General features: G+C 39.4%; 6 protein-coding genes and 1 long non-coding RNA gene across 11 annotated transcripts in view; 3 read left to right on the top strand and 4 right to left on the bottom strand.

Annotated features, from left to right (window-relative positions):
• LOC113649788 (pentraxin fusion protein-like) overlaps positions 1 to 8,119 on the bottom strand; it is a 16,481-nt gene extending 8,362 nt beyond the window's left edge. Inside the window, exons 1-3 of the mRNA XM_027157759.2 lie at positions 7,978 to 8,119; positions 7,424 to 7,490; positions 5,532 to 5,593 (exon numbers count right to left, since the gene is read on the bottom strand). Coding sequence (XP_027013560.2) covers positions 5,532 to 5,589 — 58 coding nt within the window. The 5' untranslated portion in view covers positions 5,590 to 5,593; positions 7,424 to 7,490; positions 7,978 to 8,119. The remainder of the gene's footprint in view (positions 1 to 5,531; positions 5,594 to 7,423; positions 7,491 to 7,977) is intronic.
• On the top strand, positions 1,709 to 2,715 carry LOC125140845. Its single transcript, XR_007140104.1, has 2 exons — positions 1,709 to 1,987; positions 2,096 to 2,715. It is a non-coding gene; the product is annotated as an uncharacterized LOC125140845 (long non-coding RNA).
• Positions 8,120 to 19,534: 11,415 nt separating the features above from the next.
• LOC125140828 (zinc finger and SCAN domain-containing protein 32-like) lies at positions 19,535 to 20,430 on the top strand. Its single transcript, XM_047810914.1, has one exon. The coding sequence runs from the start codon at positions 19,535 to 19,537 to the stop codon at positions 20,420 to 20,422; it is 888 nt and encodes a 295-aa protein (XP_047666870.1). The 3' UTR covers positions 20,423 to 20,430.
• A 6,199-nt stretch (positions 20,431 to 26,629) lies between these two features.
• LOC113649795 (pentraxin fusion protein-like) lies at positions 26,630 to 34,739 on the bottom strand. Of its 2 annotated transcripts, none has more exons than XM_027157771.2 (3): positions 34,603 to 34,739; positions 32,512 to 32,573; positions 26,630 to 27,435 (listed from the first exon to the last, which is right to left on the bottom strand). In XM_027157771.2, exons 2-3 carry the CDS (start codon positions 32,567 to 32,569, stop codon positions 26,807 to 26,809), a joined length of 687 nt encoding a protein of 228 aa, XP_027013572.2. In that variant the 5' UTR covers positions 32,570 to 32,573; positions 34,603 to 34,739; the 3' UTR covers positions 26,630 to 26,806. The 2 variants fall into 2 exon arrangements, with proteins under 2 accessions (XP_027013572.2, XP_047666995.1); XM_047811039.1 differs by lacking the exon at positions 34,603 to 34,739 and adding an exon at positions 32,760 to 32,778.
• A 1,778-nt stretch (positions 34,740 to 36,517) lies between these two features.
• Positions 36,518 to 41,129, bottom strand: LOC113649797 (pentraxin fusion protein-like). Of its 4 annotated transcripts, none has more exons than XM_047811044.1 (6): positions 40,722 to 41,129; positions 40,309 to 40,373; positions 39,515 to 39,609; positions 37,998 to 38,003; positions 37,628 to 37,696; positions 36,518 to 37,361 (listed from the first exon to the last, which is right to left on the bottom strand). In XM_047811044.1, exons 5-6 carry the CDS (start codon positions 37,683 to 37,685, stop codon positions 36,751 to 36,753), a joined length of 669 nt encoding a protein of 222 aa, XP_047667000.1. In that variant the 5' UTR covers positions 37,686 to 37,696; positions 37,998 to 38,003; positions 39,515 to 39,609; positions 40,309 to 40,373; positions 40,722 to 41,129; the 3' UTR covers positions 36,518 to 36,750. The 4 variants fall into 4 exon arrangements, with proteins under 4 accessions (XP_047667000.1, XP_047666999.1, XP_047666998.1 ...); XM_047811043.1 differs by having other exon boundaries at positions 39,515 to 39,606; XM_047811042.1 differs by having other exon boundaries at positions 37,998 to 38,044; positions 40,722 to 41,127.
• A 2,717-nt stretch (positions 41,130 to 43,846) lies between these two features.
• LOC113649794 (pentraxin fusion protein-like) lies at positions 43,847 to 53,001 on the top strand. Its single transcript, XM_027157770.2, has 3 exons — positions 43,847 to 43,940; positions 46,055 to 46,116; positions 52,194 to 53,001. Exons 2-3 carry the CDS (start codon positions 46,059 to 46,061, stop codon positions 52,820 to 52,822), a joined length of 687 nt encoding a protein of 228 aa, XP_027013571.2. The 5' UTR covers positions 43,847 to 43,940; positions 46,055 to 46,058; the 3' UTR covers positions 52,823 to 53,001.
• A 12,878-nt stretch (positions 53,002 to 65,879) lies between these two features.
• On the bottom strand, positions 65,880 to 69,123 carry LOC113649808. Its single transcript, XM_047811640.1, has 3 exons — positions 68,792 to 69,123; positions 66,904 to 66,964; positions 65,880 to 66,816 (listed from the first exon to the last, which is right to left on the bottom strand). Exons 2-3 carry the CDS (start codon positions 66,904 to 66,906, stop codon positions 66,058 to 66,060), a joined length of 762 nt encoding a protein of 253 aa, XP_047667596.1. The 5' UTR covers positions 66,907 to 66,964; positions 68,792 to 69,123; the 3' UTR covers positions 65,880 to 66,057.
• Positions 69,124 to 71,915: the final 2,792 nt, after the last annotated feature.

Raw genomic sequence — 71,915 nt, 5'->3', positions numbered from 1 at the left:
AGCCCGAATCCATTCTGACCAGGGTGCGAACTTTGAAAGCTCGCTGATTGCAGAATTGTTGACTTTGTCAGGTGTTTCCAAATCTCACACCACACCGTACCACCCTATGGGTAATGGCCAAACTGAAAGGTTCAATCGTACTCTTGGTGACATGATAAGGTCCCTGCCTCCGAGGACTAAAGCTAATTGGCCTCAGATGTTGAACACACTGACCTTTTCTTACAATTGTACCAGGCATGAGACTACTGGCTACCCACCATTCTTTTTGATGTTTGGTCGTACCCCGAGATTGCCAGTAGATGTTTTGTTTGAGAGCGTAATCTTGGATGTGGGGACTGTTGATGTAAGTAAATATGTCCAGTCTCTGGGGAAGGATTTAAGGGAGGCAATGTCACTTGCGCAACAACATGCACGTCAGCAGCAAAACAAACAGGCTGAACATTATAATCGTAAATGCAAGGGTCATTCATTAGAGTTGGGTGATAGAGTCCTGCTGGCAAACAAAGGTGAAAAAGGAAAAAGAAAATTAGCAGATCGTTGGGAGAGCACGGTGTACATTGTTGTGAGCAAGAACTGTTCTTTGAACACGTACAAGATTCGCCACCCTGTTAATGGTCGTGTCAGAACTGTACATCGGAACCTGCTAATGCCTGTAAATTTTTTACCATTGCCTGCTTGGGGGGATTCAGTGAATTCAGAATGTAACTTGAGTTCAATTTGTAATTCATCAAGTACTGACCTCCAGAAAAGTGACACTGCAGACAGAACTTCTCAGTGGATTGCTGACTTGGGTGCAGTTGTAGGGAGGGAGAAAGTTGAACTGAGTGATGTAATTCACAGTAGTGAACATGGGACTTATGGTCTTGAAGTGGAGCGACAAACTGAACATGTTGAAGGGGCAGAGTGTCAAGACTTCTCTGACAGTATATCCAGTACTTCATTGTCTGTGTACATGGCTTCGAATGATGAGACATCGTTTATGTCAGACGTACAGAATGTAGACTCTGTATCCCAAACTGTCACGCCTGCTGTTGATAATGTCTGTGATGTTTCTGCTGTTGTGAGTGAGATGCCTATGAGTTCATCTCAAGATGCCACACATTCTGGTCACAATGCAATTGTATCTGGTGAACAGCAGGGACCAAGAACAAGATTTGGTAGATTGATTAAACCTGTGTGTAGACTGATACAAACAATGTCATCTCAAAGAGTTCGTCCTGCTCTGGAAGTTTAATTTTGTTAATTTTGTCTACACTGATATGAAGAGATGCTGGGTTGGTTGTCCAATAATCTAGTGTAAAACAGTGGGGGTGAATGTGGCGAGGGTAATGTTGTTACACTAGATTATTTAAATTATTATTAATTAATTGTACTAACACAAGGCTTTTATTTTGAAGTTCGTGTTAGAAGAGATGGCACGGTGATGAATAGTCAAGTGACCACTAGAAAAATATTATTTTTACTTCTTTTTCACCTTTTTAAAAATGTTTATTAAGAATTGTATAATGGTCATGTGCAAGCGTGAGGGTGGAGCTGACGTAATTTCCGGTGTGCGCTCTCTTTCGCGGGATTTCAATGCGATGAGAGGCACTTCTCGATCAGACGTAATCCTGTTACTGCCTGATGCTGTCTGTTGTGTGTAACACAGAGGAGAGATCCCGAGAGGCCAAAAGTAAACCATTTGACAACTGCATCATGGTGTGACATCTCTTTAATTCTAAAAATACACAACGCAGAAGAAAACCCACTACACAAGGACTAAGACAAAACACCTGGGGAAGAGATTGAATGCAATTAAATGTCCGTGGTAACAAATGGGTAGGCGGGGTCAACAATTAACATCAGGGAATGACAGCAGACAGACACAAGGGAAAATACGGACAGACTCGTTACACTACCAGGTTTTTACAGGTATTTAAGCCAAACACACATTACTGTTTGTGCAAAATATTATTCCTCTGTGTTGATACCAAGCCGTTTGTTTATGGTATTGTTCTGACCGTGTTTTGACTTTTGCTTTCTTTTCAACTATGATTTTTGTCTAACTGTTTATTGGATTATCACATTACTTGTACTGTGTTCTTGTGTTTTCCAGGTTTTGACCCTCTTCTGTTTTTGGAAGAACTTTACCCACCTACTGCTATTGTTACGTCCTTTTCTATTTGTTTTCTGTTTTTGGGGAGGTGTTTGAGTTTCTGTGCAGGATAAACCCTGATTGGTTCCTGAGGTTTACCTGGTGCCACGCCCTGCTGGTCAGCTGACTCCCTCTGGCCTATAAAAGCCTCCACCACCACTTCCTGTTTAGCTTCTTTGGCTCATTTGCTGTCATCACTTGCTTTTTGCTAACTAGTTGTGTGAAATTGCTCTGTGTATTTATATTCTTAGCATTTCCTGTTAATACTGACTCTTGCCTGTTTTTTTTACTTTGATTCTGGATCGCCCTTGTTTGGACCTGTTTGCTAATTTGTATATAGTGGTATATAATATTTGTGGGGAAGTAGGGAGACCGATGCCATTTTGTTTGTACCTTTTCTTGATTGTGTTTATTCTTAGGGAGATAGGGAAGTGATTTGTGTTTTCTTTTTCTTTTGTTTAGTAAGGAAGTTAAGGGTTGCAATAAATAGCCGTTTCATTTGTTATTTTGGCCTTGTTGGCTCCTGAAGACACCCCCATTTGTACACTTGTTTTCCTAGTAAAATATTGTTCTTTCAGCTACCCCTGGTGTCATGTTCTCGTTCATGTTTCGCCCTCGCCCCACATAGTAACACTATGTACTGGAATGGTAACCTATCCACAGTGAACATGGGGAACCCATGCGGCTGGGGTGGACACAAATAAAAGAGGTGGATCATCAGCTTCAGCTATGCTATTACTTCAGCCAACCTGGACACACCTGTTCCATCTGCCCATAGAAACCCTCTTGCATGGTTTGGTCTTTCTCCACACCCAATTTCACAATTTTGTTGCAGTTATGTTATGCTCATGAAGTGTCCTGTGTTAGAGCTCTAATTGATTCTGGTGCTGCAGTTTACCTGATTGGCTGAAACCTCGTTGAACAGCTGCGACTGCCCACCAAGCCATGCCTCACTCTACTCTGTGTCACTGCCGTGAACAACCAACCTATCGTAGAAGGCTACCTCACGCACCAAAACACCCTATTCACTCTCAAAATCGGATTATTTCATCAGGAGGCAATTTCCTTTTACGTTATTTCTACACCCACAAACAACATCATCTTGGTCCTCCCCTGGTTACATATACATGACCGTCAGCTCTCCAGGCAAAACAGCATCTTATCCATTGGTCATCACACTCTCTGGCACACCACTGTCTGACTACCTCAATAAAAAGCCCTGAATCCCAGCTCACCAAAAATATTCCTGTCAAATGAATCAAGACTTCAAGGAAATCTCAGACAAAGGAAAAGTTTCAAGGCTATCCCCACATCGCACAGGAGTCGATGAGCTCTTGCCCAATGCAATGCCCCCCAAGTGCTGTGTACATACGTACATTAACCATCCCTGAGAGCAGAGCCACAGAGAGCTAGGGAAGGCTTTCCTTCTAATGCAAACCGAAATACTGATAATTTAGTTAAATGCTATTTACATTCTAATTTCCTAGCTGATTGTTTTAAAGTTTGTGCTGTCATTGTACCAGGATGTGAATTTTTTTTTTCTCTCTAATTACTTTCCTTTTTAGTGGAGCTACAATATTTAGGGTAAAGTGAAGCACTGACTCTAAATAGTCAGTCATCTGATGAAGTTCTGTGGGTCATATGGTGATCTAAGCATGGATGATAATTCTGGGAGTCTGTTGGTGAATCTCTCTGCAGTAGTGATGTAAATATATGTTTAACTCGGCAATTTAAATTAAATGAGATTGTGGTCAGAGATAGCTACTGATTAAGACACAATGACTATATTTTCTCTATTTAATACGTGGGTAAGAATGAGATCAACAGTTACTTGATTTTAGTGCAGCTTTTGATACCATTGACCATTCTATTCTACTTGATAGGCTAGAACATGTTGTTGGTGTTAAAGGAACAGCCCTCTCCTGTATTGGGTCTTATTTGACAGATCAATATCAGTTCGTAGATCTAAATGGTGACCACTCAACAAACTACGGTAAAGTTTGGTGTTCTGCAAGGTTTTGTTTTAGGACCATTGCTTTTCTCATTATATATGCTTCCCCTTGGTGCAATTATTCATAACCATGATATTGGCTTCCACTGTTCAGCTAAGTCAGATGTGAGTCACCAGCTTAATAAGATTTCAGATTGTGTGAAGGACATTAGACGTCGAAATCTGATGTCATTACATGACGCAGAAACACTTGTTCATGCCTTTGTAACCTCTAGTTTGGATTATTGTAATGCTTCACTGTCTGGATGTTCCAGTAGGAGCATAAACAAGCTCCAGTTAGTCCAGAACACAGCAGCTAGAGTCCTAACTACAACCAGAAGATATGACCATATCACCTCTATCTTATCCTCATTGCATTGGCTTCCAGTCAAGTTTCACATTGATTATAAAATATTATTATTAATCTATAAAGCACTTAACGGTCTCACACCACAGAACCTGAGAGATCTTTTGTTTTTTATGATCCATCACACCTACTTCAATCAAAAGGTGCAGGATATTTGTTGGTACCTCAACTACAAAAGTCTCCAGCAGGGTTCAGAGCTTTTTCTCACAGAGACCCACATTTATGGAACAGAATTCCAATTAGTGTTCGGGTCTCAGACACAGTCTCAGTGTTTAAGTCCAGGATAAAAACACATTTGTTTAGTTTAGCATTTATGAATAGCTTTTCTTAGGTAATGGAGAAGATCTGAAGGGTTCATGGTCATAAAGTGTTTGGTGAACTGGGATGTCCTGATGTTGTCTCCTTACCACCCTCACAAGTCACTCAGGTTTACAGACTGTGGAGTGGTGGGACGCTTTACATCCCAGGAATTGAATAATGTAAATGTAAAAAATGTCATTTCTACAACAGTTTATAATACTGCAACTTCAAATGATTGCTGATAAAGACCAGACCATACATGTATTGCGTAGAGATTATATGCTTTGTGTGTTTGAATAAACTCTACACCTTCTGCCTCTGAAGATTCCTTACACCATTATGTTTAACTGGTCTCATCAGAATAAAACACATTTTGTCACATGGTTGGCAGGTTTGGATTTTTTTCTGGAGAAAAGGCTTAAAATTCACTCAAAAAAAAGCCCAAGTTTAAATTGTAGAAAGAAAATAAGTATTTCTTTAAACAATATCAATGGATATGGTTCCATGATACAGCTGACATTATTGAAATTAATTTATCCCTCTCATAATCAATGCCTTTCAATAAGTAAGATCCTATACATTTATAAACTCTTTGAGATCCAACAAGATGTGAAGAACCTGGTACAAAACCAGCTGCTCTTTATTTGGTTTTAATCAGATTTATGTCCTACAGCAACCAACAACATTCATATGAAAACAAATCGGAAACATTTTAAGAAAGAATGTTAATAAAAACTTACGTTTTAGAGCTGAAGTCAGAGCCGGAAGAAGCAACAGCACCACAAACACAGTCTTCATCTTACTGTCTGGCAGAAATTCTTCAGAAAAATCTTCATTCACACACACACACACACACACACACACACACACACACACACACACACACACACACACACGTTGCTGCAGATATTTACATTTTCTTAATGAATACACATACACTGTCCCACATTAAACCTGTGCTTCAGACTCAGGTTTCAGACTCAGGTTTGTCGCAGTCATTTTAACCTCTCAAAGTTTCTCTGTCTATCAGATTCATCTGAACATCTCTACAGGGTTTACTGTGATGATGGGAGAAGATGTATTGCAATCAAACTTTAATGAACAAAACTCATGAACAAAATTTTTTTAGTTTTTAGGCATTTCTTTAATACAGGATACAAACAATGTGGTGTGAGAAGTCTGAGAAATAATGTTTCATCTTAATCATCTAACATTTGTGTCTGTGATGAAGATGAACAGACTTTGGAGCTTGAGAAGGCAGATAACCAGTTGTATATCTGAGTATTAATCTGCTGACAGTAGTTTTTTCAGCTTTTGGTAGATGTTGTTTGCCCACGAATGTTAACTCAGAACAGTAAACATTTCACAATTTGTCACTAGTGTAAACAGTTCATTCAACTCTTCACTCAATAACATTTCTTGGTAAAAGTTGCCACATAACCTTCATATATCCTTCACTGGAAAGGATTTTGGGAATTGTTTGTTATATTGTGGCTATATATTATTCTAAATAACAAAGTATTAAGTATTAAACGTTCAATATTTTGAAAAACCTGCAATATTACCATCTTTTTATACATTTTGTTTTGTATATTGTATGTTTTTGTATTTCTTTTTATATATTTGCATTTTATTACTCTTGGCTGCAGTAACAGTGAAATTTCCCCATTGTGGGATGAATAAAGGTATATCTTATCTTATCTTATCTTATCTTATCTTATCTTATCTTATCTTATCTTATTTTATAATCAGCTGACCATCCAGTGATAACATTAGACCATTGTGCTGAATTAGATCACTAAAATAAACATTTTAAAATATTATGTTTCTGGATCCTTCAGTTTCTGGGACATTTTAAAATATATTTCTGAAAAACTCCATTCTCAGTTCAGCTATTGGTCTGTCTGTCTGTCCACATTTGTTAAGATTACTGCATTGTTAATTGTTACAGTTAATTAATTACACTTACTTAAAAGTTAAAAACAAAAGTTTTTTATTTCAAAAATAAAACATTGACAAAGTAAATTTCTCGCTCTTTATTTAAAAAGGTTTAAAACTCATACGAGAGTATGTTGTTATACATTATTAATACTTACTATTACTTTTCTTATAAATAACTATGAATATGAAATTTTTAGTATTTAATATTATTTACTGACCAGTAACTGAATCTATAAGTACAGTACTGTATGGAAATCAGTAATTAGAGCATTCATTATAAAAATATAGTGTATTGCTATAGAACAATGACGAAGTTTAATACAATAAAACAGCACAGTGTTAATGTTAAATAATGTTAATGGATATTTGTTAATTACACCATGGACTGTAGACACTGATTACAGCAGTATTCCTGTGACCATGTAAGTGACTGGAAACACAGCTATCAGTATTTTACTGTAAAGTTTACCAACGTAGACAATAATCTGATTTGGTTTTATTGTCATTACTGCAGTGTTAAGATTATTGCTTCAGTAATGACAATAATCTGATTTGGTTTTATTGTCATTACTGAAGCAATAATCTTAACACTGCAGTCTCCTGTAACAGAATTGAATCTTACGAAACGACACCAGCATTAACCAGGTTGTTATGCTACAATAACAGAATCCCAAATTGAACAAATACTTACTTTCTTTTGCAACACCTGCTGCATAAGAGAAACACAGCATGTGATGTGAAGGTCCAGAGATAACTATCTGGGGTGGGTAGATATCAGATCATCAGCTGCTGTGACCTTGTTTCATATTTCACCAGGGTTTAAAGTCTAAAAGGCTGATTATGAAACACAGATTTGTGAAGTGTTTCTAAAAGTCAGGACAAACATGCTAATAAATTTGGTTCCACTTGCAGAAAGAACCAGAAATAATCATCTTCAGTTAAAAGACGTTAAACTGACATTAAGTGTCTGGTTCAGAACTAAACATTGTCCTAAATCAGCAGAAATCAGGGTGTGAATTTATAATGAATAAATTAATAATAATAAAAAGTAATGAAACATTTTTCAAAACTCAGACTAATCAAAATTTCAGATTATTCTATGTTTATTTTTATATCATTATAATGATTAGAATATCACAACCTCAACCAGGAAATAACTCGTTTTCTCCGTTCCTACTGCCACGAGAACCAAACTGACTGGAGCAAGTATCTAATGTGGGCGGAGTACGCACAGAACTCACTCACCAAACCAGCAACCGGTCTCACACCCTTTCAATGTGTCCTCGGATACCAACCACCCCTGTTTCCATGGTCCGACGAACCTTCTGATCTGCCTGCATTGGATGACTGGTTCCGTAGGTGCGAGGAGACCTGGAGTGTGGCACACCACCAACTACAGAGAGCCATCCGCCGCCAGAAGCTGCAAGCTGACAAGCGCCGTAGACCGCACCCAGACTATCAGCCGGGACAATGGGTATGGCTCTCCACCCGTGACATGCCACTCCGTCTCCCCTGCAAAAAACTCAGCCTCAGGTTTGTGGGTCCATTCAAGGTTCTCGGACAAGTTAACCCTATGGCATACCGTCTGGCATTACCGCCCAACTACCGCATCTCTCCCACATTCCACGTCTCGCTTCTTAAACCCGCCGACGGCCCGAGAGAGGAGCAAGAGGAGACTGCCGACCCACCAGTGCCACCACCCTTGCTGATCGGGGACGAGGAGGCGTACCAGGTTCGCAGCCTTCTAGACTCCAGACGTCGTGGCGGCCTACTCGATTACCTAGTCGATTGGGAGGGATACGGCCCGGAGGAACAGTCTTGGGTGAGAGCACGAGACATACTGGACCCCTCACTCACTGCTGAGTTCCACCAGGCGCATCCAGATAAACCAGCCCCTCGACCTCGCGGGCATCCCCGACGCCACACCCATCCTCGCTTCGGGAGCCGCTCGCGGGGGGGGGGGGGCTCTGTTATGAATGAAACACCTGTCTCGCCTCCCGACCACCACCAGAGGGAACCTTCGCCCGAGTTCTAGCGACTTCGGAACTACATCTCCCACAATCCACCGCTCCTGTCATAATTACTCTACCAGCTGATTTCAATCACCTGCTTCCTATATAAGCTGAACTTGAACCCCATTTCTGTGCGAAGTCTTGATTTGCCTCTGCTATTGGTCTGAGCGTTTTCCTGTCTGTGTTTTCCTGGTTTTTTGACTCTGTTTTGATTTCATTCCGTTCGATGATTGTTTGCCGCCTGCCCCGACCTCCTGCCTTGTACCTTGAGTTGAAATTAAAGAGCGTGCAAATGGATCCTCCATCCCATGATCTGTCATTACATATATATATATATATATATATATATATATATATATATATATATATATATATATATATAATATAATTTTAAACTTTAATTGTATGTATATATTTATTTATTTTTATTTTTCTTATAGATTAATTTTTTTCTTTCTTCTGTTTATTATACTTTTGTAAATCTGTTTTGAGACCATGTGAATTGTTAAAAGTGCTATAAAAATAAATTCAATTTGAAATTTAACCTTCAATTTCAGTCAGATTATTGACATTTTGATTATTTTACTCATCCAACATTGTTGTTATTTTTAATTTGTTTTGATTTGTTCTTTCACATTGTAAATCATTTCTGCTGTATTTTAAGTGTGTGAAGGTTGATATCATTTCATCCTCCCCAGTATTCTTACCTACATATTGAATAACATTCATCCCTTATTGTTCCTAAATCAAATATTACAGTCAGTCATAGGGAAAAAAAAGCTGTTATTTATATAGGTTTGGCACAAAATTTTATTTGTATAGCACTTATAACAATGGACATTGGTCTCAAAGCAGCTTGACAGAACACCCTCCAAGTTTCCCTGTGTTGGTTGGCCCTGTTACCTTCCGTCCACGCATTTGAGTCTTATTTTGCTCTTATGGAGGAACCCACTTTCTAATAATTAAGGGCTTAAACCAGTATACCATACACACACTGCTAAATAGTTTGTGCAACTTTAGTCACAAAAACATCAAGCAGTTTCATTACTTTTTTTTAAATGCTTCTGTTCTGTTTTTTAAACGCCACAGTTCAAAAGCAATGTCTGATTTCCAGTATTAAATTTTCAGTAACATTTTATTTATTAATCTCTGGAAAATTGTCCGTAGTGTGTGAGTGTGTGAGTGAATGAGTGTGTGTGTGTGCGCTGCGATGGGTTGGCACTCCGTCCAGGGTGTATCCTGCCTCGATGCCCAATGACGCCTGAGATAGGCACAGGCTCCCCGTGACCCGAGAAGTTCGGATAAGCGGTAGAAGATAAATGAATGAATGAATTTTATTTATTATTCCTTTTGTGGGTTTCAAGTGACAATTGTGGGTTTTTCTTTCTTTAAGTTAAGGGTAACCAGATTGTCGAGATTTGTATAGCATTTTAAACTGAAATGTTGTGACAGTCATGAGGTTAATTACTAAGCCACAGTGGATGGTGTTATATGGGATGTACAGGAGTTGAAGACAAGTTTGGAATTCACACAACATATGATGGAGGAGATGAAATCTGGACATAAAGAAACTGAAGCTAAAATAAAATCTTTTGAAAACGACATAATGAATTTAAAACGTGACATTGATGGAAGGTTCACTAAGCTTGACTACATTGAAAATCAACTTAAAAGGAAAGATTTAGTCATTGACAGTTTAATGGATGATAAGGAAGAAAGTTGGAGTGGGTTGGAACAGAAGGTGCAGCACATGTTCTCCAATAATCTGAGACTGGATGGGAAGATTGAAACAGAGCGTGTCCAAAGGATAGGTCTGTACCAGGAGGGGGGAAGGCCCAGGAGAGTTATGGTGAATCTGCTGTGCCTCAAAGACAAACAACGCATTCTTTCCTCTGCTAAAAAAAACTCAAGGGGACTAACTTCTACATAAATGAAGTTCCCTTTTGGAACTCGATCTGCGTCGAAACGCTATGGGAAAGCCCTCTGCGTGACCGCGCTCTAAACCACGTGTGAATTCTGACCAATAGGCGTTGGGACGTGATGTCATCGGCAGGTGACGTCGTGTAAACAGGAAGCTACAAATGGCTGCGAGATGGACAAGACGCTAGCTTCTGCTCGTTCAGGTAAGCGCTGTCTTTCTGATACCGTGTTGCTGATTGAGTGATGGCTGGCAGACAGAATTTCGGTAAGTGTGTTTTTCTGTGTCCCTGTTTCATTACCGAGAAGGATTCGTATGATCGGTGTGTTGTTTGCGTGGGAGTGGAGCATGCACAATCGGCTCTCAAGGTAGTCGATTGCTCGCACTGTAGTCGCATGGCTATGCACACGCTTCGCTCTCGGAAAGTGCTCTTCAAGAAGAGCTCTCTCCCTCGCCGAGGCAAAGCGGCACCAGTGCTCGTGGGGCTTGCAGGTTGATTTGGCAGCGGGATTGGAGGCGGATGAGTCCTCTCCAGCCTCGTCTGCTGAATCAAGCTCCGGCTATTGCGGAGAAGCAGGCCCGATGGCTGTTTCTTCTCCCGACGCGAGCAGCGCTGCATTACATGTCTGCATTAGCCTGTGCTGTACGAGGAGCTCCTCGAGGTCGTAGCCAAGCTGGATTTAGATTAGCCGGTGGAGCAGCAGAAGCAGCACACACCCAGTAAGCTGGATGAGCGTTTCCTGCCCATTGTGTCACTTCCTGGTTGCTGGGGCCTGCCGTTATTTCCTGATCTGCACGCCGAGGTGTCCAGATCCTGGGAAACCCCGTACTCAGCACGCACTTCTCCTCGTCACTCCTCGCTCTACATGAATGTGGTTGAGGCTAAGGTGTGCGGCTACGGGGCGATGCCACCTGTGGAAGAGACGCTGGCTAGCTATCTCTCCCCTGACACAGATCTTTCTCTGGGGCGCCTTCTTATAGGCCAAGACCCGCCCCTTTTAGTTAAGACCAACATTAACAGAAGAGGTAAGTAAACAGGTATGTACATTTACCCAACACAACACAATTATATATAAACATATATCAACTACATGTTTCTAGAAACCAAAAGATGATCAAAATAACAAATACAAAAGAAAAACAAATATAATAAACACAGAATAATTATATTTAATTTAATTATTCCCCCTGTAACAGACAGGATAATGGACAAGCCGGCTTCCGGCTGCTTCACGCCGACACACCCACTCACAGCGGACCCAGCGCTATTTATCCAGGCCACTGGTGGCGCTTGGGTTCGACCGGCCGATGATGGAGAAGCAATGTGGAAGACCGGCAACACAGACGCTGACAAACGCTCATAACAGGTAAGTATAGACACACAACAGGACAAAACATTAAACGCAAGACTAAGCTAATGTGTGTATGTGTGTCACGGATCAACGGGCATAGGGACCGGTCACTCTGTCACAGGTACTTTTACTCAAGTATTGCTTTCTAATACTTTATACAACACTGGTCTAATGAGACAAAAATAGAGCTTTTTGGTCTAAACTCCACTCGCCGTGTTTATATGCTACACTGTCTTTTGTCCTGCGCTGTCTTTTGTCCTGTGCTGTCTTTTGTCCTGTGCTGTCTTCTTGTCTTGTGTCTCACACTGTGTACACCAGTTTGTACAGATACACTTTGTGTGTAGGACTAACTTACTAAGTCCTTATCTCTGTGTTCTATGTACTGTAGCTCCCTGGTCTTGGAGAAATGTTGTCTCATGTCACTGTGTACTATGTCACATATATATGCTATAAATGACAATAAAAGCTTCTTGACTACTTAAAAAAATGCTGTTACCAATTAAACCATTCAACACGTTTGGTTCAAATGAGCAAGATTTTATTTTTATTAAAAAGAAACTATTTGTTTAAAATGATCCACAGCTACTTGAAGCAAGAGACTTGAAAGGTTGGTATATTTCATGGGAGTCCATCCATCACTGCAGTGTGGCTTAACAATTCAGCCAAACATAAGGTCATGTGTAATGATAACTCACGTTTGTCAAAGAATTCAGCAGGTATTCTTACAATCAGAGCTCAGTACCTGAGTATTGTAGATAATGTCAAAGGTCCAAAGAATAGTCACTGTGATCTAAGGTGAGTTGTTAACTTCCTGCTTGAATTACCAACATCATGAAATTTTTAATATAGCAAAAATAATTCTAAATAACAATTAGACTTTTTACATGTGGTTGTTTGCTTGAGTTTATACATTCTGCCAAAAGTCATCAGGGAATCTGTTCATATTCTGTCTGCTCTGAGACCAGGGTGGTGTAATTTGGTGAGAGCTTCAAATTCCTTCCTCCCCTACTACAGCAGCAGGGACAATTTAGACCACAGAACAATGTCAGGTCCCTTCATGCTAATCTTACCCATTCAAAAACAGCATCAGTTACAATCTGGAGATTGTTCTTTAATATCAATGTTAATTAATGCCATATCCTTTTAACTGGCCCCACCCCAATATTAACCAATCAGGATCAACACACCAGCTGGCTTTAGAAGGCAGTTGATCTGTATAGATTAACCAGAGTGAAAAGTGAAACCAGAGAATAATGTGGGAGTAATAATGTTTATGCAAATCACAGGTGCAAGTCCAACCCTGTTTCTGAGAATCTGTCTTTACACAAAATTCAGTAACAATATAAACAATAATCTGAATAATTGAGAGGAACCTTGATCTGCAGAACACACTTATTTATTACGTCCAAGTTTTAGCTCAGTTTCACCAAGGTATTAATGTCTTTTATTAAGTATTACGACTTTGGGGTTTGTGTCTGTGATGAAGGTTCAATATGATGCATGCTGACCACATGATGGTGAGGTCAAGTAGCAAGAGTGAGATTCTCCATCAGGTTTTAAATCCATTTACAAACTTAGTTAACAAGAAACTAATGCTCCAGGACTGAGAAACTAAACCGTCTGGTTTCTAGTGGTAGGATTATCTTGTTACAGCAGATCTCTACACGTACTCAGTGTAGCTTTATAAAAAAAATGTGACAACTTTATAACAAAATTTTACAGAGAAACTAACAGAATAAATATTGAAGAAAACAAATCACTCACCAGGACTAAACACCTTCAATGATTAATTTGTTGTCTTCATTCAGTGATTCATTCAGAATCAGAAAGGTCTTTATTGCCAAGTATGTTTTCACATATGAGGTATTTGTTCTAGTACAGGAGCTCCACAGTGTAAACAGAATGGCATCGATAGGACATGAACACATACACCTGTATGTATGTATGTACCTAAAAAGTGGTACAGCTCCCACATACTTTGACACACAGAGGTGAGCCTGGTCTCATTGGAAAGAAGAGAGTCTCTAGTTTCAGAGTGATTCTAGGCCTTACTGACATAGAGTTACAGAGGCTAGAATGGAGGGATTTGATTTCCATCTGAGATTTTTACTGATAAACTGATTAATCTTATTGCTGTAAAACATGTTAGTAGCTAAACAACAACTGAGGGTTATAGCCACATGTCTTGGCTTTCACCAAAAAAAATTCAAGTCAAAAGACTCAAAAATGGATTTTGTATGAATATTTTTCTACGGACATGTCCGTCCGTTCATGTTTTTCTTGTTTACTTGTAACCTGACACCTTGAGGCATGAGAGTGTGAAAAAGTCGAGAATTGCGCAATAAAACCATTGCTCAGCCTGTACTGCACAGCTCAGGCCTCATAGACATGTCATGTTTCATACCGTTGGAATCGTCTCCTTATTGGCTAAAGAGCTGTAAAGGTCCCAGATCATGAAATCGCTACTGGAGGGAGCAATTGTCAGTCAAATGGAGGGTGTCCCACCTAGGATGGAGAGACATCATTGGCTTCTCAGCCATCTATCTCTGCACCACAGGCACCGATTGGCTCATGTGAGGGCTTGTTTGATTTGTTAGACCCTGGACTACAAATATGATGCAACAGTGTAGTTTTATAAGCCTCATGGGAGAAGTGAGAGCCGAAACAAAGGATGGAGGTGAACTGCTGTTTCCAGTTTTCGGTCAGAAACGTAATATTTGTGAGGCGACCAAAGCGTTTTGGATTAAAAGCTTACATATTCCAGTTCCTTGGACTCTTGGGGCATTTGTTTTGGAAAATATTGCCCCAGTGAAGAAAGGGAAGCGAAGGTAAGTGAACAACTGGTCTAGCATGCCTAGTTCAGTTCACTATCAACTTGGATTGAATTAGTATGACGGCTATAAATCATATTATGCTTTGTGTGTGGGCTTAATAAAATTCTGAGAGTCTAAGCTTTCAAACAATATAAAATTTAACCATTTATTTAGAGGATTTAATGCCTAAAAGCTACAGCGAAGTTGATGCAGCCTCATCCCCTAGTGGTCGTGTGCCGTCGTGTGCCGTTGGCAGCACGGCGGTCCATAACCTCTTATGCCTACCGAAAATCACTGAAGATTACTTTTACTTCAAATACTTAAGTACATTAAATATCAGCAAATGACTTTTGATACTTAAGTACAGTAAATATCAGATACTTTAAGACTTTTACTTGAGTAATATTATAAAAGGTGACTTTCACTTCTAATAAAGTCTTTTTCTAGTACGATACTTGTACTTTTTGCTCAAGTTTTGCTTTCTAATACTTTATGCAACAGTGGTCTAATGAGACAAAAATAGAGCTTTTTTGTCTAAATTCCACTCTCTGTGTTTATATACTACACTGTCTTTTGTCCTGTGCTGTCTTTTGTCCTTCGCTGTCTTCTTGTCTTGTGTCTCACACTGTGTACACCAGGTTGTACAGATACACTTGTGGCTAACTTCCTGCTTGAATTACCAACATCATGAATTTTTTAATATAGCAAAAAATTTTCTAAATAACAATTAGACTATTTACATGTGGTTGTTTGCTTGAGTTTATACATTCTGCCAAAAATCATCAAGGAATCTGTTCATATTCTGTCTGCTCTGAGACCAGGGTGGTGTAATTTGGTGAGAGCTTCAAATTCCTTCACCCAGGCGAATGTCCCCTATTCCAGCAGCCCTTCATGCTAATCTTACCCATTCAAAAACAGCATCAGTTGCAATCTGGAGATTAATCTTTAATATGAATGCTAACTAATGCCATATCCTTTTAACTGACCCCACCCAATATTAACCAATCAGGATCAACACACCAGTTGGCTTTAGACGGCAATGGTGAGAATGTGACTTAGCATTTACAGCATTTAGCAGATGCCATTATCCAGCGCGACTTACATTTATATCTCTTTTTTATACAACTGAGCAATTAAAGGGTTAAGGGCCTTGCTCAGGGGCCCAGAAGTGGCAACCTGGTGGACATGGGAATCAAACTCACAACCTTCCGATTGGTAGTCCAGCAACTTAACCCTCTGGTGTCTGAGGGTATTTTTGGGCCTTGAGAAGTTTTGACATACCCTGATATTTGTGCTTTTTTCAGTTGCTTATGAAGATATAAATGGCTAAAGTCTAACATCACTGTAATCAGCACAAACTGGACTACAATAATATGTGAGCAGCATGTATGTACATGATCGTGTTTTTGAGAAAACAATGTTTATGCGTGGTTAGTGAAAAATGAAACATTATAAATCACTCGAATAAGGCCATAAAACACATACAGAACATTGGTTCACAGGACTTTTGAGAACTGGATCTTGTATCCTAGTGTTTTTGCTTCAAAATTATGTGAAAATCATCTTGTTTACTCACTCACAGAAAACAATATGTTGATTTAAATTTTTTAAGACACTTTTTGTTAGTAAAGGGCATATGCGAGTAGGCGTCAACTATCATGCATATTAATGTAATTCACACCTGAGAAGACAAAGGCCCGCATAATGAGCTGCATAATGAGCCTTACAGGTAATTGTGTGACTGAGAGAGGAGTTACAATATTGTGGAGATTACAAGAAAAGGAGTACAAAATAAATGTGTATATTTTGTGTTTGTAGTTTATTTAGAATATTTAACTAGTGCAAACAGTGCCAGACAAGAGATAAGTACTAAAAAAAATCCTAAAATCCACATAAAGTGCATGTGTGCCAGACAAGAGACCGAGCAAACAGACACTATACTACAAGACAGATGCTTAAAATAAATAATAAAGTAACAATATGTATACAAGTAACAATATTTTATATGACCAATACAATATGTCTCTGTTAAAATCTTTAATGGAATCTTTTTTAATCTTTAATGGAATCTGTTAAAACTTGGTGCTTCTTACAGCATTGTTTGGGGCGTTGATCTTGTTTGCATAGCCCGCGTCAGGTAATTTCCATATGAATGGCACGCACGCGATAGGTGGGATCACATTAGCGCTAATGAGGTCGAGCCAGAAAAACTGTACCTCTCTTTACTTACATACAGATTACACAAAAAGACAATATTTGCTTTCGATTTTAATTACATCATTTAAAAGTAGACATTTCAGGCTTTCATTAGACATGTATCATGTTCGTGTGATAAGTATTGGCAGAGTTATCAGTTCATATTTGTAACGTGTTTCAGGAAGATGGTCAAGGAGACAGAGATGTCTGAATGCACACCCTGGTTATTTTCTTTATTTGCCAAAAGCACAGCATTTTGTTGTTATTATGAAGGCAGTCAAATAAAAGTAGACACTTTACAGTTTCGAATGATGTATTACATGTATGTGTATGATTATGAATGACGGAGTATTTTAAGTGCATTTCAAGTTGAAGAGGAAAAAAGCGCCGGCGCGCCTGTCGACCCCAAATGGTTAACCACTAGGCTACCACATCCCCATTCCACATCCCCTTAGCTGGGAACGTTTGGCAGAGTCTCTGGTCAGAGAGATCTTCAACTCCCACCTCCGACAGAGCTTCAACCAGATCCCGAAGGAGGTTGGAGACATTGAGTCTGAGTGGACCATGTTCTCCACCTCCATTGTCGATGCGGCCGATCGGAGCTGTGGCCGTAAGGTCGCCGGTGCCTGTCGTGGCGGCAATCCCCTAAGCTGGTGGTGGACCCCGGGATTATTTATTTGTCATCAGTCCTGTTCAATATTTATATGGACAGGATTTCTAGGTGCAGTCGGGGGCCGGAAAGGGTCCGATTTGGGGACCATGGGAGAAGATGGATGGCTTGAAGGCTCTTCTCCAATTCTTGTTGTATTCTGTCTATCTATTCTTTTTCTCATTTATTTCTTCTCTCAGTTCATTTATTGTTTCATATTTCTACTCAATTTCTTGTCTCAGCTCTTCTAGCTCTTGGTCCCTGGTATCCAGTTTCTGTCTCTTTCTGTCAATCTTGTTATCTTTCTCTTCTAGTTTCTCCTTCAGTGCCTTTATTTCTTCATCCATCTCATCTAGTTCTTGTTTCATTCTCTTAATCTTTCAGTCTTTCTTTTTTAGCTTTAGTCTCTGACGCTCGATCTCCTCTTCGTGTTGGTCGAGTTCTTCTCTGACTTTTTCGAAAAGGTTTTCCTTGTACAGTTTTTCTCTCAAGATGTCCTTGGTGTCCATTTTTCACTGAGTGAATGTCCTCCTGCACTGTTCAGAAAAATTTACAAGAATGAATGATTTTTTTTGTTGTATGTAAGCACTCACCTGATTAAACACCACACAGTTTTTCAGTTAAATTTAATTTTACTGGCTGTGCAAACAGAATGTGTGTGTGGATGTGACAGAGTGAACTGTCCCTATCGTCAGCATGACGCTACATACCCCACACACTTTCACTTCTCCTCCGTTTCTAGCTACAGCGTTGTGGGTGCACACACACGCCAGTTAGCACGCCGCTCGCTCGCATACACGCCGCACACACTCACTTCATTCTCTCATTCTGGACAATAAGCACACACACACACACACAAGGACGTTGTACTTCTTTATTTTTTTCTTAAATATCTATGTATAAGTTTCCTTTTGTGGGGTTAAGTTTTATAAACTCGCCTGTTTATATGCGTCGGTCTTCCGGGTGGGTTTGGACAGCAGCCAACCGGAGCGCTGATTAGTGGCTGGCTTTAAAGCGGCAACGCTGTGCCGCACATGCGCAGTAAAACCGGAAGTCGGCGAGTTTATGTTGAGGGGACGTTTTTTTTGTGCGATTACTATTATTATTATTATTATTGTTATTGTTTATTATTATTATTATTATTATTATTATTATTATTATTATTATTGTTATTGTTATTATGTTTATTATTTATTATGATACTCCATTCTATGGCTGGTTATGATACTCCATTCTATGGCTGGTTACAAGTTCCAATACCAGAAATGGTTGAGTCCGAGGGGAGGGGTTTACCCTTTAAAAACCAGTCTCCCACTTCAGTTCGGGGTGGGAGTTGTAGGTGTGCATGGTGGAGTTATTGGAGTTGGAGAAGCTATTAAGTAAATGCACAATTGTAGGTGCTGTATCTTTGTATATAGTTCTCTTTATATCCCTCGGATTTTCTTTGATTTCCTTTAATTTTCCACTGTTTCTTTTCTGGGAGTTGTAAATATTTTTCACTTTGCACTTGAGCACCCTGTAAATAAATACCACTTTACACTGAACATCACGGCGAGTATTGCCATCATTTGGGTAGAAGGCGAACCCGTAAGGCTGCTCTACCACATTTGGTGTCAGCAGTGGGATGGCTACTCGCAGGATGGTGCCACGAGAACGCAAGCCCAAGATGGTGCTTCGTTCCCAGACCCAGGCAGCCACTGAGGAAGATGGAGCCTGGGGAACAGTGGATTCCACTGCGGAAGAAAGAAAGGAGGATTGGATTCCTCCTGTCTGACCCAAGGGTACTGCATCCAGGACTGGAGCAGCGCCACCCACTACAACCTTTTAAGGAGGGATGGTAGAGGTGTTCTGACAGTTCATGCATGCACAGGAGCAGCAAGAGAAATGCTATCTCCAAGCGCTGCAGACTCTGCAGGAGACCATACGGCAAGCCATCCACCCAGCTTCATCATCTCTGGGCCTGTAGAGTCCACGAATGGCACTGCCTACACCAGCACCCCGGGGGAATACTACTGCACTTAGGGTCCAGAGCACACCGATGCCCACCAGTCAGCCAATGCTCAGAACCGAGCCAAAGTAGCCAAGCTTCCAGTCAGGGGGAAGACAAAGAGAACTATCTGTATTGGTTCGAGTGGCTCGCCAGAACCTGGAGGTGGCCAGAGGAAGAATGGAGTTACCAGCTGGTTCCACTGTTGACCAGGCAAGCGCTGGAGGCCTACCTGGCGATGGATGAAGACCAAGCAGCAGTCTACAGTGAACGCAAGAAGGCTCTGTTGGAGAAGTTTAGCATCTCTCCAGAAACCTATCGTCAGCGGTTTCGTGCAACTATGACCCCAGTTGGGGAGACACCCTCAAAGACATACAATCGGCTAAGGCATTTGTACCGCCGTTGGGTGCGACCGGAACTATACACCAAGGGGGAGATTGGTGAGATGGTCATCCTGGAGCAGTTTCTCCGAGTCCTGCCGTACGAAGTCAGGATATGGGTAAAGGAACGAGAGCCTAGAACTGGGCTAGCTGCTGCAAAACTTGCCCAGCAGTATCGGAACGTTCCCAATAGGGTCGTCATCTCCAACCAACGAAAGGTGACCAGAGGAGTTCTACCAGTGGATGGAGCGCTGGAGAATCTCGCCGCAACATTCAAGACAGAAAGGGGGATAAAGACACCAGAGAACAGAAACTCACGTGTTACTATTGTCAACAGCCAGGACACAAAGCAACCGTGTGCCCAGCAAGAAAAGCAAAATTGACGGGGTTTTGTTATGTCCCAAGGAAGGAGGACAGTACGGTGAATTGTATGGGGAACCCCCAACTCATCCCAGTGACTGTTAATAGGAAGGAGTTGACAGCTTTGTTGGACACTGGGAGTTCAATGTCACTGGTGAAAAGATGTCACCTGACCAGTGTGTCTTTCACAAAGCACACAAAACCACAATGTGTACATGGAGATGTGAAACAGTACCCCCAGACAGAGGTGAATGTGAACATTAATGGACAGACATACCTACTTACTGTGGCGATTGTGGAAACTCTACCGGCAGATGTGGTTTTGGGACGCGACATACCGGTATTATCAGAACTGCTACAAGTGAACTGGGAGAAGGAACAATCAAGATCCAACATCCAGCTAGCATGCCCAGCTGTCACTCGGGCCCAAGCTAAGATGGGACTGCAGCCGTTGCCGGACATGGACAGTAGTTTGCTTCAAGGCGGGACCAAGGGGCCCAGGAAATCACGTCGGCAACACCGGCTAGAGAAAGGACTTGGGACGCCAGTTCCGGAGACTAAAACTGAAGGACTGGAGGTGAATGGATGGATTGTACCTGTGAACATCGTGAAGCTGCAGCGTGTCGACGAGTCACTGAAACCTTTGTTTGAGAAAGCGGTGCAAGGCAAACAAGCGGACATGTGTGGGGAGAGGTATGTCATTACCAACGATATCCTATACATGCAAGCCTCGGATGCAACCCGGTTGGTGGTGCCGAAATGTTGTCGCCCTGTGGTGTTGCATCTGGCACATACAGTTCCCTGGGCAGGACATCTTGCTCTGCAGAAAACCTATGCACGCATCAGCTCACGATTTGTCTGGCCGTCTATGTACACGGATGTACAAAAGTACTGTACTACATGCCTCACCTGTCAGCAGTCCAGTGCTGTGTGGGGCCAAGACAAGGCCCCTCTACAACCATTGCCCGTGATCTCTGTCCCATTCCAATGCATCGCTATGGACATAGTAGGGCCACTGGAAAAGAGCAGTACAGGATACCATTATATCCTTGTCATCAGTGACTAAGCCACTAGGTACCCAGAGGCATTTCCGCTCCATCACCACCCCTAAGATCATAAATGCTCTCATTCAGCTGTTCTCTCAGGTTGGAACCCCAGAAGAAATCCTCACGGACCAAGGGACCAACTTCACCTCAAAGCTGATGAAACAGTTACACCGCCAGCTGGGTATCACCGCTATCAAGACCAGCCCATATCACCCACAGACAGATGGACTGGTCAAACGCTTCAATAAAACACTCAAAAGCATGCTGTGGAAGTTTGTGTCGTAAACTGGAAGGGACTGGGATAAATGGCTACCCTTCTTTGCAATTTGCCTACCAGGAGGTGCCACAAGCATCGACTGGCTTCTCACCGTTCGAGCTCCTGAACAGTTGGCAGGTCCAAGGACCTCTGGATCTCCTCCGGAGACACTGGGAGGACCCTTGTTCAGGAAATAAGGCGGAAAAGGGAATAGTCCAGTATTTCCTGGAGATGAGGGATCGACTGGAGAACTACAGGAAGCTGGCAGAGGAGAACCTCCGAAAGGTTCAGAGGGCACAGAAGACGTGGTGTAAGGAATTCTCATCCGTCGCTTGGACAGGTTAACCCTCTTTCATCTGCCGCCTGGGCACTTCCCTGCCCTTCTGATATCCCTCAATATAAATACCAGTACACAAGATAAGTGCCTACACTTTAACTGGTATGACAAGATACCAAATCAGCACTTACCCGAATACTGGCATCCCGGACGAGCCCCCAAAGAACTGTAAGGAATTCTCATCCATCGCTTGGACAGGTTAACCCTCTTTCATCTGCCGCCTGGGCAGGATAACCTAAAATTCAGCCTCTCGTTCCTCTGCTCGGTTTCTGTTCTCCACAAGGCCTTGGGGAAGTCTCAATGAACCACACATGCGACAGTCTTTCAAAGAGAAGTTCCAAAGTTTATTAAGAAAAGCAGGAATATAGAGTCATACAAGAAGAGGGAGGGTGTAGTGGTTGTGTGTGTTGGTATGTGTGTGCACATCTCTGTTTAGGTGACCTCTCAGTTACCCCAATGAAGTCATATCTTATCAGGGAAGTAAACCTATACTTCCCTTAGTTCCCATGGTTGGTAACATAAAGAATAATTATGGCAGGGCCATCTGTGGTAAGGCTAATTATGGTAGGGACAAGAGTGTGTCTGTGTCTGTCTGTCTGTGTGTGTGGGGGTGTATGTCTGTGTGTGTGTATGTGAGAGAGAGACAAAGAACAATGTGCACTTTACAGACAGTCTATAACATTACCAGAAAAGATTGTTTTATGCAACTATTCTCACACGTGGTATGACCAGCAAGCCCGTTCCAGAAAACTACGACCATTGTCAAAAGGTACTGTTGTTGCTGCCAACGTCCACGAGCAAGCTCCTCATGAAGTGGCAGGGACCCTACAGTGTTGTACGGAGGATGGGCCAGACAACTTATGAGATCCATCACCCAGACAAAGGCAAAGTGACACAGACTTACCACATTAACCTGCTGAAGGAGTGGAAAGAGCCTCCCAGCGAAAAGGCCGAACCGGTACTGCTCATCCAAAATGTGGAGGAGCATCAGGAGGAGGACCAACCGGAACCAAAAGCTAGTGAGCAGGCCCAGCCAGCAGAGGTAGACCTCGGACATCTGGAGGCACTCAAACAGGCTGAGCTGCAACCGCTCTTTGGTCGATATCCAGCGTTGTTTCATCAGAAGCCTGGACGGACCGACCTGGTACTCCACAAGATCCGCCTGACTGATACAACTCCATCGCGAGAGAGACCGTATCGGGTACCCGAGAGGCTGGTGGCCCCACTGAAGGCAGAAATCAAGACTATGCTGGAGATGGGAGTAATTGAGCCATCAAGTAGCGAATGGAGTAGTCCGGTGGTCATCGTACCGAAGAAGGACAACACCCTCCGTATCTGCATTGACTTCTGTCGATTAAACTCCAGTCCCAGTGTGATGCATACCCGATGCCACGCATTGACGATCTACTGGAAAAGATTGGGAGAGCCAAATATGTGACAACACTAGACCTGTGTAAAGGCTACTGGCAGGTGCCTCTGGAGAAGACATCTAGGCCTTACACAGCGTTCAGGACCCCACTGGGATTGTACCAGTTCATGGTTCTTCCCTTTGGCCTGCACGGGGCACCAGCAACGTTCCAGAGGTTGATGGACCAGGTGCTGCAAGGCGGGGAAGAATGGTCGGCCGCGTATCTGGATGATGTGGTGGTCCACAGCGAGACCTGGGCTGATCACCTGAGCCACCTGGAGGAGACCCTGAGGAGGATCCAGGAGGCGGGCCTGACACTGAACGTTGCCAAATGTTCGTGGGCCAAGGCTGAGGCAGACTACCTGGGTTATCGTTAGGCCTACAACCAAGAAGGAGGTCAGGTCCTTCTTAGGACTGGTGGGATAGTACCGGCGGTTCATCCCAAATTTCTCCACTACCGCAGTACCGCTGAGCAACCTGTTGGGGAAGGCAGTGAAGAACCCAATACGGTGGACTGATGACTGTGAGACAGCCTTCATCACACTGAAGGAAAGAATGTGTGCAGAGCCTGTCTTACGCAGTCCAGACTTCACAAAGCAGTTTACCGTCCAGGTTTATGCATCTTCGGTTGGAGTAGGAGCAGTCTTGACCCAGGGTGAGGAAGGCAACGAGAGACCAGTCGCCTTCCTGAGTCGGAAACTGCTGCCACGGGAAACCCGGTACTCCACAATTGAGAATTGCCTGGCAATCAAATGGGCCCTGGAGAGCCTGAAGTATTACCTGCTAGGAAGAGAGTTCACCCTGTAAACAGACCACAGAGCATTAACCTGGATCCACACCATGAAGGACCACAATGCTCGGGTGACCAGGTGGTACCTCTCCTTGCAGCCATACCACTTCAGGGTCAGACATCGTCCAGGGAAATAGAACCTGACTGCTGACTACCTGTCTCGCCACCCGGCCAGCTCGCGGCTTGGATAGGGGGAAGGTGATGTGACAGAGTGAACTGTCCCTATCGTCAGCATGAAGCTACATACCCCACACACTTTCACTTCTCCTCCGTTTCTAGCTACAGCGTTGTGGGTGCACACACACGCCAGTTAGCACGCCGCTCGCTCGAATACACGCCGCACACACTCAATTCATTCTCTCATTCTGGACAATAACCACACACACACACACAAGGACTTTGTACTTCTTTATATTTTTCTTAAATATCTACGTATAAGTTTCCTTTTGTGGGGTTAAGTTTTATAAACTCGCCTTTTTGTATGCGTCGGTCTTCCGGGTGGGTTTGGACAGCAGCCAACCGGAGCGCTGATTAGCGGCTGGCTTTAAAGCGGCAACGCTTTTCCGCACATGCGCAGTAAAACCGGAAGTCGGCGAGTTTATGTTGAGGGGACGTTTTTTTTGTGTGTGATTACTATTATTATTATTGGTATTGTTATTGTTTTATTATTATTATTATTATTATTATTATTATTATTATTATTATTGTTATTACTATTGTTATGTTTATTATTTATTAAGATATATATATATATATCAGTCTCCAATCCACAACTTCATTCTCCATTCCACAACTCCATTCTATGGCTGGTTACAAGTTCCAACCCCTCTGGGAGAAATGGTTGAGACCGAGGGGAGGGGTTTGCCCTTTAAAAGTCTCCCACTTCAGTTCGGGGTGGGAGTTGTAGGTGTGGATAGTGGAGTTATCGGAGTTGGAGAAGCTATTAAGTAAATGCACAGTTGTAGGTGCTGTATCTTTGTATATAGTTCTCTTTATATCCCTCGGATTTTCTTTGATTTTCTTTATTTTTCCACTGTTTCTTTTCTGGGAGTTGTAAATATTTTGAACTTTGCACTTGAGCACCCTGTAAATAAACACCACTTTACACTGAACATCACAGTGAGTATCGCCATCATTTGGGTAGAAGGCGAACCCGTAAGGCTGCTCTACCACAGTGGAACGTCTTATTTTGTTCCTACGAATTCGTCGGCACAGTGTAGGTTAAAATCCTATGTAAAATAAAAATGCAAAGCAATTTACAATTTTAAATCTCCCTCATGCTTCTGGTGAAACTATCGACATCTGCATCGTAAAGACTCTAAAAGATGTTCCTCAGAACTACACAGATTTCCACCTCATCCCAGTAAATAAATCTGCTCCTGGAGGAACTGGATTTTATTAGAGAACATTCCTAAACAAACATCATGAAATTTTTTTAAAGGTAAAAGTTCTTAAAAGAAAAAAATCTTGTTCAGGTAAAACGGGGTTGAGAGAATCAGTATTTTAAATGAATGTTTAAATGTTGTGTAGTTGATCTGTATAGATTCACCAGAGTGAAACATGAAACCAGAGAATAATGTTTATGCAAATCACAGGAGCTGAAGAATTTAAATATTCAACAGGTGTAATTCCAACCCTGTTTCCTAGAATATGTCTTTACACAAAATTCAGTAACAATATAAACAATAATCTGAATAATTGAGTGGAACTTTGATCTGCAGAACACACTTATTTATTGCGTCCAAGTTTTAGCTCAGTTTCACCATGGTATTAATGTCTTTTATTAAGTATCACGACTTTGGGTGACTATTTTCTTCTTGATACCTAAAGTCATTTGATTAAAAGAAAACTCCCCTGGAGTTTGTGCCTGTGATGAAGGTTCAATATGATGCATGCTGACCACATGATGGTGAGGTCACGTAGCAAGAGTGAGATTCTCCAACAGGTTTTCGGGTTTAAATCCATTTATCAATTTAGTTAACAGGAAACTAATGCTCCAGGACTGAGAAATTAAACTGTCTGGTTTCTATTGGTAGTATTATCTTGTTACAGCAGATCTCTACACGTACTCAGTGTAGCTTTGTGTGTGTGTGTGTGTGTGTGTGTGTGTGTGTGTGTGTGTGTGTGTGTGTGTGTGTGTGTGTGTGTGTGATTGTGTGTGTTTGAGCTCATTCACTTCATACTTGGTGTTTTATTCACTTTTCCACATGGCTTTTCTGCTCACCAGAGGGCACCAAGTGCCCAATGTTCAAACTTCCTCTCAGCGTGGTTACTGTTTGCAGCGAAATCACTTCAACAGATCAAGTGCTTCACTACTCTGAGGATATTCCAGTGATATTGTGTATTTGATGTGTGGAGAAAAAATAACGAGGTGAAGTAAACTGAACCTTCAGTATTTTCTCTCAGATGCTTTTTATTTTACGATTCTTTTATTTATTCAGTTTCAGAGTATCTCCTTTCAGATCAGATGGACATTACTTACAGACACTGATTAGTCTGTAATAATAATAATAATAAGATACTCAATCACATGCTCAATTATATCAAATAAGATCAAATCAGAAGCTATATCATGTACATGTATTTATCTCGGTGTCTACCTCAGACACCTCAACAACGTTCCCAGAGATTTTGTACTTGAGAGAATTCCAGTCCAGCACATTCCCACGTACACCCAGGTCTTGAAGTTCATACAGATGCTTAATCTGACCTGCACCCAGGACACTGTCCCACATATGTACATCTGTAATTTCACCCACAAAGCTCTGATTTTTGTCAAAGCTGCCCAGAAATGAGTCAGGATCCTGTCCAAGAATAATAGCTCCACCTGGACTTACACTTATCCCGCGTTTGTAGATTTTCAGCATGGTGCGTCGTCCGTTCGCCCAAAAGGCGGTGACTCCGGTTCTCGACGCCCAGGTGACACACAGGTGAATGGGGACAACAGACAGCGGTGGTAGTTTAAAGATAACACTTTCACCACTGCTTCTCAGGTAAAGAGAGTATACTCCTTTCTCCTGCCACACGTTGAGCTCATCAGCTTGATTAGTTCGGTAAGCGAACAGGATGGTCTCACGGTCGTTATTGAGTTCAGAAGCAACACGCATACAAAGAGTGAAGGCCTGTAAATTCAGAGGTTTCTCTGAAGTGAGCTGCACATAGGCTGTGTCAGTCTCCTGAGGGAACAGCAGCACCTTACCTGTGTTGAAGGGGGAGACATGAAAAGATTATTTAAATAGTAAATCCTTTTCCTTCAAGTTGGCGGTTATTAGGCCCCTCATTAAGAAACCTAATTTAGATCCTAATGAACTATCAAATTACAGACCTATTTCACATCTATTTCGTTTATGTCTAAAATATTAGAAAAGGTTGTGTCTGTTCAACTGAGCACCATCTTAGAGGAGAACAATATCTTTGAAGAGTTTCAGTCAGGTTTCAGGCCCCATCATAGCACATGCTTCTGACCTATTTGACCTATTTTTAAATTCTTAAAAGACAGAAACATTACTTATTGGTCCAAAAACCGGTACACAGAAGCTCTTACAATGTAACTTTTATTTAGAGTGATGTACTGTTACTACTAGCTCGAGAGTGAAAGACCTGGGTGTTTATTAGACAGCAACTTGTCTTTAAAATCATATCACCCATATTACAAAAACAGCCTTCTTCCACCTTAGAAATATTGCCAAGCTGAGAAACATCCTGTCTGCATCTGATGCTGAGAAGCTAGTTCATGTAATGCATTACAATAGTCCAGTCTAGAGGTCATGCAGCTGCTTGACCAGGACAAGAAAGTATGACCATATAACCCCAATTTTATCATCTCTACACTGGCTACCTGTTAAGTTTAGAATTGATTACAAACTGCTGCTACTTACATACAAGGCTCTTAATGGTTTAGCTCCCATGTATCTAACTAGTCTTCTAACACGTTACAATCCTTCATGCTCTCTGAGATCACAAACCGCAGGACTTCTGGTAGTTCCCAGAATGTCAAAATATACTAAAGGTGGTTGTAAAAGCAAGACTCGCAACATCCTCCCCAAACCGGCAAAGGGAACCCTCACTCGAGTTTTAGCCACTACCAGTTTTTTACAGGTATTTAAGCAAGGCACATGTTACTGTTATGTTAATGCAAAATATCATTTCTCTGTGTTGATACCAAGCCATTTGTTTATGGTATTGTTTTGATCGTGTTTTGACTTTTGCTTTCTTTTCGACTACGATTTCTGACTTACTGTTTATTGGATTATTTCAACTGTGTTTTTCAGGTTTTGACCCTCTACTGTTTTTGTAAGAATGTTACCCACCTACTGCTATGGACTGGAATGGTAACCTATCCACAGTGAACATGGGGAACCCATGCAGCTGGGGTGGACACAAATAAAAGAGGTGGAACAACAGCATCGTCGTCAGCTTCAGCTATGCTATTACTTCAGCCAACCTGGACACACCTGTTCCATCCGCCCATAGAAACCCTCTTGTGTGATTTCTAAGGTGGCTTGGTCTTTCTCCACACCCAATTTCACAATTTTGTTGCAGTTATGTTATGTTCATGAAGTGTCCTGTGTTAGAGCTCTAATTGAGTCCGGTGCTGCAGTTTACCTGATTGGCTGAAACCTCGTTGAACAACTGCGACTGTCCACCAAGCCATGCCTCACTCTACTCTGTGTCACTGCCGTGAACAACCAACCTATCGTAGAAGACTACCTCATGCACCAAACCACTCTATTCACTCTCAAAATCGGATTATTTCATCAGGAGGAAATATCCTTTTACATTATTTCTACACCCGCAAACCCCATCATCTTGGGCCTCCCCTGGTTACATATACATGACCCTCAGCTCTCCTGGCGAAACAGGCAACTTATCCATTGGTCATCACACTCTCTGGCACACTGCATGCAAAATCCCCTGACACACCACTGTCTGACTACCTCAATAAAAAGCCCTGAATCCCAGCTCACCAAAAATATTCCTGTCGAATGTATCAAGACTTCAAGGAAATCCCTGACAAAGAAAAAGCTTCAAGGCTATCCCCACATCGCACAGGAGGCTGCAATCAATGAGCTCTTGCCCAACACAATGCCCCCGAAGTGCAGTGTATATCCATTAACCATCCCTGAGAGCAGAGCCATGGAGGGTTAGGGTTAGGGTTAGGGAAGGCTTTCCATCTATGCAAACTGAAATACTGATAATTTAGTTTAATGCTATTTACATTCTAATTTCCAGCTGATTGTTTTAAAGTCTGTGCTGTCATTGTACCAGGATGTGATTTTTCTTTGATTTTTCTCTCTCTAATTACTTTCCTTTTTAGTGGAGCTACAATATTTAGGGTAAAGTGAAACACTGACTCTAAATAGTCAGTCACCTGATGAAAATCTGTGGGTCATATGGTGATCGAATCATGGATGATAATTCTGGGAGTCTGTTGGTAAATCTCTCTGCAGTAGTGGATGTAAAAATATGTTTAACACGGTTACGTGGTAAATTGTAAATATTGTGTCCAGAGAGCAATGTAAATGAAATAAGATTGTGGCTAGAAATAGATACTAATTAAGACATTGTGACTATATTTTCTCTATTTAATATGAGGGTTAGAATGAGATCAACAGTTACAGTATTTGATCTTAGTGCACCTTTGATACCATTGACCATTCTATTCTATTTGATAGGCTAGAACATGTTGTTGGTGTTAAAGGAACAGCCCTCTCTTAGATTGGGTCTTATTTGACAGATCAATATCAGTTCGTACAGATCTAAATGGTGACCACTTTAAACAAACTAAAGTAAAGTTTGGTTTTCTGCAAGGTTTTGTTTTAGGACCACTGCTTTTCTCCCTATATATGCTACCCCTTGGTGCAATTATTCGTAATCATGGTATTGGCTTCCACTGTTATGCTGATGACACACAGCTATATGTTTCAGCTTAGTCAGTTGTGAGTCACCAGCTTAATAAGATTGAAGATTGTGTGAAGGACATTAGACAGTGGATGCTTCCTCCTGTTAGTATGATGGAGGTAGTATGATGAAATCTGATGTCATTAGAGCACTAATTGATTCCGGTGCTGCAGTTTACCTGATTGGCTGAAACCTGGTTGAACAGCTGCGACTGCCCACCAAGCCATGCCACACACTACTCCGTGTCACTGCTGTGAACAACCAACCTATCGTAGAAGGCTTCCTCACACACCAAACCACCCTATTCACTAAATGGTGACCACTCTACACAAACTAAGGTGAAGTTTTGTGTTCTGCAAGGTTCTGTTCTCCCTATATATGCTACCCCTTGGTGCAATTATTCGTAATCATGGTATTGTCTTCCACTGTTATGCTGATGAAACATAGCTATATGTTTCAGCTCAGTCAGATGTGAGTCACCAGCTTAATAAGATTGAAGATTGTGTGAATAGACAGTGGATCCTTCCTCCTGTTAGTATGATGGAGGTAGTATGATGAAATCTGATGTAATTACATGATGCAGAAACACTAGTTCATGCATTTGTTACCTCTAGGTTGGATTTGTCATATTCTGCGGCTCACTCGGCTGTGTAACATCCACTTCCGGGTCGGCACCATCTTGGCTGTGGCACTTTCGGGTTAATACCACTTTATACTCCGCCAGACTATTTAAGCATGCTGACTGTGGACACTCTTTGCCAGATTGTCTCTCCAATCCTCTGTTACCGCTCGTGCATGCCTTTTTCTACCCGTAAGTTTCAGTTACGTTTTTGACAGCTTTCCGTGTTGAATTTCGGCCGGGTGTGTTCCAAACCGTGGATTTTCCTTTTTGCAGATATTTTGAGCCCAAGCTGAATATCTTGGTTGGATTATATTTGTTTCTTTGCTTCGGAGGACTAAAAGTCTTTGTTGGATCATTCATTTGTTTTCCCTTGAGATTTTTACTGTTTCCTGGACTCGCCCTTCTTGATTTTTCTGTCAGGTCTGTTTTTTGTTTGTGGAGCCCTGTCATATTATCTTGTCGAGGAGCATTTTGTTTTGACCTGTTATTTCTGTTAGCCCTGTGACTCATTGATTCAGTCTTGTATGTTCCTGCTATTTTTACCGAACATTCCCATAGTTAAACTATTTGACTGGAAGTCTTTTGCTTTCTGCATTTTTGGGTCCATTCCCCCCTGCACCCTGACAGGATTATTGTAATACTTTACTGTCTGGATGTTCCATTAGGAGCATAAACAAGCTCCAGTTAGTCCAGAACACAGCAGCTAGAGTCCTAACTAGAACCAGAAGATATGACCGTATCACACATCTTATCCTCATTGCATTGGCTCCCAGTCAAGTTTCAAATCGATTAATAAAAAACTATTAATGACCTATAAAGCACTTAATGGTCTCACACCACAGTACCACAGAGATCTTCTGGTTTTTATGATCCATCACACCTACTTTGATCAAAAGGTGCAGGATATTTGTTGGTACCTCAAGTACAAAAGTCTCCAGCAGGGGGCAGAGCTTTTTCTCACAGAGCCCCACAGTTATGGAACAGAATTCCAATTAGTGTTCGGGTCTCAGACACAGTCTCAGTGTTTAAGTCCAGGATAAAAGCACATTTGTTTAGTTTAGCTTTTTATGAATAGCTTATCTTAGGTAAAGGAGCAGATCTGGAGGGTTCATGGTCATAGAGTGTTTGGTGAACATGGATGTCTGGATGTTGCCTCCTTACCAACCTCACAAGTCACTCAGGTTTACAGACTGTGGAGTGGTGGGACGCTTTACATCCCAGGAATTTGAATTGAATTGAATAATGTAAATGTAAAAAATGTCATTTGTCTACAACAGTTTATAATACTGCAACCAAAAGCTCCTGAGGAACTAATGGGTCATGGTAAACTCTAGTGTTGAGTTCTGACCCAACACTAATTCCTTCCTGCTAAAGTCTTCAAATGATTGCTAATAAAGACCCGACCATACATGTATTGTGTAGAGATTACATGCTTTGTAAGACTGCAATAAGTAAGATCCTATACATTTAGAAACTCTTTGAGATCCAACAAGACGTGAAGAACCTGGTACAAAACCAGCTGCTCTTTATTTGGTGTTAATCAGATTTATTTAATTGATGACTTCTGTATAAGAAGAACTTTTGAATATGATTCATTCTGAGCACATTCACATGACATATTATTAAAAGTTCTGCCTCGTAACACAACCAGGTAATTGTAAGTTACCACCTTTAATGTTCTACAGCAACCAACAACATTCATATGAAAACAAATCAGAAACATTTTAAGAAAGAACGTTAATAAAAACTTACGTTTATGAGCTGAAGTCAGAGCCGGAAGAAGCAACAGCACCACAAACACAGTCTTCATCTTACTGTGTGGCAGAAATTAAATCAATAATAAATACATAAAAAAGTATTACAAATCGTTATATCTTCATTCACACACACACACAGAGAGACACACAGACAGACAGACAGACACACACACACACACACACACACACACACACACACACACACACACACACACACACACACACACTGCTGCAGATATTTACATTTTCTTAATGAATACACATACACTGTCCCACATTAAGCCTGTGCTTCAGACTCAGGTTTCAGACTCAGGTTTGTCGCAGACATTTTAACCTCTCAAAGTTTCTCTGTGTATCACATTCATCTGAACATCTCTACAGGGTTTACTGTGATGATGGGAGAAGATGTATTGCAATCAAACTTTAATGAACAAAACTCATGAACAAAAAAGGTTTTTAGGCATTTCTTTATACAGGATACAAACAATGTGGTGTGAGAAGACTGAGAAATAATGTTTCATCTTAACCATCTAACATTTGTGTCTGTGATAAAGATGAACAGACTTTGGAGTGTGAGAAGGCAGATAACCAGTTGTATGTCTGAGTATTAATCTGGTGACACAGTAGTTTTTTGGTAGACGTTGTTTGCCCACGAAAGTTAACAGTAAACATTTCACAATTTGTCACTAGTGTAAACAGTTCATTCAACTCTTCACTCAATAACATTGACATTTCTCATCGTGTGGTAAAAGTTGCCACATAACCTTCACATATCCTTCTCTGGAAAAGATTTTGGGAATTGTTTTGTTTTGTTTTTTTGTAGTTTTTTAGGCTATATTTTATTCTAAATAACAAAGTATAAAGTATTAAACGTGCAATAACAGATATATTGAAAAACGTGCAATATTACCATCTTTTTATACATTTTGTTTTGTATATACTGTATATTATATTATGTTTCTATTCTTTTTATATATTTGCATTTTATTACTCTTGGCTGCAGCAACAGTGAAATTTCCCCATTGTGGGACGAATAAAGGTATATCTTATCTTATCTTATCTTATCTAAACTTAACTTATCTTATCTTATCTAAACTTATCTTATCTTATAATCTGCTGAACATCCAGTGATAACATTAGACCATTGTGCTGAATTAGATCACTAAAATAAACATTTTAAAATATTATGTTTCTGGATCCTTCAGTTTCTGGGACATTTTAAAATATATTTCTGAAAAACTCCATTCTCAGTTCAGCTGTTGGTCTGTCTGTCTGTCCACATTTGTTAAGATTACTGCATTGTTAATTGTTACAGTTAATTACACTTTAAAAATATTTTTATTTCAAAAATAAAATAATCGACAAAGTAAAGTTCCTGCTCTTTACTTAAAAAGGTTTAAAACTCATACGAGAGTATGTTGTTATACATTATTAATACATTTACATTTAAATCATTTAGCAGATGCCCTTATCTCATTTTTTATACAACTGAGCAACTGAGGGTTAAGGGCCTTGCTCAGGGGCCCAGCAGTGGCAGCCTGGTGGAAGTGGGAAACAAACTCACAACCTTCTGATTGGTAGTCCGGCACCTTAACCACTAGGCTACCACATATTACTTTTCTTATAAATAACTAAATACAAAATTTAATATTATTTACTGACCAGTAACTGAATCTATAAGTACAGTACTGTATGGAAATCAGTAATTAGAGCATTCATTATAAAAATACAGTGTATTGCTATAGAACACAGTTTAATAAAGACAAAGTTTAATACAATAAAACAGCACAGTGTTAATGTTATATAATGTTAATGTAGGATATTTGCTAATTACACCATGGACTGTAGACACTGATTACAGCAGTATTCCTGTGACAATATAAGTGACTGGAAACACAGCTATCAATATTTTACTGTAAAGTTTACCAACGTAGCCTCTAATCTGATTTGGTTTTATTGTCATTACTGAAGCAATAATCTTAACACTGCAGTCTCCTGTGACAGAAATGAATCTTACGATACAACACCAGCATTAACCAGGTTGTTATGCTACGATAACAGAATCCCAAATTGAACAAATACTTACTTTCTTGTGCAACACCTGCTGCATAAGAGAAACACAGCATGTGATGTGAAGGTCCAGAGATAACTACATCTATCTGGGGTGGGTAGATATCAGATCATCAGCTGCTGTGAGCTTGTTTCATATTTCACCAGGGTTTACAGTCTAAAAGGCTGATTATGAAACACAGATTTGTGAAGTGTTTCTAAAAGTCAAGTCAAACATGATAATAAATTTGGTTCCACTTGCAGAAAGAACCAGAAATAATCATCTTCAGTTAAAAGACGTTAAACTGACATTAAGTGTCTGGTTCAGAACTAAACATTGTCCTAAATCAGCAGAAATCAGGGTGTGAATTTATAATAGATTAATTAATAATGATATAAAAGCAATGAAACATTTTTCAAATCCCAGACTAATCAAAATTTCAGATAATTCTATGTTTATTTTTACATTATTATAATGATTAGAATTATATACATTTTAAATAAATATTTTAACATTTATTTTAAACTTTAATTGTATTTATTATTTATTTATTTTTACTTTTATTATTATTATTATTATTATTATTATTATTATTATTATTATTATAGATTTATTTTCTGTTTTCTCTCTTCTCTTTATTATACTTTTGTAAATCTGCTTTGAGACCATGTGAATTGTTAAAAGTGCTATAAAAATAAATGAAATTTGAAATTTAACCTTCAATTTCAGTCACATTATTAAAATTTTGATTATTTTACTTCTCCAATGATTGTTATTTTTTATTTGTTTTGATTTGTTCTTTTTCACAATGTAAATCATTTCAGCTCTATTTTAAGTGTGTGAAGGTTGATATCATTTCATCCTCCCCAGTATTCTTACCTGCATATTGAATAAAATTCATGCCTTATTGGACCTACATCAAATATTACAATCAGTCATAGGGAAAAAAAAAGCTGAGTTATTTATATAAGTTTGGCACAAAATTTAATTTGTATAGCACTCATAACAATGGACATTGTCTCAACGCAGCTTGACAGATTTGTATAGCATTTTAAACTGAAATGTTGTGACAGTCATGAGGTTAATTACTAAGCCACAGTAATATCAACACCTAAATGAACGTCCTGTGTTACAGGGTTAAATACAACAGTCAGGTAACATACAAATACAACAGAACTGCTACTAATTACTGCCTGCCCTTGTAGCATGTTCAAACTTTTTCACATTCCATAATTAGGTTTAGTTTCAACTTCAGCATGAAGACACTTAGGAGAATGTTTAGTCAAGTGAAACCTCATGAGCCCAGGTTTACTTTACAAACTTGTTATTGCTGATCTTTGAGATGTTTACTTTTACAGAATATGGCCGTTATCCAGAGCGACAAATAAAAGTGCTTTTGATTTGTTAATAAATACATCAGTATACAGAGATACCTTATCTCATGTGAATCGATTAGAATTACTACAGACATCAACTGTTTGGTCATCAACCTGTTTCATGCAGTTTAATGTACATTAATGTTATTTATATTCTTACACATGTGGAGATAGAAATCCAGATATAGCTTTAGATTTGTCTGTAATAAGCAAGCCAGAGACGAGAACGGTGAGGAAAAGCTCCTGGAGTCGAGATGAGGAAGAAACACTGAGAGGAACCAGACTCACCTGGGTGACATAATGATTAACCTGGAAAGTGTGATTATAAATCATTACGCTGCATTCAAGTAAACTGATAAAGTTGATCCTCAGACTCGTCCAGGACCAAACGATGTTCACACAACATTACAACACTAATGAAAAATGTATTACAGGTTAATATTCAGCCTGACTAACTTTTAAAAAGCACTAAGCCAGTCCTTGTTGCTATGGTTACAGTGACCTGGTGTGGTCATATCAACACAATATTGCCATCATTGCTCAAGATGACTTCTTAAATAAACACAAGCCCAAAATATTTTGTAGGATTTATTCAAAGAATTCCTCCAACAAAACTTTTATGATGCACACATTTAAAGTTAGATATGGAAAAAAAAGGAAAACTAAAAATAAACACAGATAACGGATATTATTCTAAAAATAATTACATGCATTAATTAGTCAGTATTAATAATTACATATATGATTGGAAATGGAAATGAACAAAGAGAAACGTAGAAGCAGATGTCAGACAAAGTGACTTTTAAAGCTAGGCTTCTGGCCCAGACACCTGAACAACATTCCCATTGATTTTATACTCCAGAGAATTCCAGTCCAGGACATTTCCCCTGGGAGCATGACACTGATCCTCATACAGCTGCTTAATCTGACCTGCACCCAGGAAACTGTCCCACATGTGTACATCTGTAATTTCACCCACGAAGCTCTGATTTTTGTCAAAGCTGCCAAGAAGCGAGTCAAGATCCTGTCCAATAATAATAGCTCCACCTGGACTTACACTAAACCCGCGTCTGTAGATTTTCAGCATGGTGCGTTGTCCGTTCACCCAAAACACGGTGACACCGGTTGTCGACTCCCAGGTGAGACACAGGTGAATGGGGACAACAGACAGTGGCGGTAGTTTAAACGTAACACATTCATGACTGCTTCTCAGATAAAGAGCGTATACTCCGTTCTCCTGCCATACATTGAGCTCGTCAGCTTGACTAGTGCGGTAAGCGAACAGGATGGTCTCACGCTTGTTATTGAGTTCAGAAGCAACACGCATGCAAAGAGTGAAAGCCTGTAAATTCAGAGGTTTCTTTGGGGTGAGCTGCACATAGGCCGTGTCAGTCTCCTGAGGGAACAGCAGCACATTACCTAGTAGAGAAAAACACAATACAGTTGTGAATTAGTGATTAACTTATTAGTGATTAATGTGATCATTACAGCTCGTAATGTCCTGGTGATGTACGAAGCTCCTGTAGATTTATTCAAACATTCGTCATCTTCTCATTCATTTATCAGTTTTTTTTATTTTTGAATTATAATTTGCTTTTCATAAAACATTAAAATCTAATATTAATAGATAAAAAAGAAAAGAAAGAAAACATAAAAAAACAAAAAAAATTTAAAAAGCAGCTTACCACAATTGGCTAATGCCAGAGACAGGAGCAACAACAAGGCGATGATTCCTGAATTCATCTTGCTGTGAACTTTCATTAAATACATTGGCAAATAAAAGATATAATTATAGCATAACTAATTTGTGCAACAAACATAAAACTTATACAACATGAGATCTTGTCATATTTCTCTTTTGATACAACACAAAATAATAATAATAATAATAATAATAATAATAATAATAATAATAATAATAATAATGCAGGTGTTTAAATTTTTATTAAAAGATTAGTTCTTTTTTGTACAACACATTAAAACACTGTTGCAGCTGTTTAACTTGTATGTTCAACTCTATGTTCAAGGCAGTAATTTAAACTAACGGGTACTTACCTTTTCCTTTAGAAGAAGAAGATCAGCGTGAGGTGAAAATGCAGCACCTCGAGATCAGCGAGCATTTATATGTTATTTTGCAGGTGTGTCAGCACACAGGTATTTGTTGTTACATATGTCAAAATGTTAGAACTAGTTAGTTAGTGCAGTGAAGGAATGAGAAAAACAAACATATAAGGAGGAGAAATCCATGGAACAAGGATCTATAAGACTTCCAGGGAACTACAAAGGAACACAATAAAATGGTGTATATTTATACAGAGGTGGATGTCAGACTTTTATAAACTATCATTAAACAGATGAACAGTGAGGTGTGTTTACACACCCAGGCTTTACTACTGGCAGCCATGTTGAATAATGACCAAATAAAATTCATCAATAATCCTGGAAGTCATAAAAAACCCAGCTGAATACATTTACATTTACAGCATTTGGCAGAATATCTAAGGTATTGCAGACCTTCTGTTCCTGAGATAAGGAACAGGAATCATATTTACTATAAATATAAGACATGGATTACACAGACCATTGTGTTTTACAAAAACTTTTTTCCAGTATCATTAAATATTATATATATTAATATTAAATATAAATATTAAATATTTTCTCATAAAGACCAAAGCAAGGGAACAGAAACTAGAAAACAAGAAGCAAACCCTAGGTTTTTAATCTACTTCTACTATTTAATCTATGAATACTAACACAAGCCATAATACAATCAATATAACGTGTGCAGAAATACTGGAATGAACACAGTGTTATAGCAGCAGTTACATGAGGTAATGTAAAGTATTGTGCAAAACAGCAAACAACTGAAAAGTGAGACAGAATGTGCAAAGAGCAAAAAACAGTGTGTAAAACATCGTGTAAACAGTTTGATGGATGTATAATGGAAGTGTGTGTATATGGTGTAGGTCTGTGCAGTCCATACAGTTGGTGTGCGTGTGCTTGTTGTGCTCAGTACAGTTCAGTTCAGTTATTGAGTCTGATGGCTTGTGGGAAGCTCTGAGATGTCCTCATGGAGGAATGGAAGAGGACTCCTGTGGCAACCTTTAATGCTCTGGTGAACTCCATGCCCGAGAGGGTTAAGGCAGTGCTGGTAAATAATGGTGGCCACACTGAATATTGACATTTTGGGCCCAATTTGGACATTTTCACTTAGGGGTGTACTTACTTTTGTGTCAATCAGTTTAGACATTAATGGCTGTGTGTTGAGTTATTTTGAGGGGACACCAAATGTACACTGTTATACAAGCTGTACACTCTCTACTTTGCATTGGGGCACAGTGTTATGTCTTCAGTGTTGTCACATGAAAAGATAATATAATAAAATATTTACTAAAATGGGAGGGGTGTACTCTGGAGTGGTGGGACGCTTTACATCCCAGGAAGCTGTCATGTCTGTGTCACCTTCTGGCTCTAGCCTTTTATTTATGATGCAATAGCTAGTCTTGATGGAATCACTGTCTGCACTTTACACATAATTTACATTGTCCATCAAATGATTACAGTCATACCTAACAATTTTTCTCTCTCTCTGTCGAGCTATACATGTCACTCCGGAGCTCCCAGTGTTCCGAGTTCTTGGCCCGATCGTCTCTTCTTTGAGCTGCTTTGAGACAATGTGAATTGTTTAAAAGCGCCAAACAGATAAATTTAATTAAAAATGGAATCAAATTGACAGACACCAAGAGACACTTTTCCTGACTAGCTGATGGACTGACTGACTGATTCAAATGAACGTTCCAGAGAAACACATCCATTCATTTCTCTTACAAATCAATTTATTTCTTAATTAAACAAATTTGTTCATTTAATCATTTCATTGATTCTTTTTTCTTCATTTCTTCATTCTTTTTCTTTTCTTTTCTTATTCTATCGTTCTTTCACATGCAGTGTCACATCTCTTTGTCTTTTCATCACTCAGATCTCTTTCTGGTACCAAGTTCGTCCTGTTTTTGTCAAAACATTATTTCATGTATAAAGCTTCTAAATGGACATATTTGTTTTATTTGCACTGTACCTAATTTTCTGGCCCATAGCTGACAGTTTTTTACTGGGAAATTGATGAAAATGTGCAATAATGTCTTCATTACTTTCACAAAAATAACTGTTTCAAATGGATCTTATGACAAATTGTAGCTTGAAGTTTCTTAAACATTTCTAAACACTAAATGTCCAGTGTGTGACATTTAGAGTGTAACGACACATTAGAGTGTGAATGGTGTAAATGTGAAGCTGCAGTTCTGCTTTTAGTTAGAGACTGTAAATGTTTAGTATATATTTAAAGATATGAACAGAACAAACTTACCATCATCTGGTCCTGAACAACCTCTGAGTGTCGAACCAGAGATGGTTCTGTGGTCTGATCATACACTGGGTATAAACACAATAAACATAATACTGTAATATTGTAATAAATAAACACAACATCATCTATAACTGAAGTGTTGAATTATTAATGATGTAAATATATAAATTATTCATTCAAACAGAATAAAGACTTTAGTGATGTTCAGTATGTACATGTGCACTGTGGCCTAATGATTAATGACACACATTTTATTCACATTTATAAACCATGTACATGAACACAGACTGTGATGTCACAATCCGGCTAACAGCTACTAGCTCAGGAGGAACTGAACAAATCTACTGAATTCATGTTTTCATAAAGGAGACTGAGCTCTGCAAGTTTACACCAGAACTGAGATATAGTTGTACCTTCGGTGGTGGGCTTCATTTTTGCTGTATTTTTTTTTTTATCATCCCCTTTAGCGTAACAATAATAGCCGACTGTTGCAGCTGTAGCTCCGGCGGCTAACAGCAGGTAGCGCCGTGGAATTTCCTTAATGCGATTACTCATTTTTAAGAGTAACTACAACAAAAACACTTTACTCTCTCGACATACAAAAGCTTTCTGAAAGCTCCGCATTCTTTTTTTTACTACTTGGTGTCAGTTCTGTTCGCTTCTAAATCTGTTCTAGATCTGTGACTTCACAGGCGTCACTTGGCAACCGGAGAAAAACACGTGCGAACACGTGATACAGTAAAAAAAAAAAAAACACCTCACTAAAAAAAATCACAGTTTCTCATTAAATACACTATATTGAGCTGAATGAATGAATAAATTGACTCTTTAACTCTGAGTACCTTAAAAACCACAACACACTCCTGCTGTATGTGCACACACTTTGGTGATCTGATTCTGATTCTGAACGTTGTGTCATTAAGTGAGTCATTCGTCTCAAGTCAACACTTTCACTGTTTTTTCAGCTCCTTTCTGTGCTTGTGCTCTTCTTTAAGCCGCCTTCAGGTTCAGGAGCGATATTAGGATGTGCAGTTTCATCCTACACGCCTCAGTCTACACGTCATTTTAGTGATGATATCAAAAGCTAGTCAATATTCTACACAGTAAAACCTCCATATGAACCTGCAGCTTTCTGTTTGTCTCCAGGTCTCATTACTGAAGAGAACAAAGCTTCTGCTGGAAACGACAGCAGATACAATAGTTAAGAACAAACATTCACATGAAGTCTGTATAGAGAGCCGTATGTCTGACCAAACCACATCAGTTCAAACACCATTGTAGAATAAAGTCATACAAGACAATACCTTAAACTGGTTACAACACATACAGTGTATGACTGCAGGAGGGAAGAACACTGTAAGAGGGTGCACATACTTATGATCCTTCCTCAGCATGTGGCTATCCTACTGGAATACAGTGTGACAAATAACCAATGAACACACTCACACTCAGAATGGAGCTGGTTTTAAATACAGAAATGTTTAAATGTTTGGTTCTTTGTTCAAAATGATGTGTGACATGACGTCTCATTACTGAGAGTATCTGCACACACGTGTTTCAAGGCCTGCTGTTAAAAGTAAAGCCTTCTGTGTATTCGTGTGATCTGCACGTGCAGTGTTTTATAGCTTGCTGTCAAATTCCATGGCGAAAGAAAGCTTCAGTTCTATATAATCACAGCCTGAGAAGTTGCAGGAAGTATGACCACATACAGAAGTGTTAACCGTGAGGTTAGAAAAGAAAAGACATTAGCAGCACACACAGAGTCGGTTGGTGAGATATGTTTGGGAAACCGAGAAGTATTTATGGAATAAGATGGTAGCCATCTAAAAGGCACAAAGCCAACCAAACCTGACAGCCAAATTTGGCCACAGTAAAAAAGTATAAAAGCCTGCCTTGAATCACATTGAGTGTGCATTCTATTGTAAGCAGCCTTAGTGCATGTTATACTTTAGGTGCAGCATAGAACAAATGCAAGTTTACACTTGGAGAGTGTTTCTTGGTTTGTTATAATCTTTGCATCTTAACACCTTTTACTTATTCTAGTACTGTTTGATTATTTGAAGGAAGTTTTTATTTGTAATCGTTTTCTTTTTATTTTACATATATTACACACACCTATTTGTATTACACTACTTTTAATAAAAACAAGGCCTCCCATTGTGAGGATCCTGAAAAGACAAAAAGGTCTAAGTCTGCCTCCTTCATTTAAAGATTCAAACAATAGTTTAAGTAGAAGACCTTGGAGAGGATCCTTTGTTAGAAGACCGAGGGGACTTCGAAGGACACCTGCGTTCAAGGTAAGACCAACTTTTAATAGTTGATCTTGTGTTTCCAACACGACCTCGTGTAAATTAAGATACACTCAGTGGGGGCGCGTAAGGTTTCCTACGCAATCCGAAAACATGTGTCGCTAAGGGGCAAGTATATATATATATGAAAGTGAAAGTGACATACGGCTAAGTATGGTGAGCCATACTCATAATTTGTTCTCTGCATTTGACCCATCCAAAGTGTACACACACACACACACACCGTGAACATACTGTTGTATTTAACCCTGTAACACAGGACGTTCATTTAGGTGTTGATATTACTGTGGCTTAGTAATTAACCTCATGACTGTCACAACATTTCAGTTTAAAATGCTATACAAATCTGCCAAGCTGCGTTGAGACAATGTCCATTGTTATGAGTGCTATACAAATTAAATTTTGTGCCAAACTTATATAAATAACTCAGCTTTTTTTTTCCCCTGTGACTGATTGTAATATTTGATGTAGGTCCAATAAGGGATGAATTTTATTCAATATGCAGGTAAGAATACTGGGGAGGATGAAATGATATCAACCTTCACACACTTAAAATAGAGCTGAAATGATTTACATTGTGAAAAAGAACAAATCAAAACAAATAAAAAATAACAACCATTGGAGAAGTAAAATAATCAAAATTTTAATAATGTGACTGAAATTGAAGGTTAAATTTCAAATTTCATTTATTTTTATAGCACTTTTAACAATTCACATGGTCTCAAAGCAGATTTACAAAAGTATAATAAAGAGAAGAGAGAAAACAGAAAATAAATCTATAATAATAATAATAATAATAAAAGTAAAAATAAATAAATAATAAATACAATTAAAGTTTAAAATAAATGTTAAAATATTTATTTAAAATGTATATAATTCTAATCATTATAATAATGTAAAAATAAACATTGAATAATCTGAAATTTTGATTAGTCTGAGATTTGAAATATGTTTAATTATTATTTATCATTATTAATTAATTTATTATAAATTCACACCCTTATTTCTGCTGATTTAGGACAATGTTTAGTTCTGAACCAGACACTTAATGTCAGTTTAACGTCTTTTAACTGAAGATGATTATTTCTGGTTCTTTCTGCAAGTGGAACCAAATGTATTATCATGTTTGATTTGACATTTAGAAACACTTCACAAATCTGTGTTTCATAATCAGCCTTTTAGACTTTAAACCCTGGTGAAATATGACACAAGCTCACAGCAGCTGATGATCTGATATCTACCCACCCCAGATAGATGTAGTTATCTCTGGACCTTCACATCACATGCTGTGTTTCTCTTATGCAGCAGGTGTTGCACAAGAAAGTAAGTATTTGTTCAATTTGGGATTCTGTTATTGTAGCATAACAACCTGGTTAATGCTGGTGTTGTATCGTAAGATTCATTTCTGTCACAGGAGACTGCAGTGTTAAGATTATTGCTTCAGTAATGACAATAAAACCAAATCAGATTAGAGGCTACGTTGGTAAACTTTACAGTAAAATACTGATAGCTGTGTTTCCAGTCACTTATATTGTCACAGGAATACTGCTGTAATCAGTGTCTACAGTCCATGGTGTAATTAGCAAATATCCTACATTAACATTATATAACATTAACACTGTGCTGTTTTATTGTATTAAACTTCGTCTTTATTAAACTGTGTTCTATAGCAATACACTGTATTTTTATAATGAATGCTCTAATTACTGATTTCCATACAGTACTGTACTTATAGATTCAGTTACTGGTCAGTAAATAATATTAAATAATATTAAATTTTGTATTTAGTTATTTATAAGAAAAGAAATATGTGGTAGCCTAGTGGTTAAGGTGCCGGACTACCAATCAGAAGGTTGTGAGTTTGATTCCCACCTCCACCAGGCTGCCACTGCTGGGCCCCTGAGCAAAGACCTTAACCCTCAGTTGCTTAGTTGCATAAAAATGAGATAAGGGGGTCTGCTAAATATTGTAAATGTAAATGTATTAATAATGTATAACAACATACTCTCGTATGAATTTTAAACCTTTTGTCGTTATTTTATTTTTGAAATAAAAAACTTTTAAAGTGTAATTAACTGTAACAGTTAACAATGCAGTAATCTTAGCAAATGTGGACAGACAGACAGACCAACAGCTGAACTGAGAATGGAGTTTTTCAGAAATATATTTTAAAATGTCAGAAAAACTGAAGGACCCAGAAACATTCATTCATTCATTCATTCATTTTCTACCGCTTTATCCGAACTACCTCGGGTCACGGGGAGCCTGTGCCTATCTCAGGCGTCATCGGGCATCAAGGCAGGATACACCCTGGACGGAGTGCCAACCCATCGCAGGGCGGATCCAGAAACATAATATTTTAAAATGTTTATTTCAGTGATCTAATTTAGCACAATGGTCTAATGTTATCACTGGATGGTCAGCAGATTATAAGATAAGATAAGATAAGTTAAGTTTAGATAAGATAAGATAAGATAAGATAAGATAAGATAAGATAAGATAAGATAAGATATACCTTTATTCGTTCCACAATGGGGAAATTTCACTGTTACTGCAGCCAAGAGTAATAAAATGTAAATATATAAAAAGAATAGAAACATAATATAATATACAGTATATACAAAACAAAATGTATAAAAAGATGGTAATATTGCATGTTTTTCAAAATATTGCACATTTAATACTTTATACTTTGTTATTTAGAATAAAATATAGCCTAAAAAACTACAAAAAAAAAATTCCCAAAATCTTTTCCAAAGAAGGATATATGAAGGTTATGTGGCAACTTTTAACACACGATGAGAAATGTCAATGTTATTGAGTGAAGAGTTGAATGAACTGTTTACACTAGTGACAAATTGTGAAATGTTTACTGTTCTGAGTTAACATTTGTGGGCAAACAACATCTACCAAAAAACTACTGTGTTACCAGATTAATACTAAGACATACAACTTCAGACTAAAACTCAGAGTTTTGTTCATTAAAGTTTGATTGCAATACATCTTCTCCCATCATCACAGTAAACCCTGCACAGATGTTCACATGAATCTGATAGATAGAGAAACTTTGAGAGGTGAAAATGACTGCGACAAACCTGAGTCTGAAACCTGAGTCTGAAGCACAGGCTTAATGTGGGACAGTATGTGTATTCATTAAGAAAATGTAAATATCTGCAGCAATGTGTGTGTGTGTGTGTGTGTGTCTCTGTGTGTGTGTGTGTGTGTCTGTGTGTGTGTGTGTGTGTGTGTGTGTGTGTGTGTCTGTGTGTCTGTGTCTGTGTGTCTCTCTCTGTGTGTGTGTGTGTGTGTGTGTGTGTGTGTGTGTGTGTGTGTGTGTGTGTGTGTGTGTGTGTGTCCATGTGTGTGTGTGAATGAAGATATAACGATTTGTAATACTTTTTTATGTATTTATTATTGATTTAATTTCTGCCACACAGTAAGATGAAGACTGTGTTTGTGGTGCTGTTGCTTCTTCCGGCTCTGAATTCAGCTCTAAAACGTAAGTTTTTATTAACGTTCTTTCTTAAAATGTCTCTGATTTGTTTTCATAAGAATGTTGTTGGTTGCTGTAGAACATTAAAGGTGGTAACTTACAATTACCTGGTTGTGTTACGAGGCAGAACTTTTAATAATATGTCATGTGAATGTGCTCAGAATGAATCATATTCAAAAGTTCTTCTTATACAGAAGTCATCAATTAAATAAATCTGATTAACACCAAATAAAGAGCAGCTGGTTTTGTACCAGGTTCTTCACGTCTTGGATCTCAAAGAGTTTATAAATGTATAGGATCTTAATTATTGAAAGGCATTGATTAGGAGAGAGGGATAAATGAATTTCAATAATATCAGCTGTATCATGGAACCATATCCATTGATATTGTTTAGTCTTGTTTAAATATTTTCTTTCTACAATTTAAACTTGGGCTTTTTATGAGTGAATTTTAAACCTTTTCTCCAGAAAAAAGTCCAAACCTGCCAACCATGTGACAAAATGTGTTTTATTCTGATGAGACCAGATAAACATAATGGTGTAAGGAACCCTCAGAGGCAGAAGGTGTAGAGTTTATTCAAACACACAAAGCATATAATCTCTACACAATACATGTATGGTCATGCAGGAAGGAATTAGTGTTGGGTCAGAACTCAGAGTTTACCATGACCCATTAGTTCCTCAGGAGCTTTTGGTTGCAGTATTATAAACTGTTGTAGACAAATGACATTTTTTACATTTACAATATTCAATTCAATTCAAATTCCTGGGATGTAAAGCGTCCCACCACTCCACAGTCTGTAAACCTGAGTGACTTGTGAGGGTGGTAAGGAGGCAACATCCAGACATCCCAGTTCACCAAACACTCTATGACCATGAACCCTCCAGATCTGCTCCTTTACCTAAGAAAAGCTATTCATAAAAAGCAAATAAACAAATGGCCACCAGAAACGCTGTTGAATGGTCGCCAAGGTACAGGACACACCAGGGTGACAAAACAAAGGTGAGCAATGACACTCCTCGAGAACCTGGGAGCGTAGGTTATTGGGAACAAAAAGTCTTTGCAGGACAATTGCTGTGAATGGCTTGCCCAGATGTGGCCTGTCGGACCCTCCTTTAGATGTCCAGTTGAAAAATCCGGACGATTACCGATGTAGGACTTATTTGGTGGTATAATCCTCCTCTTCTGGGGAGTGTAAGCGTGAAAGGGCATCTGGTATACCGTTCTTGGATCCTGGGCAATAAGGCAGGGTGAAGTTAAAACGGCCAAAGAAGAGGCCCCAGCGAGATTGGCGTGCGTTCAAGCGTTTGGCTGTTCTGAGATATTCCAAGTTGCGGTGGTAAGTCCAAACAATGAAAGTTTGATTAGCCCCCTCCAACCAGTGACACCACTCCTCAAGGGCGAGTTTCACAGCCAGAAGCTCCAGGTCCCCAATGGCATAGTTCCGTTCTGCCGGGGTGAGACGGCAAGAGAAGAAGGCACAAGGGTGCACCCGATTGTCCTTGGATGACCTCTGAGAGAGAACGGCTCCAACTCCCTGATTATATGCATCCACTTCAATGATAAACTGGAAGGCTGGATCAGGTAGAGTCAATAGGTGAAGGTGAGGTGAAGAGCTCCTTGAGCCTATTAAAGGCCAGCTCGGCCTGTGAGCTCCAATTGAAGGTCTGAAGAGTGGAGGTGAGCCGATGAAGGGGAGTGGCTACTGCACTAAAGCCCCGTATAAACCGCCGGTAAAAGTTGGCAAACCTTAAGAATCTTTGAAGCTCCTTGCATGACCTAGGATGTGGCCAATCCTTGACCGCCATAATATGACCCGGATCCATCTGGATGCTGCCTACTGAAAGGACAAACCCCAGGAAGGTGGTCTGGGTGACATGAAACTCGCACTTCAAAAGCTGAAGACATAAGAGGCAGTGGGTAACGGTTCTTTATAGTTATGGCATTAAGTGCCCGATAGTCAATGCATGGTCTTAGTAAACCATCATTCTTACTGACAAAAATGAAACGGGCACTAGCCAGGGAGGAGGACGAACGAATAAGACCGGCAGCCAATGATTCCTGAATGTACGCAGTCATGGCTTCCCTCTCTGGCCCGGTGAGGCTGAATAGACGACCATGAGGAGGAGAAGTCCCAGGAAGGAGATCAATGGCGCAATTGAATGGTCGGTGGGGGGGTAAAGAGGAGGCCTGCACTTTACTGAAAACCCTCTTGAGGTCATGGTAAACTGATGGCACTGAGCTGAGGTCCGGAGAATCATTGGGATCAGAGGAGGAACTGGGTGCAGGAGGCCGGAGACAATGAGATTGACAATGGGTACCCCACTTGAGGACACACCCACTGCTCCAGTCCAGATGAGGGTTGTGTTGGCAAAGCCAAGGGAAGCCCAACATGATAGGTGTCTGAGGGGAAGCAATGACCAGAAATTACAGCCTGTCATGATGATGCTCTGCTATGGTAACTTGGAGCAGCTTGGTGCAATGAGTGGCCTGATGGAGGATATGACCATCCAGGGCTCGAAAGTCAAGTGCACATGGCAAACGTTCAGTCTCAATGCCTAGTTGATGTACCAGTTCACGGTCCATGAATTGTGAGTCAGTTCCTGAATCCAAAAAGGCCGCCAAGCGTGATCTGAAGCTTGAGAAGAGGCTTGGAAGGAACTGAAAGCTGTCGGCTCACCACTGCCCCCTTGCTCAATGGCGAGCCCGACCTTTTGCCAGACAAGAGAAGGCCATGTGCCCAGCCTGCCCACAGTATAGGCATCGTCCGTTGACCATGCGTCACTCCTTCTCACTGGCTGGAATATGCCACCGACCGATCTCCATGGGTATGGCAGAGGGTTGTGGGGATGGTGGCGGAGGAGAAAAGCTGGGACGAGGGGTATTTCTCCAGACACATTGAGGAGTTCTCTCAGCCCTTCCATCCAATCCATGGGGTAGCTCCCGAGCAGCGAGTTCGTTCTTAAGCTCAGGAGAGAGACCTCGATAGAAGGCATCATAGAGGGCCGTCGGGTTCCATCCGCTATCAGCCACCGCTGTGCAGAAACCAACCGCATACTCTGCCATTGAACAGCCTCCCTGTACAGTCTCAAACAGTGCCCGGGCCGTGTCTAGCTAGTGTCTAGTGTCGTAGTTCTGAGGGGAGAGCTTACACTGCGGAGCAGATGGGGGGCGACTGTGGTTCCCATTTGGCAGTGGCCCACAACTTTGCCTTGCCAGACAGGAGGGAGATAATGTAGGCCACTCTGGAGCACTCAGAGGAAAAAGCGCTCAAAGATGACAGCACATTGCATGAGGAAGGCTCGGCACAATCCTCGTTCACCACTGAAGCGTTCTGGGGGTAGCAGATGTGGCTCTCGGACCGGGGGCATGACTAGAGGAGTTTCGGGCGGAGTGGGAGCTGGGGCAGCAGGACTGGAGAGAGAGCCAACGCGCCAAATGAGTTCATGAGTGGCTTTGGTGAGATCCTATAACTGCTTTTCATGAGCTGCAGAAGATTGCAATAGGTTTGAGAGAATGGTAGGCAAGTCTGGTGCTTCTGCTGAGTCCATGATTGGCCAGATTGTACTGTCAGGGTGCAGGGTGGAATGGACCCAAAAATGCAGAAAGCAAAAGACTTCCAGTCAAATAGTTTAATTAGGGGAATGTTCGGTAAAAATAGCAGGAACATACAAGACTGAATAAATCAGTCACAGGGCTAACAGAAATAACAGGTCAAAACAAAATGCTCCTCGACAAGATAATATGATGATAGGGCTCCACAAACAAAAAAACAGACCTGACAGAAAAATCAAGAAGGGTGAGTCCAGGAAACAGTAAAAATGTCAAGGATAAACAAATGAATAATTCAACAAAGACTTTTGGTCCTCCGAAGCAAAGAAACAAATATAATCCATCCAATATATTCAAACCTTGAGCTGAAAAAGTCTGCAAAAAGGAAAATCCACGGTTTGGAACACACCCGGCCGAAATCCAACACGGAAAGCTGTCAAAAACAAAACTGAAACTTACTGGTCGAAAAAGGCATGCACAAGCGGTAACATGATTACATGAAGAGACAATCTGGCAAAGAGTGTCCACAGTCAGCGTGCTTAAATAGTCTGGTGGAGTATAAAGTGGTATTAACCCGGAAGTGCCACAGCCAAGATGGCTGCCGACCCGAAAGTGGCTGTTTCACACCCAAGTGAGCCGCAGAATATGACAAATCCAACCTAGAGGTAACAAGTGCATGAACTAGTGTTTCTGCATCATTTAATTACATCAGATTTCATCATACTACCTCCATCATACTAACAGGAGGAAGCATCCACTGTCTATTCACACAATCTTCAATGTTATTAAGCTGGTGACTCACATCTGACTGAGCTGAAACATATAGCTGTGTGTCATCAGCATAACAGTGGAAGCCAATACCATGATTACGAATAATTGCACCAAGGGTTAGCATATATAGGGATAACAGAACCTTGCAGAACACAAAACTTTACCTTAGTTTGTGTAGAGTGGTCACCATTTAGTGAATAGGGTGGTTTGGTGTGTGAGGTAGTCTTCTACGATAGGTTGGTTGTTCACGGCAGTGACACAGAGTAGAGTGAGGCATGGCTTGGTGGGCAGTCACAGTTGTTCAACAAGGTTTCAGCCAATCAGGTAAACTGTAGCACCGGAATCAATTAGAGCTCTAACACAGGACACTTCATGAGCATAACATAACTGCAACAAAATTGTGAAATTGGGTGTGGAGAAAGACCAAGCCACCTTAGAAATCACGCAAGAGGTTTTCTCTGGGCAGATGGAACAGGTGTGTCCAGATTGGCTGAAATAATAGCATAGCTGAAGCTGACGACGATGCTGTTGTTCCACCTCTTTTATTTGTGTCCACCCCAGCTGCATGGGTTCCCCATGTTCACTGTGGATAGGTTACCATTCCAGTCCATAGCAGTAGGTGGGTAAAGTTCTTCCAAAAACAGAAGAGGGTCAAAACCTGAAAAACACAGTTGAAATAATCCAATAAACAGTAAGTCAAAAATCATAGTCGAAAAGAAAGAAAAAGTCAAAACACGGTCAGAACAATACTATAAACAAATGGCTTGGTATCAACACAGAGGAATAATATTTTGCAGTAACATAACAGTAACATGTGCTTGGCTTAAATACCTGAAAAAACTGGTAGTGGCTAAAACTCGAATGAGGGTTCCCTCTGCTGGTTTGGGGAGGATGTTGCGGGTCTCGCTTTTACAACCACCTTTAGTATATTTTGACATATATTAGTATATTTTGGGAACTACCAGAATTCCTTCAGTTTGTGATCTCAGAGAGCGTGAAGGATTGTAACGTGTTAGAAGACTAGTTAGATACATGGGAGCTAAACCATTAAGAGCCTTGTACGTAAGTAGCAGCAGTTTGTAATCAATTCTAAACTTAACAGGTAGCCAGTGTAGAGATGATAAAATTGGGGTTATATGGTCATACTTTCTTGTCCTGGTACGATATGACAACTCTGCAGCTGCATTTTCATGACCTCTAGACTGGACTATTGTAATGCATTACATGAACTAGCTTCTTAGCATCAGATACAGACAGGATGTTTCTCAGCTTGGCAATATTTCTAAGGTGGAAGAAGGCTGTTTTTGTAATATGGGTGATATGATTTTAAAGACAAGTTGCTGTCTAATAAAGACCCAGGTCTTTCACTCTCGAGCTAGTAGTAACAGTACATCACTCTAAATAAAAGTTACATTGTAAGAACTTCTGTGTACCGGTTTTTGGACCAATAAGTAATGTTTCTGTGTTTTAAGAATTTAAAAATAGGTCAAATTGGCCTGAAGCATGTGCTATGATGGGGCCTGAAACCTGACTGAAACTCTTCAAAGATATTGTTCTCCAGTAAGATGGAGCTCAGTTGAACAGACACAACCTTTTCTAATATTTTAGACATAAACTAAATAGCTGTGAAATAGGTCTGTAATTTTATAGTTCATTAGGATCTAAATTAGGTTTCTTAATGAGGGACCTAATAACTGCCAACTTGAAGGAAAAGGATTTAATATTTAAATAATATTTTCATGTCTCCCCCTTCAACACAGGTAAGGTGCTGCTGTTCCCTCAGGAGACTGACACGGCCTATGTGCAGCTCACTTCAGAGAAACCTCTGAATTTAGAGGCCTTCACTCTTTGCATGCGTGTGGCCTCTGAACTCAATAACAACCGTGAGACCATCCTGTTTGCTTACCGCACTAGTGAAGCTGATGAGCTCAACGTGTGGCAGGAGAAAGGAGTATACTCTCTTTACCTGAGAAGCAGTAGTGAAGGTGTTATTTTTAAACTACCACCGTTGTCTGTTGTCCCCATTCACCTGTGTGTCACCTGGGAGTCGGGAACCGGAGTCACCACGTTTTGGGTGAACGGACGACGCACCATGCTGAAAATCTACAGACGCGGGTTTAGTGTAAGTCCAGGTGGAGCTATTATTCTTGGACAGGATCCTGACTCGTTTCTGGGCAGCTTTGACAAAAATCAGAGCTTTGTGGGTGAAATTACAGACCTACACATGTGGGACAGTGTCCTGGGTGAAGGTCAGATTAAGCAGCTGTATGAGTATCAAGACCTGGGTGTACGTGGGAATGTGCTGGACTGGAATTCTCTCAAGTATAATATCTCTGGGAACGTTGTTGAGGTGTCTGAGGTAGACACCGAGATAAATACATGTACATGATATAGCTTCTGATTTGATCTTATTTGATATAATTGAGCATGTGATTGAGTATCTAATTATTATTATTACTGACTAATCAGTGTCTGTAAGTAATGTCCATCTTATCTGAAAGGAGAAACTCTGAAACTGAATAAATAAAAGAATTGTAAAATAAAAAGCATCTGAGAGAAAATACTGAAGGTTGAGAGTCTGAAGGTTCAGTTTACTTCACCTCGTTATTTTTTCTCCACACATCAAATACACAATATCACTGGTTTATCCTCAGAGTAGTGAAGCACTTGATCTGTTGAAGTGTTTTTGCTGCAAACAGTAACCACGCTGAGAGGAAGTTTGAACATTGAGCACTTGGTGCCCTCTGGTGAGCACAAAGCCATGTGGAAAAGTTAAAAATACACCAAGTATGGAGTGAATGAGCTCAAACACACACAATCACACACACACAGTCACTCACACACACACACACACACACACACACACACACACACACACACAATCACACACACACACAATCACACACACACAATCACTCACACACAACCACACAAACACAAACACACACACAGTGTAACATCTTATTAAAGGTGGACCCCGTATGAAGAAAAACAAACCTTTCCAGTTGAGAAAGGCTGACTGTGAAGTTTATTCTGTTAGTTTCTCTGTTGAATTTTGTTATAAAGTTGTCACATTTTTTATAAAGCTACACTGAGTACGTGTAGAGATCTGCTGTAACAAGATAATCCTACCACTAGAAACCAGACAGTCTATTTTCTCAGTCCTGGAGCCTTAGTTTCTTGTTAACTAAGTTTATAAATGGATTTAAAACCTAAAACCTGTTGGAGAATCTCACTCTTGCTACGTGACCTCACCATCATGTGGTCAGCATGCATCATATTGAACCTTCATCACAGACACAAACTCCAGGGGAGTTTTCTTTTAATCAGATGACTTTAGGTATCAAGAAGAAAATAGTCACCCAAAGTCATAATACTTAATAAAAGACATTAATACCTTGGTGAAACTGAGCTAAAACGTGGACGTAATAAATAAGTGTGTTCTGCAGATCAAAGTTCCACTCAATTATTCAGATTATTCTTTATATTGTTACTGAATTGGTACTTGGTTGGACTTGAACCTCTTGAATATTTAAATTCTTCAGCTCCTGTGATTTGCATAAACATTATTCTCTGGTTTCACTTTTCACTCTGGTGAATCTATACAGATCAACTACACAACATTTAAACATTCATTTAAAATGCTGATTCTCTGGACCCCGTTTTACCTGAACACTAATTTTTACTTTTACATAATTTTTTTCTTTTAAGAACTTTTACCTTTAAAAAAAATTCATGATGTTTCTTTAAGAAAGATCTCTAATAAAATCCAGTTCTTCCAGGAGCAGATTTATTTACTGAGATGAGGTGGAAATCTGTGCAGTTCTGAGGAACGTCTTTTAGAGTCTTGATGCAGATGTCGATAGTTTCACCAGAAGCATGAGGGAGATTTAAAAATGTAACTTTCTTTGCATTTTTATTTTACATAGGATTTTAACCTACACTGTGCCGACAAATTCATAGGAACAAAATAAGACGTTCCACACACACATTCTGTTTGCACAGCCAGTAAAATTAAAATTAACTGAAAAACTGTGTAGTGTTTAATCAGGTGAGTGCTTACATACAACAAAAAAAATCATTCATTCTTGTAAACTCTATATTTCTGTTGCTGACTGATTTTTTCTGAACAGTGCAGGAGGTCATTCGCTCAGTGAGCATTCTTTTTGAAAAATGGACACATGGACAAGCTACACGAGGAAAACATTTTAGAAAAAAGTCAGAGAAGAACTTGACCAACACGAAGAGGAGATCGAGAGTCAGAGACTAAAGCTGAAAAAGAAAGAAAGATTAAGAGAATGAAACAAGAACTAGAAGAGAAAAATAAAGAGATAAAGGCACTGAAGGTGGAACTAGAAGAGAAAGATAACAAGATTGATAGAAAGAGACAGAACCTGGATAACAGGGACCAAGAGCTAGAAGAGCTGGGAGAAGAAATTGAGATGAAACAATAAATGAACTGAGAGAAGAAATAAATGTGAAAGAAGAAGAGATAGACAGAATATGACAAGAATTGGAGAAGAACGTTGAAGGCTTACGTGATATATTCTAATCTAATCTAATGTGTTGCTAAGGGGATGTGGGATGGGGATGTGGTAGCTTAGTGGTTAAGGTGCTGGACTACGAATCAGAAGGTTGTGAGTTTGATTCCCATGTCCACCAAGTTGCCACTGCTGGGTCCTGAGCAAGGCCCTTAACCACTTAATTGCTCAGTTGTATAAAAAAGAGATATAAATGTAAGTCGCTCTGGATAAGGGCATCTGCTAAATGCTGTCACATTCTCACCACTGTCTTCTAAAGCCAACTGGTGTGTTGATCCTGATTGGTTAATATTGGGGTGGGGTCAGTTAAAAGTATATGGCATTAGTTAGCATTGATATTAAAGAACAATCTCCAGGTTGTACCTGATGCTGTTTTTGAATGGGTAAGATTAGCATGAAAGGACCTGACATTGTTCTGTGGTCTAAATTGTCCCTGCTGCTGGAGTAAGGGACATTCCGCTGGAGGAAGGAATTTGAAGCTCTCACCAAATTACACCACCCTGGTCTCAGAGCAGACAGAATATGAACAGATTCCTTGATGACTTTTGGCAGAATGTATAAACTCAAGCAAACAACCACATGTAAAAAGTCTAATTGTTATTTAGAAAATTTTTTGCTATATTAAAAATTTCATGATGTTGGTAATTCAAGCAGGAAGTTAGCCATTCCCCTTAGATCACAGTGACTATTCTTTGGACCTTTGACATTATCTACAATACTCAGGTACTGAGCTCTGATTGTAAGAATACCTGCTGAATGCTTTGACAAACGTGAGTTATCATTACACATGACCTTATGTTTGGCTGAATTGTTAAGCCACACTGCAGTGATGGATGGACTCCCATGAAATACACCAACCTTTCAAGTCTCTTGCTTCAAGTAGAAAATGTAAGTTGGCACATGTACCACCTTGTGTAGCTGTGGATGATTTTAAACAAATCATTTCTTTTTAATAAAAATAAAATCTTACTCATTTGAACCAAACATGTTGAATGGTTTTATTGGTTACAGCATTTTTTTAAGTAGTCAAGAAGCTTTTATTGTCATTTCATCCATATATATATATATATATATATTCATATATATATATATATATATATATATATATATATATATATATATATATATATATATATATATATGTGTGTGACACAGTACACAGTGACATAGAACAACACAGAGATAAGGACTTAGTAAGTTAGTCCTAGATACATAAAGTGTATCTGTACAACCTGGTGTACACAGTGTGAGACACAAGACAAGAATACAGTGCCGGACAAAAGACAGCGCAGGACAAAAGACAATGTAGCAGATAAACACCGCGAGTGGATTTTAGACCAAAAAGCTCTATTTTTGTCTCATCAGACCAGTGTTGTATAAAGTAGTAGAAAGCAATACTTGAGTAAAAGTACAAGTATCGTACTAGAAAAAGACTTTACTAGAAGTGAAAGTCACCTTTTAGAATATTACTCAAGTAAAAGTTTTAAAGTATCTGATATTTACTGTACTTAAGTATCAAAAGTCATTTTCTGATATTTAATGTACTTAAGTATTTGAAGTAAAAGCAAGCAGTTAGAACTTTGATTGTGAACTTTATTGTGGCTTTCTCATAGTAAAGCATAAAGCATATCCAGGGTTCCCATATCTTCTTAATCTCACTCATCAAATCAAAATCACAGTCTTTTCCAGGACTATTCAGGCAAAATTCTCAAGTTCAAAGAACAAACAGCATATCTTTAGAGCTGACATCAAAGAAAAAAAAAACAGAAACAGAAATTTCACTTTTGTATGAACTTCAGGTAAAAATTAAAAATAAATGATAACTTATTTCTACTGGTAGGGAGAACATTTTGGTCATGTGGTATGAGCATTTGTAGGGCTTACTCCCCAGGTCACCATCTCACACACACACACACACACACAGGCCACCTATGTCCAGCAGCTACAAATACGCCAGTCATTAGTTGAAACTGAAAAGGTGTCTGTTCATTTTCAAAAGAAGCTGGTTTTCAAATAATTCAGTCTTACTCTTCTTGGATAATCGTCGGGGTGGTCGTCCTCGATAACGGGAGGTCCTCCAGCAGGAGCTTCCATGGAGGCTTCCTCCTCCTTTGGCAACATTATGCTGAAATACTGTCTGAGGAGACGCTTCACCGTTATCCGTACAGCTTAGACATTCAGAGAGATCATGGGTTTTAAAGTTCCTTTAAGTTTTAGACTTAATCTTAAACTGAAATGAAATTAAAATGATTATTTTTACTTAGCACTGCTTAACTCTGTTGTATACAGTTGTGGATAAGTAATGATTTATAATCACACTTTCCAGGTTAATCATTATGTCACCCAGATGAGTCTGGTTCCTCTCAGTGTTTCTTTCTCATGTCGACTCCAGGAGCTTTTCCTCACCGTCCTCGTCTCTGGCTTGCTTATTACAGACAAATCTAAAGCTATATCTGGATTTCTATCTCCAGATGTGTAAGAATATAAATAACATTAATGTACATTAGGCTGCATGAAACAGGTTGATGACCAAACAGTTGTCTGTAGTAATTCTGATCGATTCAGATGAGATAAGGTATCTCTGTATACTGATGTATTTATTAACAAATCAAAAGCACTTTTATTTGTCGCTCTGGATAACGGCCATATTCTGTAAAAGTAAACATCACAAAGATCAGCAATAACATGTTTGTAAAGTAAACCTGAGCTTATGGAGTTTCACTTGACTAAAAGTGACTTCACTTGACTTCTTACTGTACCCTCAAACACAAACGATCTAGATGTAATGACCAACAGCATAGACGCTATATTCACTAGCACATTAGACACTGTTGCCCCAATCCGATTACAGAAGGTTAGAGATAAAACGCTTGCACTGTGGTATAATAATCATACTCACACCCTCAAGAGAGAAACCCGTAACTAAAAAAAACTAAATTAGAGGTGTTTAGAATTGCATATAAGGACAGTATGTCCAGCTATAGACAGGCTCTAAAAGCTGCCAGGGCTGAGCACCTGAGCAAACTCATAGAAAACAACCAGAACAATCCCAGGTTTTTATTTATCACAGTGGCTAGTTTAACAAAAATACAGAAATCTGAACACACTATTCCATCACAGTTCAGTTGTAAGGATTTTATGAGATTCTTCACTGATAAAATCGAAAGTATCAGGAATAAAATAGGTGACGCTCAACATATGAGAGCAACTGGTGACCCAGTCTCACGACACACAACTACAGTGCTTTGCAAGTACAGGACAGGAAGAGTTAGATAAACTTATTACTACAGCTAAATCAACAACATTTTCACTAGACCCCATCCCAACTAAACTACTGGAAGAAGTGTTACATAAAGCTGGTGAGCCTCTTCTTAATATCATTAACTCCTTGCTATCTTTAGGTTACGTCCCGAAGTCTTTCAAGTTGGCAGTCATTAGGCCACTCATCAAAAAACCTAACTTAGATCCAAATGAACTATCAAATTACAGACCTATCTCACACCTTCTGTTTATGTCTAAAATACTAGAAAAGGTTGTGTCTGTTCAACTGAGCTCCTTCTTACAGGAGAGCAACATCCTTGAAGAGTTTCAGTCAGGTTTCAGGCCCCATCATAGTACAGAAACTGCACTTGTTAAAGTTACAAACGACTTGTTCTTAGCTTCGGACCAAGACTGTATGTCACTATTAGTTCTACTTGACCTTAGTGCTGCATTCGACACTATAGATCACAACATTCTTCTAGATCGCATACAAAATTACACAGGCATTTATGGACAGGCTTTAAGTTGGTTTAGATCCTACCTGTCGGACCGATACCATTTTGTTGAATTAAATGGTGAATCCTCCAGTTTATTACTACTTAATCATGGGCTCCCTCAAGGATCAGTTCTAGGACTTCTGCTTTTCTCGATATACATGCTTCCATTAGGGAACTGTTTCCACTGTTATGCTGATGATACACAGTTATACATCTCATCAAAACCAGATGAAATAGCCGAATTGTCCAAATTAACTCAATGCCTTGGAGAGATAAAAGACTGGATGAGCTGCAACTTTCTGTTGTTAAACTCCGATAAGACAGAAATACTACTTATAGGTCCAAAAACCAGTACACAGAAACTCTGGGTGTTTATTAGACAGTAACTAGTCTTTTAAAAATCATATCGCCCATACCACAAAAACAGCCTTCTTCCACCTTAGAAATATTGCCAAGCTGAGAAACATCCTGTCTGTATCTGATGCTGAGAAGCTAGTTGATGTCTTCATGACCTCTAGACTGGACTATTGTAATGCATTACTAGGTGGTTGTCCTGCATCTTTAATAAATAGGTTACAGTTAGTCCAAAATGCAGCTGCCAGAGTTCTCACTAGGACAAGAAAGTATGACCATATAACCCCAATTTTATCATCTCTACACTGGCTACCTGTTAGGTTTAGAATTGATTACAAACTGCTGCTACTTACGTACAAGGCTCTTAATGGTTTAGCTCCCATGTATCTAACTAGTCTTCTAACACGTTACAATCCTTCACGCTCTCTGAGATCACAAAACTCAGGACTTCTGCTAGTTCCCAGAATATCTAAGTCCACTAAAGGTGGTAGAGCATTTTCTTATTTAGCTCCCAAACTTTATAACAGTCTTCCTGATAGTGTTCGGGGCTCAGACACACTTTCCCAGTTTAAATGTAGATTAAAAACTCATCTCTTTATTCAAGCGTAAACACACACATAATACATCCCATAATAGTATCCACCATTACATTAAACGTGCACATTTTTATGAACAGCAGATATGTTAATCCCTCTCCACTGCTTTTCTCTTTCACACCCATCCCGAGGCACCCAGACATTGTACCAGCTCCGATCATCTTCCATGCGATGAAGATTTTGGACCTCCACTGAGTTGAGGCTGAGTCTATGAGAATCCTGAGACATCTACAGATCTACCAGCTCCAGTTGGAGTCTATGATACCATGAGGAGAACTGAACTCCATGTGATCTCTACACCAATCCAACATTTGTTGACTGTATATTTGTAATCACACCCTCTAGTGTCACCCATATGAAGATGGGTTCCCCTTTGAGTCCGGTTCCTTTCAGGGTTTCTTCCGTACCAATTTAAGGGAGTTTTTCCTTGCCACTGCTGCCTGAGTCACCTCAGACTTGCTCTTTGGGGATAAATACATACATACATACATATCTTGAATTTTTTGCTATATTAATTCTCTATATTTCTCCTTATGTTTACCTTCTGTTCTATGTTTATGTTCTGTAAAGCTGCTTTGAGACAAAGCCATTGTAAAAAGCGCTTTACAGATAAACTTGAATTGAATTGAAACAAAAGGCCTCCTACTGTAACCATCTTCATACTGAAGGAAAAACACAAAAGCACTTTTTCCACAGGATTTAACCGTATTTACCTTCACATATCAACTGAAATGAAATGTGAAGTTAAATTTTTTTTATAGTTGAAACTAAACCTAATTATTGAATGTGAAAAAGTTTGAACATGCTGCAAGAGCAGGCGGTAATTAGTAGCAGTTCTGTTGTATTTGTATGTTACCTGGCTGTTGTATTTAACCCTGTAACACAGGACGTTCATTTAGGTGTTGATATTACTGTGGCTTAGTAATTAACCTCATGACTGTCACAACATTTCAGTTTAAAATGCTATACAGATCTCCTGTTGTAAAAAAGACTGTTGTATGCAATTATTCTCACAATTCCCCTCTTTTATCCATGATAAACTTATAATGGATAAACAACTCATATATGATTATCTATCTTTCTCTAGAAGTCGTGCTAAACGAGTAATCACTGTTACTGCATCCCTGGCCTGGGCCAGACCCTGAGTCACTTCTTAGAATTCTTTGTCATGAGGATGCTCTTGGGCGGGTAACCCTGTCCCAAGGCAGATGATCAAGATGAGGAGGATGACAACCATACTGGTCACTGGTTGTGTGTCCTGTGCTCAATTAGAGGTGGTCGTTCAGTTCTCTGCAGCCTTTTCCGTCACTTTCTGCAGCTTTATGTCCAAAGAACCGGCACAGAAGGGTGCGTGGGATCACTGCTGAGCGTTGTGGAGTTATGATGGAGAAGCCAGGAGATTGAAAACACCTTCTAGAAAACTCATGGAAGGGTTAAAAGGCTGTATCTCTGTAACATAAAGAAAATGGTGCAGTTGGTATTGGAAGATTTTCATGTTTAGCTGCGCTTTTAGTAGGATTATTTTGAGCGCTGGTCAGACATCTAGATAAGACTGAGTCTATTGTACCTTTTAAATGAGCTACACAAAAGAGTTTATTTACATCTTCCCATACCCCTCTTCGGGCACGATGTGTAACACTGTGAAACTTGCGCACGAGAAAGAGAAGGCAGTGAGACGGGAGACAAAGACGGCCATCAGAGCTGTACCAGAGGCCATCAGAGGCGACATACGAATTCTGCTTTTGCCAGTAGGCTGAATCATTAGGTGTAGCATAAGATTGTACAGACAGGAGATCTAATGGTGGTAAAAGCACTAGAAAAATCAGAAAACATGTGTATGTGACAAATAAAATTTTTGGAAGCAGTAAACAATGTGACTCAAGGGCTGGGAGACCTTATATATTAAAAACCCAATCCAAAATGCATGAAATTGCATAATTATTACTGCAGATGGGGCCATTTGACAGCAGCACAATATGGGCTGCGCCTAATTTCTCATGCACAGAGAGGATTCTGGGTCTTGTAAAAAGAACAGAATTAAAGGCTAATATCTCAGCAACCAAGAAATTTAAAATTTCTACCATTCTAGTGAAAACGGCTCATATAGACATCTAGTTTCAGCTTGATCCATGGAGATTCGAGCTGGGGGGCGGCTACATCAGTAGAAGCCTGATTGTTTCCCGAAATTATTCCATTGGTGAAAGCCTTGGGGTAATGTAGGGAAGGAATGTGCTGACATACACTTAAACCATTGGGACCCAGCCCAGTAGAAGCTTGATGGCTTCCTGAAAAATTTCATTTTGGAATTTATAGGGAAGTCATCTGCTGTGTTGCTACCCAGCCAGGGCTATCTGGAGGTGATGCTTTTTGCGTTGCTCTCCAGACCTCTGGTTTAGTTAGAAAAAGGGAAGGAACTACTTTCGACCTCCATGGGTCTACTAGGACAGCATTGGACCCGCTCGCAGATCCTGCTCGAATGTCTCGGGAAACCTTGCGGTGTTAACAAGGGACATTCTGGTCAGGGTAAGGTAAGTGGCCAGCCTCCCTGGGTTCACAAGGACAGCACGCAGGGCAGTGGTCTGGGCCCAACAGACCTTAAATTGGGCCAAGTCTTTTACTGGTGGCTAGCACCAACCACACAACAGTCCATCATGCACCACACTGCACTCATATTATGTTAGCTTCAATATTTACTCATTGCCTTTCAAATTTCTTAGACAATGGCACAGCTAGCACTTTGATAAGACACAAAAATACTCAAGTAATATTAACAATAATAATAATAAAATCACAGTGGTAACAATAATAACCAAAAAACAGGAGAAACTAAATTAAGAAAGGGACAGCTAGCAACATGTTCAAAGTTAAAACATGCTCATTATCTCAAAAACATCAATTCCACACTTGCCCAGCCTAATCACCAAACACATGGTGGGAAGGATGGGTAGGTGAGCAGTAATATGCCCAGTCAGGCATAGGGAGATGACCTGCTCAGTCTAGTGGCTCTCTCCCACTCTGCTCTCCTTCACGTCCACTCTCATCTTTTAGGAGCAAATGATAGACAATAAATAAATAAATAAATAAATAAATAAATAAATAGGTTAATAGGTAAATAGTTCAATAACTCAATTAATACAGAGTAGATACTTAGCTTTAGCTTTAGCAATAGTTAACTTGTGATTGGAACTTCTGATACGGCTGGCCGCCTTAGAAGAGGGTGTATAGTGACTAAAAGCCGAAACATCCGATGAATCTGAGGTGCACTACTGATGATGTGTCATGAAATTCATAAAAAGACCATTTAATTTCACAAAATAGGCCAATAATCAATTTAAATACTAAAAAACTAATAAATAAATGAATGAATAAATAAATAAATAAATAAATAAATAAACAAACAAACAAATAAATAAATAAATAAATAAATAAATTACACATATTTTAATAATAATAACATTGGTGTCCTGCTCAGCCCAGTGGCTCACTTCCTCTGCATTCAGCATCAAAGGCCCAGTTGGGAACACAAAAAAGAAACAGTTCTGACAGAGCAATAGCAGTGCAATAACATGCGCTGGCCAGTCCCCTATCCTTGGCATCCTATCTAACCATGCAGGCTTCGGTTTGTGACGGGGGATGTCATTGTACTTTTCAAAAACCTAACCTTAACCCAATATGCTATCACAACCCTACCTTGGGATCACTCCCAAAACCCTAACCTCACCCCCGCAGAAAAGCGAGCCATAAAAGAACTCCAACAGAACAACAACATTGTGCTCAAACCAGAAGACAAGGGCAGTGCGGTAGTAATAATGGACAGGATAGCATACGTTAGGGAGGCATACCGCCAATTAAATCAGTCGCAGTATTACAAAAGACTCAACGAATCTTTGGCCTCCAAAACAGGGCCAAAGGTCTTAAAAATCCTACATACACTCAAGGAAGAGGGCTACATAAATAGAAAGCAGTTGACCTACACTGTAAAAAAAAATGTTGCAAAAACGTATAAAAGTGAGTCAACCTGATGCATTAACAATTTTGAGTTGTTTCAATGTATTTTAAATAATTACTCATACCAATGGTACTGTGTTCAGCCAACTAACACTTGCTTGTTTTCGCAATTCTGGTTTTCTTATTTTCCTAATAACTATATTTATGTCACAGCAATTGCTGTTGTTCAGATAATTTGCTTTTTATGTTTTGTGGATGACAAGTGCTCAATTGGCAAAATTATGATATATGTTCATCCAACTAACACTTGCTTGTTTGTGCAATTTTGATTGTCCTATTTTCCTAATAACTATATTTATTTCACAGCAATTGCTGTTGTTCAGTTAATTTGCTTTTTTATGTTTTGTGGATGACAAATGTTCAATTGGCAAAATAAAGACAAGTCATAAAACATTTACTTATTTATTTCAATTAGAAAAAAAAAACCTTTAAACAAACATTTAAAACACTTGTACAATTATTTAAAGGAATAGTTCACCCAAAAATGAAAATTCTGTCATCATTTTCTTACTCCCATGTTGTCACAAACCTGTATAAATGTCTTTGTTCTGAGGAACAAGAAGATATTTTGAGGAATGGTTGTAACCAAACAGATCATGAGCCCCATTCACTTCTATAGTATTCTTTTTTCCTACTATGGAATTGAATGGGGCTTATGAACAGTTTGGTTACAAACATTCCTCAAAGTATCTTCTTGTTCCTCAGAACAAAGACATTTATATGGGTTTGTAACAAAAGACTGACAAAATGTCACAGAATTTTCATTTTTGGGTGAACTATCCGTTTAAAATGTCAATTTTTATACAACTGTTAAACAACTGTGTATAAGAAACAGACATTTTAACTGCAACAACAAACCAGACCTGGTATGCAAGCTATACTTCAAAATTACAATTATAAAAACACTTTAAGAACAGTTTGACATCTGTTAACAAGACAAATAGATGCCAACTAAAAGAATCCACAGACCTTGCATCAAAGCTGCACTTTAGGTCTTGTAACAAATGAACACCAAAAAGGTGTCCCAAAACACTGGTCTGATTTTCTTTACAACAGTTTGTTCTTGAGAGAAAGCACACGTTTGGTGCATCCAGATCCCAGCTCCATGAAGACATTCTGAATGGTGTCAAAAGTGTACTTAAGATTTTGAGGATAGGACATGTTTAATGCATACAGAAGTCCAAAAAGGTATGCAACAGCAGTAGAAATATCTAGTTTCAAAACGACGACCTGCTCCAACACAACAGCAATATTTACAACCTCGGGTGATGTCGCTTGTGATCTTCCAAAACACACAGAATGGCGATAGACACTCCTTTTGCCCCATCTTCAGTGTTCTGTTACACAAACAATAATGTATTAGAACATAGACATTTTGTAGTTGCATTCTATAAATAAATGATTGTAAAAGTCAATAGTCATTAAACAGTCAACACTTGCATACTGACAAACATAAGACTAGAAAAAGTAAATATTCACATTTTTTCAAAAAACCTAATGAGCAAAAATAAACAAATCTCAAAACTTTTAGCCTTTTAAAGTATTTACTACATACTTTGCATGTCTTGAACAGCTTGTTTGGGTCCTCTCAAAGAAACAAAGGCAGGCCTTTCAAAGCAGTAGTCCTTCTGTGGTTAATAACATCCGTCACCTTAAAAACATACAGAGGTAACAACCAATTAGCCAAGTAAGAACACCGTTCATATCAGCCAACCTAATGTGAATAAACCTCCACACATTTAAGTTATGAAACTTAACTTGCCCTTTCATCAAGTCTTTCTAGGAGCTGTTCCATGTTCTCTCCAAATGCAGCTTTTCTAGCTCTGTATACTTTGAAGAGCTTAGGTGTAAATCTTGGACTTGGAGAACAAATTGTTGATGGCACATGGACATTTTTGCCGATGTCTTTCATTCAGTTCTGGGGAAAAGAATTGTGAAACTAACTGGAGTCAATGGGACAGAAAGAAGCCTCCTGGTTTTCATTAAAAATATCTAAAAATGTGTTCTAAAGACAATCGAGTCCCTTGGTGTTTTAGAACGACACAGAGGAAAGTGACTTATTATAAAAAAAAATCATCATACCAAAAACATCATACATTTTCTAACAACAAATTTAGGATAAGCATACAATACAAAGTCATTCAAATTAGACATTTTAACAAAGAATAACCTGACATCATTACCCGCTCCTGGAGAAAAAGTGCAGGCCACCTCTGCTGCACGTCTACAACCATTGGTTGATCTTCTACCACTTCTTTTCTCCTCAGTGAAAAAGTTAATTCCATTTTTTCACTTATGACCACCATGTTGCTTCTTGCCTTTTTTGTTTCATCGATCAATAAAAGCCTTTGTTCTTCAAGTGAATCATCAGTGTGGTTGCATGGATGTTCCGGGACAAAATTCACTTCTCCACGCTTTGTTTTTCATGGTGAAACCATGTCCATGTTCAACATCCTTACGCTTCTTGTTCACACTAACTTCATTGCAGCCTGCCGCTCTCAATTTTGAACGGTAATTGTTTAGCTTGTTCTTTAGGCTGATCAACCATCCTTCATAGCCCTTACCTTTGCCAGGCTCCTTAAGGCATGGATACTTGGAAATTAGTGTGGATGCAATGGACTCAGTTTCTTGATTGTTGGGATATGCCTTTATGTCAAAAACAGCCTGAACTATTTTATCAAGAATCTCCATCTTTATGTCTCTTGTCACATCAATGCTGATCTGTGTTTCTGAATATGTCTCATTCCCTCGGCGTAGTTTTAGGAATGGCCATTCTGAGGCTGTGCGCAAATACCTTTGTACAGAGGCTGTGGCGCTGGTCAAGGATCCATCAGAGTCGTCAACACTGGCAGTATCAAGAGATGACACAGAAAGGCTGGTTTCAGACAATGATGAATTACACCACTGAATATGCAAGACTGCTTTGTCACTGGGCAGTTCCGAGATGTCAGTCAGGCTGCAAAGAGCATTCCCAAAATCAGGGTCCTCAAATTGCAAGACGAACTGTCCTTGTAACTGCAGTTTCTCCTTCAGAATAGAAATAAGGGACTCCACAGACTGTGGCACTTCAAAAAGCTGGAGTTGCCGGGCATCAGTTGAAGAAATGACAACTCTTAGTAGTAAAGCCTGTAAACCGAGAGGTAGAACGAGAAAGTTAACTAAAAATGACCAATTTTCCAATTAAAAAACAAAAACAAAAAACTTTACACATACCATCAGGCAAGTTCAATGGGGCAGGTATGTCCTCAGGGTCACAAGCACTCGGTCTCTAAGCCTGTATGGAATCAATGGGTAATGATCATTTAAGTCATCAAGATCAAGGACAACCATGTCAGCATAGTTGCTTTCCACAAGTTCATAAGATCTCAAGTGTTCAATATACCAGGCAGAAAGTCTTTTAGATACAAAGGAGACTTTGGAAGGACAGAGCAACATGCTCTCGATCTTGAAGAACTCAGGCTGTCCATTACATTGTCCAGCAGATATAATCATGTCCTTAGCATATTGAGTTCCATACAGACAAACATTTTTGGACAGTGACACAGTGTACATATGAGGAAACTTTCTTTGTGTAGCACATTTCAGTTTTGCATCTAACAGTGATATTTTAACCACATTCACTTTTTCAACATATAACTCTGATTTCAACAGGCTTTGAGCATTCAAATGATAGGCAATCATTTGCTGATGTTTAACAGAAAGAGAAAGCAGCAAATTTTTCACATTATGGATATCACGTGCAACTTTCTTAAAGAATGAGTGCTTGGACTCATATCGCATATCAACAGTCCTCAGAGGGAAATCACTAGCCTTAACAGTTGCTATTTGATCACAACTTATCAAACAGAACCGACAGAACTTATCTACATTAAAGTTTTCCTGGTAGCCTGCAAGACTGTTGGCTCCGAGATTATCTGCACATACACAGAAAACAGTTGGCTTCACATAATGCCCCAAAGCCTCCAAAAACATACCATCTTGCTCCAAAGCTTTCAAATCTTTTATCAAAGGTTCCAGTAATTTGTCATAGCCAAATTTCTTGACATCAACACTCCTTCCTAAAACAGCTAACTGAATTGATGATAAAGTAGATCTCCACTTTGCAGGTAAATTTAGGATCACCCAGTACACAGCAGTAATTTTATGAATTTTTCTTGACGTGCCTAATGGGTTGCAAACTTCAAACTCATCTATATAAAAGGCCAAACTCAGAACAACCTCTTCTACTGCAACAAACACACTCTCCCACACTTCCCATCTTGAAATGAATTGTACTGTCCAGCTAAATGTTCATTTGTAAATTCAACTTTACCTAAAAAACAAGGTAAACTTAGCAGGGTTTCAAGTACCTGAATGACTGGCACATAAACAAAGGATTCTTTAAGGGTATGTTCATAAAGATATTCTGTAGGTTCTACTAAAGGAAAGTGCTGTTTGAAATACAGAGTTCTTCTGTAGTCAGTAGACAAAATACCCTTTGCAGATATTGCTGTTAAAAGTGGATTTGTCAAACACACCGATTCTGCAATTTCTTTGACAATGTTACTTTCAACATTAACGTTGTGCTTTGTGAGAATTGCTTCTACACTATGACGGGCCTGAGATTTGGAGAACAATAAAATACTTTTAACTTCCTCAATTATTTTTTGAGTAGCATCTTTTGAAACATGGAACACAGTCTGCATACACAAAAAAAGAGATGCAATTTTGTGTTCAAGTGTTTGACTATTTACATCTTCATCAGACTGTATTCTATCATCTTCTATAATTTCGACTTCTGAAGAGACCTGTGAAATAGATGGCACTTCAGTACTCTCTAATACTGCCTGTATTGCAGCTCGAAAGTCTTTTAGTGTATGCTTTCTGTGATTTCTGCTTCTATGAGAGATGAACGTTGACCGATTGTTTGTTTTAAATCCACATCCTTTAAAGGGACAATTAATCGTTTCTCTGCGTTTAAGATGATTTCCCAGGTGAATGAAGAAAGGTTTCTCACTGCAAATCTCTCGGAATTCACACAGTTCACAACTTATTGTTGAAAGTTCTTGACTGACTCTGTGGCGGTTTTGGTGTGATTTAGATAAGTGGGATTTTAAAGCACCTGCTGTCCTGAAGACACAAACACACCCTGTATGAATACAAGGCCAGCTGGAATTGCTTGGGTGATGCAGCCGATAGTGTTTAAGAAGGACGTCTTCACTTGAACTGCTGAATTTGCAGTTTTTACACTGCATATCCTGGAAAACAGAAAAATGAATGTGTTACCATATTTCAAAAAATATTTTAAATAAATTTGAAAATGCATTGCACTCAAAATAGTAATATTCTTCAGCATTTGTTAACTGATGTCAAACTGTTTAAAATCATGAAAATCATCAAATCATATGATAATGATGTGCAGATAAATCTCCTTGATGTCAGTACTGACATTTAAGTGAGTATAGGGAATAACACTTTGTAGTCTGTTCACCATGGAACCATAGCATGCTTCAGAAAAAAACACATGTACAGAACATTACAGTTTGGTGAAATGTTTATAGGTTTTTTTTAATTATTCACATGTACATACAACAAACAAGATAGTTTACAAGTTTAAGTATGAAGCTGGAGGCACAAATCCAACTTCTTTTTGCTTGTAATCTCGTCTATTGTGTAGTCAGTTAACTTACAATACCTTCCAAATGGTGCTTCGGTCACACACAAACCCACGTATCTGACAAAGACCAATAGTTGAATTTTATCTTGAAGAGGGGGAGATGGACGTGGGTTTCGTGTGACGTTGACAAGGACACTGGTATACAGCGCTGCGCAGACTGAACGGCGTATGACGCGCAGTACACAGCGAGAGAGCGCAGTACACAGCGTAACTTAGTCAAAAGTCAAACACATCTGTGTCTCGATTACAACTAACGTTACCTGGGCACAGACTGGATTACATTCTTATATAAAGAATATATTTAACACTTCGTTTTAATGAGAATGTTTAAAATATCTTAACATAATGTTAATACTGAGTGCAACCACGTCCCCTTAAACATCACAATAGCCCCACATTGAAACTTAACCTGGACTAACAATAGCCTAACAAAAAGCCTTCAATATTAACTTTGGCCATTTTTTGCGGAAACCATCTTCTAATTACGTATGTGTAACTTACACTAATATAATCGCGTAAGTTTAATATATAATTTGCGTCGAGGTCCTGATCGGATTGCTTTAATGGCTTGATTCAGAATCATGGTTCACAACATATTTACATCTAATTTTAAATTTCAAAGATAAAGATTAATATACGAAAAACATGCCTTCATGAAAATTATACATTTACCCACTCCGCAAACTAATTTGCATCACTAATAGCATACGTTGTTTGGAAAAAAAATTCAAAATCATGTCCACTTTTTACTTCAAGTGCTTAAAATTAATAATAATTAATAATAATAATTACTCACCTGACACCTGTTCCTCCCCGCTCCAAGTCCAAGTCAATGGCAGTCAGAAAACGTGGCGATGCTGATAATGAGAAAGGAAACCCCGTAGATCCATGCGCGCGCAATTCAATTAAAAAATATTTGTACATGCAACTTTGTTAAGGATGTTGCTATAAAATTTTGTGAAATATTGTTGAACTAACATGTATTTGTATATAGACTCGCATTATTCACAATTCCTATTATCTGCAACTAAAAAAAACCTGTTTGCTGAACAAAGGGTCATTTTATTTTTTACAGTGTATACTTGAGAGGGCCGGATAACTCACACACTAGGCGTTTCTACCTTCTATTTAAAATTCACAAAGACCCCAAATCATGGAGTGCCGTATCTGGAATGCCGCCAGGACGACCAATTGTCTCTGACTGTGGCAGTAACACCTACGCCACAGCGGAGTTCATTGAGCACTTTCTCAACCCTATTAGTAACTGACACCCTAGTTATATTAGGGACACATATGATTTTATTAATAAAATCAAAAACCCGGTTCTATCTGTTGATTGCTTCCTGTTTACTCTTGATATTGATAGCCTCTATACCAATATAAACACATCTGCTGGGGTAGAGGCGGTCATGGAGTGGTTTAAAAGATACCCAGATAAAATAAGATCAAACAAACGTTGTAGACCTCTTGAAGATCATTTTGATGGAGAATGACTGAGTTCGACTCAGCGCATTTTCTACAGGTCAAGGGAACGGCCATGGGAAACCGATTTGCCCATTCCTACGCCAATATCTTTATGGCGAAATGGGAGGAAGAAGCACTGTCGGCCTGGCCCATTAAACTGTTGCACTACTTCCGGTTCCTCAATGACATTTGGGGTGTCTGGCAGGAATCTGAAAAAGAATTCAAGGAGTTCGTTGACCATCTTAACCACTTTCAATGAATGAAAAATCAAATACTCACTAAAAAATTCAGCAGTCAATTTTTTGGATACGGTTACCTACAAAGGGGATGACTTCAAAAACACACACAAGCTACAAACTAGAGTTTACTTTGAGGAAACAGATACCCATGCACCCCTACACAAAAGCAGTTTCTATCCAAGCCACACCTTCAAGTGGGTCCTCAAATCACCTCTTCTGAGGTACCACAGAATCTGTTCCAATCCAAATGATTTTTGGGAGGCAACCAAGACCCTCTTTGGAACTCTGAGGAAATGAGGATATTCCCGTTCCCTTTTAAGAAATTGCCTGAAAAGATTTCTCAGTGGGAAGATAGGAGAAGGTGTAGTCCAAGCAGAAAATCTGGAAATCATCCCTTTTGTGTCTATATACTCAAACTGTACTGTCATCCTAAACAGGAGAATTAAAGAAAACTTCAAAAAGTTCACAACATAGGAAACGGGACTGGACAAGCACAAAATAATCTCAGCATACAAGAAAAACAACAATTTGAAGGACTTACTGGTAAAGAGCCAGTTAACAGTCCAGCAAGACTGGAAAACAAAAAAATTTAACCTACCGGAATTCCAGCCCAAACAGTTTATCACCAGTCCAATATCAAAACAAATTTACAAAATCGGTCCACCCTTAACACAACATACCTCCAACTGCATTTATTTAATATATTGTAAAAAATGCAATAAACAATATGTTGGGGAAAAGGGCAGCACCCTGTCTATTACAATGACCCAACACAGATACAACATGAACAAAGAACGAATACAAAAACTATAGTCAAATACTTTACATTCCATGACCTGGAAGCTCTGAGAACTATGGTCCTCCAA

The sequence above is a fragment of the Tachysurus fulvidraco genome, chromosome 3, assembly GCF_022655615.1.
Source record: "Tachysurus fulvidraco isolate hzauxx_2018 chromosome 3, HZAU_PFXX_2.0, whole genome shotgun sequence".
NCBI classification, from domain to species: Eukaryota; Metazoa; Chordata; class Actinopteri; order Siluriformes; family Bagridae; genus Tachysurus; species Tachysurus fulvidraco.
Note: the sequence above shows the minus strand (reverse complement) of the source record. Positions and strands in the feature narration are given on the sequence as shown.

What these genes read in the sequence shown, in the direction of transcription:
- LOC125140828 (XM_047810914.1), top strand. Translation starts at nt 19,535, where the DNA reads ATGCACAGGAGCAGCAAGAGAAATGCTATCTCCAAGCGCTGCAGACTC.
- LOC113649795 (XM_027157771.2), bottom strand. Translation starts at nt 32,569, where the DNA reads ATGAAGACTGTGTTTGTGGTGCTGTTGCTTCTTCCGGCTCTGACTTCA. An exon ending in TCTGACTTCAGCTCATAAAC is followed by an intron (nt 27,436 to 32,511) that starts GTAAGTTTTTAT and finishes CCTTCAACACAG; the next exon opens with GTAAGGTGCTGCTGTTCCCT.
- LOC113649797 (XM_047811044.1), bottom strand. Translation starts at nt 37,685, where the DNA reads ATGAATTCAGGAATCATCGCCTTGTTGTTGCTCCTGTCTCTGGCATTA. An exon ending in TCTGGCATTAGCCAATTGTG is followed by an intron (nt 37,362 to 37,627) that starts GTAAGCTGCTTT and finishes TTTCTCTACTAG; the next exon opens with GTAATGTGCTGCTGTTCCCT.
- LOC113649794 (XM_027157770.2), top strand. Translation starts at nt 46,059, where the DNA reads ATGAAGACTGTGTTTGTGGTGCTGTTGCTTCTTCCGGCTCTGAATTCA. An exon ending in TCTGAATTCAGCTCTAAAAC is followed by an intron (nt 46,117 to 52,193) that starts GTAAGTTTTTAT and finishes CCTTCAACACAG; the next exon opens with GTAAGGTGCTGCTGTTCCCT.